Genomic DNA, 72,089 nt, shown 5'->3' with positions numbered 1-72,089 from the left:
TTTGGGTGAATGCAGGTACTTACTGTATATACTCGAGTACAAGCCGACCCGAGTATAAGCCGAGACCCCTAATTTTGTCACAAAAAAACTGGGAAAACTTATTGACTCGAGCATAAGCCTAGGGTGGGAAATGCAGCAACTACTGGTAAATGTCAAAAATAAAAATAGATACCAATGAAAGTAAAATCAATTGAGACATCAATAGGTTAAGTGTTTTTTGAATATCCACATTGAATCAGAAACCCCATATAATCCTTCATAAAGTTCATGATGGGCCCCATAAAATGCTCCATACAAAATATGCCCCATAAAATTCAGCTAAAAGGTTGATGGCCCCAGTAGATGCTCCATAGAATAATATAGAATAATAAGCCCCATATGCTGCTCCATAAAAGTTGATGGCCTCATAAGATGCTCCATAGAATAATATGCCCCATATAATGCTGCACAGAGGTTGATGGCCCCATAAGATGCTCCATAGAATAATATGCCTCATATGCTGCTCCATAAAGGTTGATGGCCACGTAAGATTCTCTGTAGAATATTATGCCCCATATAATAATGCACAAAGGTTGATGGCCCCATAAGATCCTCCATGGAATATTATGCTCCATATAATGCTGCACCAAGGTTCATGACCCCATAAGATGCTCCATAAAATATTATGCCCTAGATAATGCTGCACAAAGGTTGATGGACCCATAAGATGCTTCTTAGCATATTATGCCCCATTTGCTGCTCCATAAAGGTTGATGGCCCCATAAGATGCTCCATAGAAAAATATGCCCCTTATAGTGCTCCATAAAGGTTACTGGCCCCATAAGATGCTCCACAGAATATTATGCCCCAGATGCTACTCCATAAAGGTTGATGGCCCCATAACATGCTTCATAGAATATTATACCCCATATAATGCTGCACAAAGGTTGATGGCCCCATATGCTGCTCCATAAAAGTTGATGGCCCCATAAGATGTTCCTTTTAAAAATATGCCCCTTACAGTGCTCCACAAAGGTTGCTGGGCCCATAAGATGCTCCATAGAATATTATGCCCCATATGCTGCTCCATAAAGGTTGATGGCCCAATAAGATGCTCCATAGAATATTATACCCCATATAATGCTGCACAAAGGTTGATGGCCCCATAAGATGATCCATAGAATATTATGCCCATATGCTGCATTATAAAGGTTGATGGCCCATAAGATGCTCCATAGAAAACTATGCCCCTTATAGTGCTCCAAAAAGGTTGCTGGCTCAATAGGAAGCTCCATAGAATGTTATGCCCCATATAATGCTGCACAAAGGTTGATGGTCCCATATGCTGCTCTATAAATGTTGATGGCTCCATAAGATGATCCATAGAATATTATGCCCCATATAATGCTGCACAAAGTTTGATGGCCCCATAAGATGCGCCATAGAATAATATATCCTTTATGCTGCTCCATAAAAGTTGATAGCCCCATAAGATGCTCCATAGAATAATATGCCCCATATAATGCTGCACAAAGGTTGATGGCCCCATAAGATCCTCCATAGAATATTAGGCCCATATAATGCTTCACAAAGGTTCATGGACCATAAGATGCGCCACAGAATATTATGCCCCATATGCTGCTCCATGAAGGTTGATGACCCCATAAGATGCTCCATAGAATATTATGGACTGGGCTCAGAAGGGAAGGAGCGCCATTTGACTTTTTCAATGAAAAATTGGCTCCAATCTTTAGCGGACACCCCCTGTGTGCCTAAACATTGGAGCTCCCCCACAAGTGACCCCATTTTGGAAACTAGACCCCCCAAGGAGCTTATGTAGATTTATAGTGAGCACTTTGAACCCCCACGTGCTTCAGAAAGTGATCCGTAATAATGAAAAAGTACTTTTTTCACAAAAAAATTCTTTTAGCCTCAGATTTTCATTTTCACATGGGCAACAGGATAAAATGGATCCTAAAATTTGTTGGGCAATTTCTCCTGAGTACACTGATACCTTTTATGTGGTCACAAACCAAAGTTTGTGCACACAGCAAGGCTCGGAAGGGAAGGAGCGCCATTTGACTTTTGAATGAAAAATTAGCTCCAATCTTTAGCGGACACCATGTCATCTATGGAGAGCCCCTGCGTACCTAAAGATTGGAGCTCCCCCACAAGTGACCCCATTTTAGAAACTAGACCCCTCCAAGGAACTTATCTAGATGCATAGTGAGCACTTTGATTCCCCAGGTGCTTCACAAATTGATCCGTAAAAATGAAAAAGTACTTTTTTTCACAAAAAAATTCTTTTAGCCACAATTTGTTCTTTTCCACATGGGCAGCAGGATAAAATGGATACTAAAATTTATTGGGCAATTTCTCCCGAGTACACTGATACCTCACATGTGGGGTTAAACCACTGTTTGGGCACACGGCAGGGATCGGAAGGGAAGGAGCGCCATTTGACTTTTTGAATGAAAAATTAGCTCCAATCGTTAGCGGACACCATGTCACATTTGGAGAGCCCCTGTGTGCCTAAACATTGATGCTCCCCCACATGTGACCTCATTTTGGAAACTAGACCTCCCATGGAACTAATCTAAATGTGCGGTGACCACTTTAAACCCCCAAGTGCTTCACAGAAGTTTATAACGCAGAGCCGGGAAAAGAAAAAATTATTTTTCCTTCCTCAAAAATTATTTTTTAGCCTGCACAGCTCATGCACCTGTAAATTAGTCGGGCTCTCATCGCTGCAGAAATGCCTAACATGTGGACATTAACTGTAGTTTAGGCACACTGGGGCTCAGAAAGAAGGGGGGCATTTGGATTTGAGAGCACAGAATTTGCTGAATTTCTTTTGGAGGGTGAGGGCCATTTTGCTTTTCCAGAGCCTTTGTGCTACCAGTAACATGGAAGTCCCCTATATTTCCATTAACAGATGATGAACCTGAGTGAGGACTTGCTTTTTTGTTGATTAAGTTGAATCTTTTATTGTGAATATTTTACAGAACATTTGGGATCACATTTATCGGAAGGTCTATGCTGTTCTCTTTATTTGGGGTTTCTGTCTAAATCTCAGAGTGATATAATTCAGATGAAACCCCTGAGGGATCAATTCCCTATAATGTTGAAGCAGAGTTACTCTGGACATTGTCTGGCCTCTGTTCAGTGGTGTCCTTTTTTTCAGAGGTGCACAAAACTGTGGTCGAATGAACTTTTATGCACTGCTTATAAAAAGACGGACACTTCCAGATCACAGGTCAGATGGCATCCAAGGTGCCCCCAACTGCCTCGTTATTGGGAATCTTCCTCTTCTACTGGAGGTTCTGTTATAATCATGTCTATAAGAGATTTACATGGAAACCCCAGTGTATGTTCTCAGCACAGAGTGCAGGATAAATGTGCATCGAGCCTTACTTCAATCTTTGGTAGGCAGAATGAACAAATCAACAGCAGGTGAACAACTGGTTTTATTTATTTTATACTCTTTCTCATACGATATAAGTCAGGGGTGTCAAACTGCATTCCTCGAGGGCCTCAAACCATGCGTGTTTTCAAGATTTCCTTAGCATTGCACAAGGTGCTGGAATCATTCTCTGCAGGTGATTAAATTATCACCTGTGCAATGCAAGGAAATCCTGAAAACATGACCTGTTTGCAGCCCTCGAGGAATGCAGTTTGACACCCCTGATATAAGTGATTATATGGCTTTATTCTTTGGGGCGATGCGATTACAGCAATAACAGATTTATATAGTTTTTTTTATGTTCGGCTGATGTCAAACAGTAAAAGATGCTCTTTTTTTCAAAATCAAATTTTTGCATCACCATATTTTAATATTTTTTATTTTTCCATATTTCTGGACAGAGTCATGTGAGTGCTTACTTTTTGCTGGAGGGGTTGATGTTTTTATTAGTACTATTTTTGGGCTAATGACTCTTTTTAATCGCTCCTGGGTGTCAGCTGTCAGAATCATCTGACACCGAGAGGCGATCACATGTGCACAGCCTCTGAGCATGTAAAATTTCCAGGACGTATCCATACACCTAAGGATGTTAAGTACCAGGTGACCTGGAATTATGGATACGTCTAAGTTCGTAAAGGGGTTAAAATGAGTGATTGTTTCCCTACTCTAGCTTTTATATAGGCTGACAGTCCCAAGTGATTGGTTGCCTTCTACTAGGTGATGTGTAAACTGCATGACATTAGAGGGAATCCCACAGTCATGCATTAGATCATGTGAACCAGATGCAAACTCCTCCAATGTGCAAATTACTATTTAGAATTGAGAGTCCTCAGTGGTTGATACCTTTTAATGGCTAATTGAAAAGATGGTAACAAATTGCAAGCTTTCGAGACTACACAGGTCTCTTCATCAGACAAAGACTAAAACAAATTCTGAAGAACCACATATTTATGCACAACATAGTATAGGAAAAAAAAAAAAAGGGGGGAAAAAACCATGGATAAGCCAGGTGACATGAAGCAGAATTACCATGGGTGATAAACAGTTATGTCCATAAATATTGGGCCAGCTCTTAGATAAGGAATGTTTTATTGTCCTCTGATTAGGGGCTTTGTTGTGGTGCCCCTTACTTCCTTAGTTGATGTAAAAAACATAAATCCATGTGACACATTCATTCCTGCATTAAGACTGTCAAAGGTCATCATCAGTTTATATTCCCAGACTCCCAGTAATTTCATGTCCATAATGTTATGATTTGGGAGAGAAAAATGTATTGCCACAGGTAGATCCATTCTTTTTTCTCCTATTGTATGGCGATGAGAGTTCATCCTTGTTCTCAGTTTCTGCCCTGTCTCCCCCACATACAGACCCCCAGTTGGACATTTAGTACAAATAATTAGGTACAGCACATTAGAAGTGACACAGCTGAAAGTACCTGGTATCTTGTAGTCCTGATGTGAATTGGGGATCTTTATCTTGTCTGTGGTCATTATAAATGGACAGGTTTTACATTTTTTTATACCAGAAATCCGCATGCATTTTTTTCACGTTTTTTCATGCATTTTTGATGCGTTTTTTCCCAAATGCATAGCGGGAAAAATGCAGAAAATCCGCAAAATTAATGAACATGCTGCTTTTTTTACCACGATGCGCTTTTTTCGCGGAAAAAAATGCATCATGTGCTCAAAACATGCAGATTGCATTCTAAATGATAGGATGCATAATGTATGCGTTTTTAATGAGTTTTTAAAGCGTTTTTACCGTGAAAAAACGCGAAAAAAACGCTATAAAAACCTGAACGTGTGCACATAGCCTTAAACATTCCTTATCTAAGAGCTGGCCCAATATTTATGTACATAACTGTTTATCACTCATGGTAATTCTGCTTCATGTCACCTGTCTTATCCATGGTTTTCCCCCTTATTTTTTTTCTCTGTGCTATGTTGTGCATAAATATGTGATTCTTGCCTGATGAAGAGACCTGTGTAGTCTCGAAAGCTTGCAATTTGTTACCATCTTTTCAGTTAGCCATTAAAAGGTCTCAACCACTGAGGACTCTCAATTCTAAATATTTTTCTATCTACTGGCTAACACGGTACCAAGATATATATATTTCCTGTAAATTACTATTAGGCATTTTTTTTATGATTTGTGGAAATGGAACATCAAATTGTTCAAATTTTCTTGATTCTGCCCTATTAACCAACACTTGGTCACAACCCTGATGCTTTAGAGCAGGGGTGTCAAACTGCATTCCTTGAGGGCCGCAAACCATGCGTGTTTTCAAGATTTCCTTAGCTTTGCACAAGGTTCTGTAATCATTATGTGTGTAGGTGATTAAATTATCACCTGTGCAGTACAAGGAAATCCTGAAAACATGACCTGTTTGCAGCCCTCGAGGAATGGAGTTTGACACCCCTGCTTTAGAGCATGCAGCAGCACCCATGATAAAGATAGATTCAGCACATGTACAAAATATTGATAAAACAACCAGTGTTGGTAAACTCTGCTGCCTTTTTTTCTTTGATGTATTTTGAATTTTATGTAATTTTTGCTGAGTTGCTTTTATTTTTAGTGTAGGGATTTGCAAAACAATGAGGACAATTTATATAGGTTGCAAGATTTCACATTTTGACCAAAAAATTGCCCAATACCTCTTTGTTTTGTTGCACAATTTTACATCTTTTGCAGGGTGAAGCTGGGGAGTTTCGTCTTGGCTTGATGAATATGAGGTGCCTGTATATGTGGAGATGAAATTGCATAGTGCTGGGCAACATGCCTGATTTAATAGTATGGGCATGAGCAATAAGCTATAAGCCATTTGCTGTAAGCTACACATATCTGTGTGATGGGCACCCTGCGCTTACCTTATAATAATAGGCAGCCACCTACTCCATGGAAGGTAGGTTTGTAAGTGATTTTTCATCAGTATTTTACAAATGTGTTCCCTCCGCCTTTATCATGGGGGTCTGCTGCATTCTGTATTGCATCAGTACCGTGACCTGGTGATGCTAAATATGACTGCTATTTTTCTGTTTTTTTTTTTTACTTTTACGTCCTTTTCAGTGATCTAAACTTTTAATAAAATTTGTCAATTTCGACTCTTATCAAATCAATATCGTAAACAGAATACATTAGTAAAGGGTTCTGCAGTTCACATTTTTTTCATAGTATTGAAAAGTAGTCAAACTAAGTACTAAAAAAAGTCAAATTTCATCTAACAAATAGTTTTTCTCAAGAGTTCAACTTTACGTTAAATAGAGAATAACTGAGATGTCCCCCCATTTTTAAAGTACCCTTCAAATTGCAAGTATAAAACTTACAGTTGCATGCCAATATTTTGCAGTTCACAACTGCTATTTGGTAGTATTTATTGATAAGCATGCAAACACATTTTCCAGAAACATTTACATTTGTCATAGTAAAGACGTTTTACCTGTCACACTGTAACAGGGAACTGAAATGAAAAGGATCACATTTTCGTCTGACAGAATGAATCATTATTTCCATGTGGGATATAATACTTCTTCCCACTGTTTGTTCCATTTCCCATCATGCCCTTGACCTTGGAGGTCACCTGTCATTGGAAGATGAAGCTCTGAATAAACACAGAAGACCCTGTGGTGTCTCTTATCTCTCATTTTTAGCCTCAAATCTCCGGGCGGAGTTTTAAATTATTCATCTACCAGTGCTCTCTATGAGTTACACATCTCCATCACCAGTCCTCCCCCCAATGTTCTCATTTGTGAGTGAAGGCGGTCTCCTTGGGAACCTTATCAGTGATCGCAGACTTAGGCTCCAGAAATGAAATAAAAGAGGAAATTGGCTGTATTAGCATATTAGGAATCAGCTTGAAGTTGAATACATACATCACCCAGGAGAGCATGATGCTTAGTTTCTACTATTAGGGAATTATTATGTACACATATTTATTGGTTTAAAAAACATAAATCTACAGCATCTATCTATCCATCTATCTATCTATCTATCTATCTATCTATCTATCTATCTATCTATCCTATATCTATCTATCTATCTATCCCATATCTATCTATCTATCTATCTATCTATCTATCTATCTATCTATCTATCTATCTATCTATCTATCCATCCTATATCTATCTATCTATCCCATATCTATCTATCTATCTATCTATCTATCTATCTATCTATCTATCTATCTATTTATCTATCTATCTATCTATCCCATATCTATCTATCTATCTATCTATCTATCTATCTATCTATCTATCTATCTATCTATCTATCTATCCATCCTATATCTATCTATCTATCTATCCCATATCTATCTATCTATATATCTATCTATCTATCTATCTATCTCTGGTAAGTTCCCCATCCATTGTTCATACAAATGTTGATTTTTTTTTTCTATTAGGTTGTCATTTTTAATGTTTAGTGTTTATTTCTTCCTTGATTACAGTGCACTATGATATATAGCGGTGTTATATATATAAATAACATGTACTTGTGCATCTATTAATCAAGCAATCAATCTTTTTTACAGTTATGTATTTAAGAAAATTAGTAGTTGAAGATATTTTCATTTTTTTATATTTTGCAGCTTCATATAGCAATGTTGTATGTTTTCAACAAAGCACATTTTGTAGATGGCTGTTTTCTATCTGACCTTGTACATGTCTGTCCAAGGAGCATGCACACTTTGCATCTAATATTCAGATAGAACTCAGCCATGCAAGTCAATCAGTGTGTCAAAAAATCGGACCGCACTCAGATGACATCGAACTGTTGTCCATTTTTCTCCATTGACAGATTGTAATTTTTTTAATCTTCTTCTCATTCGAGAAAATCAGATCAAACTGTGATCATACTCTAATCAAACTCTGATCTAAGGCTAGAGTCACATAGCTGTATTTTCATCTGAGAAAATGAGTCTGATTATTCTCATCATACTTTGATCAAACTCTGATCAGAGTTTGAGCAGAGTGTGATCAGATTTTCTCGGATGAGGAGAAGCTCAAAAAAAAAAAACTCCATTATTTCCATTCTGTCAGTCCTTGAAAACTGGAACGCCCTCTGATGTCATCCAAATGCGGTCCATTTTTCCAAGAACTCATTGACTTCCGTGACAAAGTGTGAGTTGAATATTGGATGAAAATCGTGCATGCTATGATTCACTCATTGGACAGATTCTGAGTAAATATTCTGACATAGTGCCAGGTAACCTTTAGCGTAAGAATAGGAAACTTGAAAGTAAGTGTAATAAGAATATTTAATAAAGCCGACAAAAAGTATAACAGATGCAGTGTCCAACGTTTCTGGTCTTTTTGAAGGTTATAGCTACAAAGTGCAAACTGAAAGATTTTTTCTATGTGACTAGTAGTACAGACAAGTTCTTAACCCCTTCACACCCCAAGCCTGTTTCATGACCAGGTCAAATTTCACAATTCTAACCAGTGTCACTTTATGTGGTAATATCTCAGATCCCATTGATTCCCAAACTGTTTTTTTTTCCTGACATATTGTACATCATGATAGTGGTAGCATTTTTTCAATTTTTTTTTTTTTTTAAAGAAATTTGGTGAAAATTTGGAAAACTTTGCAATTTTCAAAACATTTAATTTTTGCATTTATTCATGAAAAAATAGGAATATTTGTGCCCTTAACTCATAAAGTTATGTCACAAAAATAGTTCATAAATAACATTTCCCACATACCGTATATACTCGAGTATAAGCCGACCCGAGTATAAGCCGACCTCCCTAATTTTGCCACAAAAAACTGGGAAAACTTATTGACTCAAGTATAAGCCTAGGGTGGAAAATGGAGCAGCTACCGGTTAATGTCAAAAATAAAAATAGATACAAAAAAAAGTAAAATTAATTGAGACATCAGTAGGTTAAGTGTTTTTGAATATCCATATTATAATAATAATAATAATTTTATTTATATAGCGCCAACATATTCCGCAGCGCTTTACAAATTATAGAGGGGACTTGTACAGACAATAGACATTACAGCATAACAGAAATACAGTTCAAAACAGATACCAGGAGGAGTGAGGGCCCTGCTCACAAGCTTACAAACTATGGGGAAAAGGGGAGACACGAGAGGTGGATGGTAACAATTGCTTTAGTTATTCGGACCAGCTATAGTGTAAGGCTCAGGTGTTCATGTAAAGCTGCATGAACCAGTTACCTGCCTAAGTATGTAGCAGTACAGACACAGAGGGCTAATACTGCATAAAGTGTATGAGAACATGATGCGAGGAACCTTTTTTTTTTTTTTTATTATAAATAGGCCACACAGGGATCGTTAGGTTAATGCATTGAGGCGGTAGGCCAGTCTGAACAAATATTGAATCAGGAGCCCCATATAATGCTGCATACAGTTCAATATTGCCCCATAGATGCTCCATATAAAGCTGTGCCCCATATACAAAGCTCTGCACCATTCATTATTGCCCCATAGCTGTGCCATATAGTGCTCTGCATCGTTCATTATTGCCCCATAGCTGTGCCATATAGTGCTCTACACCGTTCATTATTGTCCCATAGCTGTGCTATATAGTGCTCTGCACCGTTCATTATTGCCCCATAGCTGTGCCATATAGTGCTCTACACCGTTCATTATTGCCCCATAGCTGTGCCATATAGTGCTCTGCACCGTTCATTATTGCCCCATAGCTGTGCCATATAGTGCTCTGCACCGTTCATTATTGCCCCATAGCTGTGCCATATAGTGCTCTGCACCGTTCATTATTGCCCCATAGCTGTGCCATATAGTGCTCTGCACCGTTCATTATTGTCCCATAGCTCTACCATATAGTGCTCTGCACCGTTCATTATTGCCCCATAGCTGTGCCATATAGTGCTCTGCACCGTTCATTATTGCCCCATAGCTGTGCCATATAGTGCTCTGCACCATTCACTATTGCCCCATAGCTGTGCATATAGTGCTCTGCATCGTTCACTATTGCCCCATAGCTGTGCCATATAGTGCTCTGCACCGTTCATTTTTGTCCTATAGCTGTGCCATATAGTGCTCTTCACCGTTCATTATTGCCCCATAGCTGTGCCATATAGTGCTCTGCACCATTCATTATTGCCCCATAGCTGTGCCATATAGTGCTCTGCACCGTTCATTTTTGTCCCATAGCTGTGCCATATAGTGCTCTGCACCGTTCATTATTGCCCCATAGCTGTGCCATATAGTGCTCTGCACCGTTCATTTTTGTCCCATAGCTGTGCCATATAGTGCTCTGCACTGTTCATTATTGCCCCATAGCTGTGCCATATAGTGCTCTGCACCGTTCATTATTGCCCCAGAGCTGTGCCATATAGTGCTTTGCACCGTTCATTATTGTCCCATAGCTGTGCCATATAGTGCTCTGCACCGTTCATTTTTGTCCCATAGCTGTGCCATATAGTGCTCTGCACCGTTCATTATTGCCCCATAGCTGTGCCATATAGTGCTCTGCACCGTTCATTATTGCCCCATAGCTGTGCCATATAGTGCTCTGCACCGTTCATTATTGTCCCATAGCTCTACCATATAGTGCTCTGCACCGTTCATTATTGTCCCATAGCTCTGCCATATAGTGCTCTGCACCGTTCATTATTGCCCCATTGATGTACCATAGAAAGCTCTGCCATTGCTGCTGCTTCTGCAATAAAAAAAAAAAAGCCATACTCACCTTTCTTGCTTAATTAACAAAGCCCGACATATTAGATATCCATACAATATTTAAACTTGCGTAAAGCAAGAAGAGTCAGTCCCAAAGACGACATAAATCCTACATGAAAAAGAAAGGGACGCCTGACCCATACACAGTCTGAGATCTAGTAACAAAGAATAGCGAAAGACATAATACAATCAAAAACTTACTTTATTTAATACTGTACAACACTCAGAAACACTAAATATACACATAAGAACAATTGGACGAGTATACCAATAGGAAAGAGCAAGAAAAGACCGGATCCACGGTGATACAGAGCAAACCTTCCCATTAAAACAGGTCTGAGACAGTACCTAGCCACTGAAATGCATAGGCTCAGAAAACCTGTCACATTAAACCAAAGAAAGGCAGGGGTCACACTAGTAAAACAGGCCGAAGAAAAACACTCCGGATACCTGCTGACCACAGGCCAAATGCTGCATATTGCATATAATCTATTGACTATAGAAAAAAGTGCCGGTGCAAAAAGTGCAAACAAATAGCAGCCATCGGTTTCTGATTATAGCTTACCCATGTGGGGGGATGATCGCTATCCGCCGTGGATCCGCACTGCCCCGTGCCCCGTGCAGTGCGGATCCACGGCGGATAGCGATCATCCCCCCACATGGGTAAGCTATAATCAGAAACCGATGGCTGCTATTTGTTTGCACTTTTTGCACCGGCACTTTTTTCTATAGTCAATAGATTATATGCAATATGCAGCGTTTGGCCTGTGGTCAGCAGGTATCCGGAGTGTTTTTCTTCGGCCTGTTTTACTAGTGTGACCCCTGCCTTTCTTTGGTTTAATGTGACAGGTTTTCTGAGCCTATGCATTTCAGTGGCTAGGTACTGTCTCAGACCTGTTTTAATGGGATGATTTGCTCTGTATCACCGTGGATCCGGTCTTTTCTTGCTCTTTCCTATTGGTATACTCGTCCAATTGTTCTTATGTGTATATTTAGTGTTTCTGAGTGTTGTACAGTATTAAATAAAGTAAGTTTTTGATTGTATTATGTATTTCGCTATTCTTTGTTACTAGATCTCAGACTGTGTATGGGTCAGGCGTCCCTTTCTTTTTCACCTTTCTTGCTTGCAGCTCCCGGCGTCTCGTCCCGGCGTCTCTCCGCACTGACTGATCAGGCAGAGTGGAGAGATGCCGGGAAGATGGAGCGGTGCCAGGAAGATGGAGCGACGCCCGGCATGTGGAATGGGGACAGGTGACTATGCGATACTTACCTGCTCCCGGCGTCCAGCTCCTTCTCCCAGACAGCTGGTCTTCGGGTGCCGCAGCCTCTTCCTCTATCAGCGGTCACCGTTACCGCTGATTAGAGAAATGAATATGCGGCTCCACCCCTATGGGAGTGGAGTCCATATTCATTTTTCTAATGAGCGGTCCCACGTGACCGCTGAAGAGGGGAAGAGCTGCAGCACCCGAAGACCGTGTGATCGCAGGGGGAGCGCCAGGATCGCCGGGACTAGGTAAGTATGCCTCAGCGCCCTCTCCCCCTCACCCGCCGACCCTGCCACCCACCATGACTCGAGTATAAGCCGAGAGGGGCACTTTTAGCCCCAAAATTTGGGCTGAAAATCTCAGCTTATACTCGAGTATATACAGTATCTACTTTACATCGTACAGTTTTTGAAACTTTTTATTTGCTAGGAATTTGTAAGTGTTAAAATTGACCAGCAATTTCTAATTTTTCCAATAAAATTTTCAAAACCATTTTTTTAAGTACCACGTCATATTTGAAGTGATTTTGAGGGAACTATAGTCTAATGGGCTCCTGCCATGCGCCCAAGTAGTAGTATTCCCCCACATAAGTGGTATCAGCATACTAAGGAGAAATTGTACAACAAATTTTATGGAGCAATTTCTCTTATGAATCTTATGAAAATGCAAAATATGGAGCTAAAAAAAGATTTATTTGGGAGAAATTTTATTTTTTTTATTTCCATTGCTCTACATTATAAACTTCTGTGAAGCATCTATGGGTTCAAGGTGCTCAATACACATTTAGATAACTTTGCAAAGGGGCCTAGTTTCCAAAATGATGTCACTTGTTTTGGGTTTTGTTTTGGATTTGGCACATCAGGGGCTCTCCAAACGCGACATGAAAACCGCTAATTATTCCAGCGAATTTTACACTCAAAAAGTGAAATGGGGCTCCTTCCATTCCGAGCCCTGTCATGTGCCCAAACAGTTGATTTCCCAAACATATAGGGTATCGGCATGCTCAGGAGAAATAGCACAACAAATTGTATGGTCCATTTTCTCCTGTTACCATGTGAAAATACAAAAAATTAGGTCTAAAGAAAATTTTTGTGAAAGAAATCTAAATGTTAATTTTTTTCCTTCCACATTCCAAAAATTCCTGTGAAGCACCTGAAGGGTTAATAAACTTCCTGAATGTAGTTTTGAGTACCTTAAGGGGTGCAGTTTTTAGAAAGGTGTCAGTTTTTTGTATTTTGTCATATAGGCCCTTCAAAGTCACTTCAAATGTGAGACGGTTCCTAAAAAATTGGTTTTGCAAATTTTGTTGAAAAAATGAGAAATTGCTTGTAAACTTATAACTTCCCTTATAACTTCCTAAAAAAAAAGTTTCAAAAATTGTACTGATGTAAAGTAGACATATGAAAAATATTATTTATTAACTAATTTGTACGTTATGACTCTCTGATTTAAGGGCAAAAAAATGAAAATTTTGAAAATTGCTAAATTTTCAAAATCAAACATTTTGAAAATTTAGCAATTTTCAAAATTTTCATTTTTTCACACATAAAAACAAGTCATATCAAAGAAATGTTACCACTATCATAATGTGTCACAATATGTCATGAGAAAACAGTCTCAGAATCACTGGGATCCTTTGCTGCCCTCCAGAGTTATGACCTCATGGAGTGACTCTGGTAAGAATTGTAAAAATTGGCCTGGTCAGGAAGGTGATAACAGGCTTCAGGATAAAGGGATTAAATGCTGCTATGCTGTAAATCTTGAACTGCAGCATTTAAGGGATCGCCAGTGTGTCAGAATCAGCTGACATCCATCGGCGATCGCACGCGCACAGCTCCTGTGGGTGCAAAATTGACTGCACGTATCGATACGCCAAGGTCAGTAAGTGCCTACCAACCTGAGCATATGGATAAGTCCAAGGTCGTGAAGGGGTTAAAGTATTTATTTAGAAATAGAACATAAACTTTTATACACTACTCAATAAAATAAAGGCAAAACTAAAATTTCAGTTGTAAATCTTTATTCATTACATAGTGGAATGTGTTGAGAATAATAAAACCTAAAAATGATCAACATAAATCACAACTAATATCCCAATGAGGTCTGGAGTTGGAATGATGCTCAAAATCAAAGTGGAAAATTAAGTTACATGCTGACCCAACTTCAGTGGAAATGCCTCAAGACAAGGAAATGATGCACAGTGGTGTGTGTGGCCTCCACGTGCCTGTAGGATCTCCCTACAATGCCTGGGCATGCTCCAGATGATGAGGTGCATGGTCTCCTGATTCTACTATATAGAAGCCTAAGGGGTGCACGATACTACTGTATATAGAGTCTGCCTATGGGGGGTGCATTATACTACTGTATATAGCAGAGGTTCCCAACCTGCAGCTTGGGAGCCACTGCTTGCATTAGCATTAGCACCAGGTATAAATAACTATTAAGAGCAGATCTCTAAATGGTGACTTTTTGTGTAGCCCTGTACAGAAGAGCAAATCTGAATGGGGGTGAGATGGGAAACTGTGGAGCTTGGCATATTGCCTTTGTGTGATTTCAGGTCGAAAAGCTTTGGTTGTCATTATACCGGTAATGGAGGCTCTCAGTGTCACTACTGTGAGTGGGGAAGGAGCTGGTTGTGGCTCGCGACCCTCTCTCTGAGCTGAATGTGGCTCACGACCCTCTTTCATAGCTTGATGTGGCTTTCAAGGCCAGAAAGGTTGGGGACCTCTGGTATATGGAGTCTGCCTATGGGGGTGCATTAAATTATAGAGTCTACCTATGGGGAGTGCATTATACTATAGAGTCTGCTTATGGGGAATGCATTATAATATATGGAGGCATATGGGGTGTACATTATACTATGTAGAGGTTTAGGGGAGTACAATATACTGTGTAGAGGCCTATGGGTCATGCATTATACTATATTGAGGACTATCGGCTATATTATACTATATGGAGGCTATCAAGGGGGCATCCTACACTGAGGGAATTACAGTGAGTGGGCCATCATACAGTGTGGGAGATAATGTGGGGTCTTTGTACAGTGTATTGGACATCATACAGTGTTGGAGCCATCAAACAGTTTGGGGGCTACTAAGGAGTTAGTATACTGTGTGGGTGGTATTACACTATGAGGGATCATCATACTATGTATAAGAGAGCATGATACTATGCAAAGGGGAGCTGCACAGGGGGAGACCTGGGACACTATTAAATGTAAAGAGGCCACTTATTGTAATAGGGGAACTCAGGTTACTGTGACTGTCAAAGGTGCACACAGGGCATTATTACTTTCTAGGGTTCACAATGTGGGCACTGTGTTCTTGGTCACTTGCACAGGGCATTACTACTGTTTTACCATCTAGATGGCACACAGTACCACACAGTAGGTGCAGTAATAGGGACACATACAGCAGCAGCGGCTCAGTATTGGGGTATCAGCAGGATGAGGAGCTTGTGCCCATTTGGAATAGATGAAAATGGTGCAGGAAATGTGAGAAGTCAGATATGTCTGTGCTGTAATCTCTACAGCCGAGTTCTGGCTGGAGAACTCTTCATGTCAGTCTGAGCCAGATGTAAAATACATGAAAAGTGAATGATTTACTCAGAAAGAACTTCACCGGTAAGTCACCATCTATAACTGTACTATAATCACTTAAATGTTTCATAGGACTGGTATTTACCACTGTCCAAATGGCGGAAATATCAATGTTGGTCTTTGTGTATAGATTATTTTCAGCAACAGACCAGTCATCTGCTGAGGTTCTCCTACATCCACTATTAGGGTGCGTCACCCAGTTGTAATCAAGGTTACCTGGTTATGGGCCCACTCTGGAATTTTGCACCCTTCCCCTGAACTAAAAGCCTTTTATAGCTGAGTAATGTCCTAAGTCTCGTGAAAAGACTGCTACTTAGTGATGGGCGAGCACTAAAATGCTCAGGTGCTTGTTGCTCGGGTTGAGCAAATTGGAATGCTTGGGTGCACGAGCCAGATGAAAGTCTATTGGAAGCTCGAGCATTTTTCCAGGGGCCCCCCGGCAGACTGCAGAGGGGCTAGAAATTGTGGAAATCGATGGGAACAGTGCTCAAATTACATGGAAACAGCATGGCAAAGACCCCTGGAAGCAATTCTGATTCCCAGGTGACTGCTGTGAACTATGTTGTCAGAGTCTTACGCCACTTTTACAGACTCACAATAAAACATACAAAAACGAAACCAAAATGGATTTTCCTGGGACATTTGTTAAGGAACGTCCGTTCCAGGGGAATTACTTGTATATCAGGCAAGATAAATAACCAAAAACAAAAATGCTCCTCCATACCTTGGGCTATGTTCACACGTTGCGTTTTTGATGCGTTTTTGAACTTTAGCATTGCTTTCAACAAAGACAAATGCATTCACTGGGAAATGTAATTTTAACATTTTACAACCTTATCTGGCCATGTGGTGCGTGACACATCATCAGGCACATCTTGTTTCATGTATGAAGGAGCGACGCTGAAAGTCACAAAGCCTATTTTTATAGGACCATCAAGTGGCCTTTACTATTCTTAAAGGATCAGCCCACAATATTCTAAGAAAGCCTTCAGCTCTTTGTTACACTGCTATCATTCAGTAGTGTTGAGAAGTCTGGCCCAATCCAGCCCTTGTTCATTTTTATAAAAGTCAGCCTGTCAGCATTTTCAGTTGACAGGCGGATATGCTTATCAGTTATCATTCCACCATCGGCACTAAACCCGCTCTGACAAAATGCTAGCGGCAGGCCAGGCCCTTCAAGGCGAAGAGAGACAGTTAATGCCATGTGTCCAGCTTTGATACCAAATACTGTAACTATAAGGCACAGAGGAATCACAGAGGACGTTAGTACATTCAGCAAGATACTCCCTCAGCATCTTCCAAAACTTTTCACTCCTTGTGAGAGTACTCCACACATCAGGGCCTGTGCGATGGGAGGGTCTGAGATAACCCTTCCAGAACTTTGCCAGTGTTCCCCTGCCTCTGCTAGTTTGGAGTTGTGTCTCTCACACCTGTACTCCTTGGTTGTCCAACGAACTGTGACCTCTGCCGCCAGTGTTTTCAGATGGAAATTTTTTAAATAATTCCGCAACAAAGGCCCTCTGGTACTGCACCATTTCAGTACACTTGACCGCCAACAATAAGAGATATAAAGTTCTCCTTGTAGCATGGTTCTAGAAGTGTCACCAACCAGTAATGACTGTCACCCAAAATTTGGAGAACGCGAGGGTCACGGGAAAGCAAAATTTGGAGAACGTGAGGGTCATGGGTAAGGCAGCATAACATAAACTCAGCCATGCGTGCCAGACTGCTAACAGGCAAGACTTCCATGTCCTCCCCAAGAGGACGACTGACCATGCTCTCCTCCTCCCTGTCCTCAGGCCATCCACGCTGAACTGATTACATGACAGCTGTGCAGGTAGTACCCTCTATAGCTCATGAAACTGGCTCATGTTCTTCCTCCTCCTACACCTCTTCCTCATTGTCTCACAATCCACATTGGGATGAGATGAGGCTGGGCTGTGTGTAATCACCCTTTATGGTTCCTTGCTCCATCTCATCGTGCTTTGCCTGCAAAGCATCCCCTTTGATTATGAGCAGAGAGCATTTCAGTACACAGAGAAGCGGGATGGTGATGCTAATTATGGCGTCATCGCTGTTCACCATCTTGGTGGACTCCTCAAAGTTTTGGAGGATGGTACATATGTCTGACATCCATGCAGGGCCACCATCAGGGCATTTCTACCTTACTGCTGTATTGGGCCTGGTGAACAGCAATGCACAGAGGGGCTCGCAGGTCCAGGGCCCCTGCTTATGTGCTGTTGTTCATCGGGCCCCATCATACAGCAAAGTGGTGCATTGTACGGCCCACATGTTGGTGCTGGGGCCCAAGAGCATTCCCGGAGCTGTACACGACCATCTTACCTTGACGGCTGCAGAGCTCCTGCTCCCTCCGTCTTCCTTGTCCTTCCTGTCAGGTGACGGCACATACGCGATGATGTCATCACATACACACCGCCCGACATGTACGGGACGCAGAGCCATGCTGCTGCGGAGTGACAGTGAGGTAAGTATACAAAACGTTTTTTGTTTTCTATACAAAATGAATTAAATTGATGAGAGGAGGTGGAGGAATTGCACATGAGTAGGGGGGCAGGAGTAAGGGGGACTGCACATAATGATGTAGAGAAGGGGTTAAAGGGGGACTGCACATGATGACGAGGGAAGGAGTAAGGGGGAGTGAACATGATGATGTGGGGAGTGTTGTTAATGGAGGACTGCACATGGTGATGTGGAGAGGGGGTTTAAAGGGGGACTGCACATGATGATGTTAGGGGAGGAGGAATTGCACATGTTGATGGGGAAAGGAGTAAGGGGGACAGCAGATGATGATGTGGGGAGGGGGGTTAAAGGTGGACTGCACATGATGATGTGGGGGTTAAGGATGGACTGCACATTTTGGGATGGGGGTTAAAGGGGGACTGCACATGGTGATGTGGGGGGTTAAAGGGGGACTGCACATGGTGATGTGGGGGGTTAAATGGGGACTGCACATGAAGTGGGGTATTAAAAGGAACTGCAAAGGATGAAATGGGGGTAAAGGGGACTGCACATGATGAAGTGGGGGGATCAGGACTGCACATGATGAAGCGGGGAGGGGTAGGCTGACTGCAAATGATAAATTGAGAGTTAGGGAAGAGTTACAGCAATTGAATTGAATGTGCGAGGTGGGGAGAGCAAATGATGATCAGGAAAGAACAAATAATAATGTATTTTGAGGGTGGGGGAGCAAATTATGTATTGAATGTGGGGTTAGAGCTGTTGATAATGAATAGAGGGTAGGAGAGAGAAGACATGACAATGAATTGGGGCAGAAGGGGCATGTAAATATAATGAGTTGGGGGAGCAGGAGGTACATAGTGGGGGGCATTGAGTATGCAGTGACTGGTAATGAATTTTACAGTCCACTTTCTCCTGAAACCCTTGTGAAAGTAAAAAAAATAGGGCTAATAGTGGGTAATAGTAGGTAAAATGTGATTTTTTTTCATAGCTTTGTTATAAACTTCTGTGAAGCACTTGGGTGTCCACTCTTGATTCCAGTCATTTTTGTGTTCAAAAAGTCAAACTGAAGAAACGTTACCACTTCCATCAGGTACAATATGTCATGAAAAATCTTTCTCAGAATCAGTGGGATTTGTTGAAGCGTTCTAGAGTTATCACAACATCAAGTGACACAGGTCAGAATTGTAAAATTTACCTTGGTCATTAAAGGGACACTGTCACCTGAATTTGGAGGGAACAATCTTCAGCCATGGAGACGGGGTTTTGGGGTATTTGATTCACCCTTTCCTTACCCGCTGGCTGCATGCTGGCTGCAATATTGGAATGAAGTTCATTCTCTGTCCTCCGTAGTACACGCCTGCACAAGGCAATCTTGCACAGCGCAGGCGTGTACTATGGAGGACAGACAATGAACTTCATTCCAATATTGCAGCCAGCATGCAGCCAGAGGGTAAGGAAAGGGTGAATCAAACACCCAAAAACCCCGCCTCCATGGCTGAAGATTGTTCCCTCCAAATTCAGGTGACAGTGTCCCTTTAAGGTCAAAATTGGCTTGGTCACTAAGGGGATAACTATGCAAGCTATTGTTGAGTTATCCTTTTTGTCCATCACATGAACCCAGTCTACCATTTCTGCTTGACTATGTAATTTTCCTGGGTTGGCTAAGTGTAGTTTCAAAGTTTTGGAAATTAATTAAATGTTATACTTGTGTCCAAAATGCATGCAAAACCAAAATTTTGTGCTGATATGGTAGCAAGAAAGAAAAAAGTATATATTCTGTAATTAAAATATTGAATGCACATCCTCCTTCAAAATGCTGTGAATAGTGGTTATTTAATTCTGTCAATGATACCTGCTGCTATTCTGGCCTATTGTCCCCTACATGAATACAACTTTTTCCACTTGATTGTTTGTCAAAGAGATGAACAGTAAGCTTTTATAATCAGTTGACTGGGGACCTGTGTGAAAGGGGATGAGGGGTAGATGATTTTTAAACTAAGGCTACGGTCACACTAACAGTATGTGGTCAGTATTTTACATCAGTAGTTGTAAGTCAAAACTAGGAGTGGAACAAACAGAGGGGAAAGCTATCATAGAAACACGTCACCAAGTCTGTATTTTTGACCCACTCCTGGTTTTGGCTAACAAATACTGATGTGAAATACTGACTAAATACTGATAGTTTTACCATAGCCTAACCTTCCTAACCTTTTATTCTGGCTCTAAGAGCTATTACGGTAAGGTGGCAGTGGTAGTAGCACTCAGAACTAGTGAAAATTTCAAGATGAGAATAAGGCAGGGGGCATGGAGCTCAGGCTATTTCCCACATTGAGGTAGGTCAGCCTATTCAGGCATGACAGCGATGATATTTATTGTTAGGTTATAAAGACCTGAAAGCTAAACAGGTGCCACAGAGTTGATGTCATCAATGGAGGAGATTGCTGGTCTCAGAGCTACACCGCACAGGAGATGTGTGGCTAAATTATTTTGTGGTGGAAAATCTACTTGTTCTGTTGTTGGCTCTGGGGCAGGTATGTTGATGATTTATGGCTTCCAGATACGATGAATACGTGTGGGAATTCCCTAACAAACAGGCATTCCTCACATGTATTCAGCGTATCTGGAAGCCGTAAATCATGCAACTGAGGTGATGAAAACTATATCTCCAAGCAATAACAAATACTCGGAGGTCACCCGAGCATGCTCGGGAAAACACGAGCAATGAGTACACTCGCTCATCACTAGTAATCACAAGATACACACTGGACGATGGCTGTTTTGCGCCTCCTGCGCACCGACGGGTCCTATGTGGCATGAAACGGCCATCTCCCAGAGTGTATCTTGTGAGTACCTTTCTGCCGCCATGTTTTAATTAAGCGTACCAATAAAGGAAGTTTTTATTTAATACCAGTAAGTGCAGCCATTTATCTTTTTTGACATTATGACCATCAAGAGGAGCAAGAGTTCAAGTTGTCTTTCTCTCCTCTTTATCATCTTTCTGTTAACCAGTCTGTACCCACAAGTAATATCTTAAGTAAGTTGTAATCAGCCCCATCATTATCCTAACCTACTGCTTTCCATACACTTCCTTCTCTACCTCCATTGCTTCATCAGTTATTAGTGTTGAGCGATACCTTCCGATATCGGAAAGTATCGGTATCGGATTGGATCGGCCGATATTCAAAAAATATCGGATATCGCCGATACCGATACCCGATCCCAATACAAGTCAATGGGACCAAAATATCAGAATTAAAATAAACCCTTTCTTTCCTTGTAGGTTCATTCTACATGAAGGAAAACAACTAAGAATAATGCAGGATGTATTTGGGGAGGTGGCGGAGACATTAAAGGCATAGAGGTTTAGCCCAATCAAATAGAATAGCAGGAATTTTTTTTTTTTTAAAGACGTTCGGAGTTACAAAGATATTGACTATGTAATTTTTTTTTTAATTTTGTCAGATATTGATGTTTCACTATTCCACGCCCTTCCCCTTCTTTTTTTTTACTTTTCCCACACTTTCATCTTCATTATCATCAGCATCTTTGACATCAACTTCTTCTTCACCTTATTCATCTTCTTCTTCATCTTCTACATTTTTTTTAATTACATTATTCACATTCATTTTCTTCAACTATTATTATTCTTCCTATTCTACTTCTTCATCATATTCTCATTTGTGACAGGCATTCCCGTAGTTATCTATAAAAGTTTGAAGATTACACCTTCCGTTCTGCCTGTCACAAAACTTACATTTGTCCGCGTTCAGTTTGGCCTGCAGCATCAGGCTTTATCCAGGGGCACCACGAGGAGGAACGGATTCACCCCCATACACTGCTTAGTCTTCCTCTGCATATAATTTAGATAATATCTTTTGCTCTGATATAAAGTGTTATGCTTAATGTTCTTCTGCTCTTTGTTCTGCAGCCTCTTTTTCTTCTGCTTCTCGGTCTTCCATGTCGTCGTCTCCAGGGTCGTCGTCTCCGCCGTCGTCGTCTCCGCCATCGTCGTCTCCGCCGTCGTCATCATCGGGGTGGTCTTCAGGGTCGTCATCTCCAGGGTCGCCGTCATCTCAGTGGTTGTCGTCTCTGGTGTCGTCGTCATCTTAGGGGTGGTCTTCCGGGTCGTCGTCTTTAGGGTCTTGAACTTGGAAATGTAGCAGAAGGTACAAGAAGGCTGAGAAAATGCCGAGAACCAGCTGATGGAACTGGAACTCGGATGGCTACCCGAAGGTCAAAGAGCCAATGGAACTACCGAGGACCAGCTGACGTTACTGGAACCCGGTTACTAAGCAGGAGGTACCGTGCTAAAAAGCACTACCAAGGACCGCCTGACGTTGGCAGAACTCGGATGCCCAGAAGGAGGCACCTAAGCCAAAGGCTCTGCCTGGAACCAGCTGACGTTACTGGAACCAGGATGGGGAGTAGAAGGTACAAGAGCAAAAGACACTGCCGAGAACCAGCTGACGGTACTGGAACCCGGATGGGTAGCCGAAGGTCCAAGAGCCAATGGAACTACCGATGACCAGCTGACGTTACTGGAACCCGGTTACTAAGCAGGAGGTACCCGTGCTAAAAAGCACTACCAAGGACCACCTGACGTTGGTGGAACTCGGACACCCAGAATGAGGCACCTAAGCCAAAGGCTCTGCCCGGAACCAGCTGACGGTACTGGAACCAGGATGGGGAGCAGAAGGTACAAGAGCAAAAGACACTGCTGAGAACCAGCTGACGGTACTGGAACCCGGATGCGTTGGCCAACTGTGCAAGAGCCAATGGCACGACCGAGGACCAGCTGACGGTGCTGGAACCCGGTTACTAAGCTGTAGATACCCGCGCTTAAAAGCACTACCAAGAACCGCCTGGCGTTGGCAGAACTCGGATACCCAGAAGGAGGCACCTAAGCCAAAGGCTCTGCCCGGAACCAGCTGACGCTGCTGGAACCAGGATGTGGACCAGAAGGTCCACAGGAGAGGAGAGAACAGTTAGGCCGCGAGGCTGCCGCAGTTACCGAACACCAACAATCCTACAGGGGGAGCTTGGCCTACTGGCACTACAGAACCAGCCTTGATTGCCAATTCCCGCAGCCCACATAGGAAGCTCCTAAACTGGAGGCACCATGGAGTTGGCTAACCCGACTGCAACACGACGGGACAACGCATAGGCGTGTAAGTGACCTTGACACTACCCGGAACCAGCTGACGGTGCTGGAACCAGGCTGGGCAGGAGGGAGTACCCGTGACAAAGACACTGCCGAGAACCAGCTGACGGTGCTGGAACCCGGATGCGTTGCCTATTCAAGATTGTCTTCCTAGAGCCCCAACTAGCAGTGTTGGAGCAAAGGGTAAGCTGGGGGAGATGAGTGTAGGCCGAAGCCTGCACTGGAGGCAGCTTTGTGTCTGCGTTGCGTTTGCAGGACACGTTGCCGGCTACACAGCGGGGGAACAGCTGGCATTGCTGAACCCCACTGACACAATGGCGGGTGTTTTTCTCTGTGCAGCCTGCACTGCCAGGCACCAACTGGCGGTGTTAGAGCCCAGGGTCTGCAGGAGGAGCAGAGTGTAGGCTGAAGCCTAGTAGAACCAATTTCAAAGGTAACCTTTAACCCTCCCTCAGGTGTTAAAATGTAGAAGAGCCACACCTTGTGCAGCAGTAATGCTCCACAAGTGAAAGGTTGCTCTTTAAATTTTGCTCATTGCACACGCTGAATGAAAGACGTACACAATTTTGCCCATTGTACAGTAAAACTGTATTGGAGGCGTGACTTGTCTTTTTAAGGAGACACAGCACAGGTGTCCAAAAATAACGCCTTGGTGCTGGGCGCAGCTTCCTGAGCGTTGTTATTTGCTGTACAGGAGTCTGCGCTCTTGTTATCCCTTGGCCATGCCCTGTTAGCGCTGCCTGCAGACCCACAGCGTCTTTTCATAAAGTCACAGTGCGGGGCTGGGATTCGTGGCCTTGTGCAGTAAATATGTTCGCCGCTCACACATGTCTTTACACGTGCTTCAGACTGGGCGGCCTCAGCTGATCCCTTATCGCATGCCACGGCCATGAGGCCGCACAGTCTGAAGAAGGCGGAAGGAGGGGAGTGAAGACAGGCAAAGATATGCACTGCTCGTGCCCATCAATCACACCCTTGCAGTCAAAATAACTAAGACAACGAGGGGCGTTGTGTTTGGGCAGGGCGGACGCACAGGCACAGGCAGCCAACCAACGATGTCAGAAGACGGCCAGCGTTACCAATGGGGGTGCTGCGTGTCATTAAAAAGGAAACTCACACCTCAGGGACACCGTAATGGTCTCTAACGAGACACATTTTGTACTTGTTTGTTGAGTTCGACGTGGGCAAGGAGAAAAAGTCAGCCACCTTGTACAAATGCAGCATTACTGCTGTACAAGGTGGCTGTTATACATAGAAACACCTGGGGGGGGCAGGGTCCCATTAATTTTAGTTCAGGTGCCTGCGTCGTGTTTGCAGGACACGTTGCCGGCTACAGAGCAGGGGAACAGCTGGCGGTGCTGAACCCCACTAACACATTGGCTGGTGTTTTTCTCTGTGCAGCTAGCACTTCCGGGCAAAAACTGGCGGTGTTAGAGCCCAGGGCCAGCAGGAGGAGGAGAGGAGCAGAGTGTAGGCCGAAGCCTGCACTGGTGGCAGCTTTTGTCATGTTGTGCCAGCGTGGCTTGTGCTGGACACGTTGCCGACTACACAGCAGGGGAACAGCTGGCGTTGCTGAACCCCACTGACACATTGGCTGGTGTTTTTCTCTGTGCAGCTAGCACTTCCGGGCAAAAACTGGCGGTGTTAGAGCCCAGGGTCAGCAGGAGGAGGAGAGGAGCAGAGTGTAGGCCGAAGCCTAAATGAACCAATTTCAAAGGTAACCTTTAACTCACCCTCAGGTGTTACAACGTAGAAGAGCCACACCTTGTGCAGCAGTAATGCTCCACAAGTGAAAGGTTGCTCTTTAAATTTTGCTCATTGCACACGCTGAATGAAAGACATACACAATTTTGCCCATTGTACAGTAAAACTGTATAGGCGGCGTGACTTGTCTTTTTAAGGAGACGCAGCACAGGTGTCCAAAAATAACGCCTTGGTGCTGGGCGCAGCCTCCTGAGCGTTGTTATTTGCTGTACAGGAGTATGCGCTCTTGTTATCCCTTGGCCATGCCCTGTTAGCGCTGCCCGTCTTATGACCTCATTTCATGTTGGCTGGTGCGGTTAATGATGGCCATGAATCCCAGACCCACAGTGTATTTTCATAAAGTCACAGTGCGGGGCTAGGATTCGTGGCCTTGTGCAGTAAATATGTTCGCCGCTCACACATGTCCTTACACCTGCTTCAGACTGGGCGGCCTCAGCTGATCCCTTATCGCATGCCACGGCCATGAGGCTGCACAGTCTGAAGAAGGCGGAAGGAGTGGAGTGAAGACAGGCGAAGATATGCACTGCTCGTGCCCATCAATCACACCCTCGCATTCAAAATAACTAAGACAACGAGGGGCGTTGTGTCAGGCAGGGCGGACGCACAGGCACAGGCAGCCAACCAACGATGTCAGAAGACGGCCAGCACTACCAATGGGGGTGCTGCGTGTCATTAAAAAGGAAAATCACACCTCAGGGACACTGTAATGGTCTCTAATGAGACACATTTTGTACGTGTTGAGTTCGACGTGGGCAAGGAGAAAAAGTCAGCCACCTTGTACAAATGTAGCATTACTGCTGTACAAGGTGGCTGTTATACATAGAAACACCTGGGGGGGGGCAGGGTCCCATTAATTTCAGTTCAGGTGCCTGCGTGGTGTTTGCAGGACACGTTGCCGGCTACACAGCAGGGGAACAGCTGGCGGTGCTGAACCCCACTAACACATTGGCTGGTGTTTTTCTCTGTGCAGCTAGCACTTCCGGGCAAAAACTGGCGGTGTTAGAGCCCAGGGTCAGCAGGAGGAGGAGAGGAGCAGAGTGTAGGCCGAAGCCTGCACTGGTGGCAGCTTTTGTTCTGTTGTGCCAGCGTGGCTTGTGCTGGACACGTTGCCGACTACACAGCAGGGGAACAGCTGGCGTTGCTGAACCCCACTGACACATTGGCGGGTGTTTTTCTCTGTGCAGCTAGCATGTCCGGGCAAAAACTGGCGGTGTTAGAGCCCAGGGTCAGCAGGAGGAGGAAAGGAGCAGAGTGTAGGCCGAAGCCTAATTGAACCAATTTCAAAGGTAACCTTTAACCACCCTCAGGTGTTACAATGTAGAAGAGCCACACCTTGTGCAGCAGTAATGCTCCACAAGTGAAAGGTTGCTCTTTAAATTTTGCTCATTGCACATGCTGAATGAAAGGCGTACACAATTTTGCCCATTGTACAGTAAAACTGTATTGGAGGCGTGACTTGTCTTTTTAAGGAGACGCAGCACAGGTGTCCAAAATAACGCCTTGGTGCTGGGCACAGCCTCCTGACCGTTGTTATTTGCTGTACAGGAGTCTGCGCTCTTGTTATCCCTTGGCCATGCGTTGTGAGCGCTGCTTGTCTTCTCACCTCATTTCATGTCGGCCAGTTCGGTTAGCGATGGCCATGAATCCCAGACCCGCAGTGTCTTTTCATAAAGTCACACTGCAGAGCTGGGATTCGTGGCCTTGCGCAGTAATTATGTTTGCCGCTCACTCATGTCCTTACACCTGCTTCAGACTGGGCGGCCTCTGCTGATCCCTTATCGCATGCCGCGGCCATGAGGCCGCACAGCTTGAAGAAGGCGGAAGGAGATGAGTGAAGACAGGCGAACATATGCACTGCACATGCCCATCAATCACACCCTCGCAGTCAAAATATATCAGACAACAAGGGACGTTGTGTCGGGCAGGGCGGACGCACAGGCACAGCCAGCCAACCAATGATGTCAGAAGACGGGCAGCGCTACCAAGGGGGGTGCTGCGTGTCATTAAAAAAGAAAGTCACACCTCAGGGACACTGTAATGGTCTCTAATGAGACACATTTTGCACGTGTTGAGTTCGATGTGGGCAAGTAGAAAAAGTCAGCCTCCTTGTACAAATGCAGCATTACTGCTGTACAAGGTGGCTGTTATACATAGAAACACCTGGGGGGGGCAGGATCCCTTTAATTTCAGTTCAGGTGCCTGCGTGGCGTTTGCAGGACACGTTGCCGGCTACACAGCAGGGGAACAGCTGGCGGTGCTGAACCCCACTAACACATTGGCTGGTGATTATCTCTGTGCAGCTAGCACGTCCGGGCAAAAACTGGCGGTGTTAGAGCCCAGGGTCAGCAGGAGGAGGAGAGGAGCAGAGTGTAGGCCGAAGCCTGCACTGGTGGCAGCTTTAGGTCTGTTGTGTCTGCGTGGCGTTTGCAGGACACGTTGCCAGCTACACAGCAGGGGAACAGCTGGTGTTGCGGAACCTGTTGTGAATTCTGTGGCAGAGCTCCCTCCTGTGGTCACAAGTGGTACTTCGGCTGATTCTCTCTGGGAGCTTCCGTTTGTGGAGGAAACTGGTACTGCTGCTTCTGAGTTTCCTCCCTCAGGTGATCTGGTGAGGTCGTTAGGTGCTTTTCTACTTAACCCCACCTAATGCTTTGATTCATGCTTCCTGTCAATGTTCCAGTGTTGGACTTGTGTTTCTCTGGATCATTCCTGTGGCCTGCTGCTCTGCATAGCTAAGTGCTTCTTTGCTATTTGTTGCTATTTTTTCTGTCCAGCTTGTTTATTTGTTTTGCTGGAAGCTCTGGGACGCAAAGGGTGTACCTCCGTGCCGTTAGTTCGGTACGGAGGGTCTTTTTGCCCCTTTGCGTGGTTTTCTTTAGGGTTTTGTGTAGACCGCAAAGTTATCTTTCCTATCCTCGTTCTGTCTAGAATATCGGGCCTCACTTTGCTGAATCTATTTCATCCCTACGTTTGTCTTTTCATCTTACTCACAGTCATTATATGTGGGGGGCTGCCTTTTCCTTTGGGGTATTTCTCTGAGGCAAGGTAGGCTTATTTTTTCTATCTTCAGGCTAGTTAGTTTCTCAGGCTGTGCCGAGTTGCATAGGTAGCGTTAGGCGCAATCCACGGCTGCCTCTAGTTGTGTTTGGAGAGGATCAGGGATTGCGGTCTGCAGAGTTCCCACGTCTCAGAGCTCGTTCTATTATTTTGGGTTATTGTCAGATCACTGTATGTGCTCTGACCTCCATGTCCATTGTGATACTGAATTGCCTTTCATAACAGTGCAGGAAGCCCAAAGTACTAATGATTCTCAATAGAGGGAAAAAAGAAGTTCTGAGACCATTTTTTTTTCTTGGCTTTGTGTTTTGTCTTTTTTTTCCCCTAGACATTTGGGTGGTTCAGTACACAGGTGTAGCGATGGACATTAGAAGTCTGTCTTCATTTGTGGATCAGCTCTCGGCAAGAGTACAAAAGATTCAAGACACTATTGATCAGAAATCTATGTTAGAACCAAGAATTCCTATTCCTGATTTGTTTTTTGGAGATAGAACTAAGTTTCTGAGTTTCAAAAATAATTGTAAGTTATTTCTGGCCTTGAAACCTCGTTCCTCTGGTGATCCAGTTCAACAGGTTTTGATTATTATTTCTTTTTTGTGCGGCGACCCTCAGGACTGGGCATTTTCTCTTGCGCCAGGAAATCCTGCATTGAGTAATATCAATGCGTTTTTCCTTGTGCTCGGATTGCTGTACGATGAGCCTAATTCAGTGGATCAGGCAGAAAAGAATTTGCTGGCTCTTTGTCAGGGTCAGGATGAGATAGAGGTATATTGCCAGAAATTTAGAAAATGGTCAGTGCTCACTCAATGGAATGAATCTGCGCTGGCAGCTATGTTCAGAAAGGGTCTCTCTGAAGCCCTTAAGGATGTCATGGTGGGATTTCCTATGCCTGCTGGTTTGAATGAGTCTATGTCTTTGGCTATTCAGATCGGTCGACGCTTGCGTGAGCGTAAATCTGTGCACCATTTGGCGGTATTACCTGAGCTTAAACCTGAACCTATGCAGTGCGATAGGACTTTGACCAGAGTTGAACGGCAAGAACACAGACGTCTGAATGGGCTGTGTTTCTACTGTGGTGATTCCACTCATGCCATCTCTGATTGTCCTAAGCGCACTAAGCGGTTCGCTAGGTCTGCCACCATTGGTACGGTACAGTCAAAATTTCTTCTGTCCGTTACCTTGATCTGCTCTTTGTCATCATATTCTGTCATGGCGTTTGTGGATTCAGGTGCTGCTCTGAATTTGATGGACTTGGAATATGCTAAGCGTTGTGGGTTTTTCTTGGAGCCCTTGCAGTGTCCTATTCCATTGAGAGGTATTGATGCTACGCCTTTGGCCAAGAATAAGCCTCAATACTGGACCCAGCTGACCATGTGCATGGCTCCAGCACATCAGGAGAATATTCGCTTTCTGGTGTTGCATAATCTGCATGATGTGGTCGTGTTGGGGTTGCCATGGCTACAAGCCCATAATCCAGTATTGGATTGGAAATCCATGTCGGTGTCCAGCTGGGGTTGTCAGGGGGTACATGGTGATGTTCCATTTTTGTCAATTTCGTCATCCACCCCTTCTGAGGTTCCAGAGTTCTTGTCTGATTACCGGGATGTATTTGATGAGCCCTAGTCCGATGCCCTACCTCCGCATAGGGATTGTGATTGTGCTATCAATTTGATTCCTGGTGGTAAATTCCCAAAAGGTCGACTGTTTAATTTATCCGTGCCTGAGCACACCGCTATGCGCAGTTATGTGAAGGAATCCCTGGAGAAGGGGCATATTCGCCCGTCATCGTCGCCATTAGGAGCAGGGTTCTTTTTTGTAGCCAAAATGGATGGTTCGCTGAGACCTTGTATAGATTATCGCCTTCTTAATAAGATCACTGTTAAATTTCAGTACCCCTTGCCTTTGTTATCTGATTTGTTTGCTCGGATTAAGGGGGCTAGTTGGTTCACCAAGATTGATCTTCGTGGTGCGTATAATCTGGTGCGAATCAGGCGAGGCGATGAATGGAAAACTGCATTTAATACGCCAGAGGGTCATTTTGAGTATCTAGTGATGCCATTCGGACTTGCCAATGCTCCATCAGTGTTTCAGTCCTTTATGCATGACATCTTCCGAGAGTACCTGGATAAATTCCTGATTGTTTACTTGGATGACATTTTGATCTTCTCGGATGATTGGGAGTCTCATGTGAAACAGGTCAGAACGGTTTTTCAGGTCCTGCGTGCTAACTCTTTGTTTGTGAAGGGATCAAAGTGTCTCTTTGGTGTGCAGAAGGTTTCATTTTTGGGGTTCATCTTTTCCCCTTCTACTATCGAGATGGATCCTGTTAAGGTCCAAGCCATCCATGATTGGACTCAGCCGACATCTCTGAAAAGTCTGCAAAAGTTCCTGGGCTTTGCTAATTTTTATCGTCGCTTCATCTGCAATTTTTCTAGTATTGCCAAACCATTGACCGATTTGACCAAGAAGGGTGCTGATTTGGTCAATTGGTCTTCTGCTGCTGTGGAAGCTTTTCAAGAGTTGAAGCGTCGTTTTTCTTCTGCCCCTGTGTTGTGTCAACCTGATGTTTCTATTCCGTTCCAGGTCGAGGTTGATGCTTCTGAGATTGGAGCAGAGGCTGTTTTGTCGCAGAGAGGTTCTGATTGTTCAGTGATGAAACCATGCGCTTTTTTTTCCAGGAAGTTTTCGCCTGCTGAGTGGAATTATGATATGGGCAACCAAGAGTTGCAGGCCATGAAGTGGGCATTCGAGGAGTGGCGTCATTGGCTTGAAGGAGCTAAGCATCGCGTGGTGGTATTGACTGATCATAAGAACCTGACTTATCTCGAGTCTGCTAAGCGTTTGAATTCTAGACAGGCTCGTTGGTCGCTGTTTTTCGCCCGTTTTGACTTTGTGATTTCGTACCTTCCGGGCTCTAAAAATGTGAAGGCGGATGCTCTGTCTAGGAGTTTTGTGCCGACTCTCCGGGTTTATCTGAGCCGGCGGGTATCCTCAAGGAAGGAGTAATTGTGTCTGCCATCTCCCCTGATTTGCGGCGGGTGCTGCAAAAATTTCAGGCTAATAAACCTGATCGTTGTCCAGCGGAGAAACTGTTTGTCCCGGATAGGTGGACAAATAAAGTGATCTCTGAGGTTCATTGTTCGGTGTTGGCTGGTCATCCTGGAATCTTTGGTACCAGAGAGTTAGTGGCTAGATCCTTTTGGTGGCCGTCTCTGTCGCGGGATGTGCGTTCTTTTGTGCAGTCCTGTGGGATTTGTGCTCGGGCTAAGCCCTGCTGTTCTCGTGCCAGTGGGTTGCTTTTGCCCTTGCCGGTCCCGAAGAGACCTTGGACACATATCTCTATGGATTTTATTTCAGATCTTCCCGTCTCTCAAAAGATGTCAGTCATTTGGGTGGTCTGTGATCGCTTTTCTAAGATGGTCCATCTGGTACCCTTGTCCAAGTTGCCTTCCTCCTCTGATTTGGTGCCATTGTTCTTCCAGCATGTGGTTCGTTTGCATGGCATTCCAGAGAATATCGTTTCTGACAGAGGTTCCCAGTTTGTTTCGAGGTTTTGGCAAGCCTTTTGTGGTAGGATGGGCATTGACTTGTCTTTTTTCTCGGCTTTTCATCCTCAGACTAATGGCCAGACCGAACGAACCAATCAGACCTTGGAAACCTATCTGAGATGCTTTGTTTCTGCCGATCAGGATGACTGGGTGTCCTTTTTGCTTTTGGCTGAGTTCGCCCTTAATAATCGGGCCAGCTCGGCTACCTTGGTTTCGCCATTTTTCTGCAATTCTGGGTTCCATCCTCGTTTCTCTTCAGGACAGGTTGAGTCTTCGGACTGTCCTGGTGTGGATACTCTGGTGGACAGGTTGCAGCAGATTTGGACTCATGTAGTGGACAATTTGACCTTGTCCCAGGAGAAGGCTCAACGTTTCGCTAATCGCAGACGCCGTGTGGGTCCCCGACTTCATGTTGGGGATCTGGTTTGGTTATCTTCTCGTCATATTCCTATGAAGGTTTTCTCTCCGAAGTTTAAACCTTGTTTCATTGGTCCTTATAGGATTTCTGAGGTTATTAATCCTGTGTCTTTTCGTCTGACCCTCCCAGATTCTTTTTTCATACATAACGTCTTCCATAGGTCATTGTTGCGGAGATACGTGGCACCTATGGTTCCATCTGTTGACCCTCCTGCCCCGGGTTTGGTGGAGGGGGAATTGGAGTATATTGTGGAGAAGATTTTGGATTCTCGTGTTTCAAGACAGAAACTCCAGTATCTGGTTAAATGGAAGGGTTATGCTCAGGAGGATAATTCCTGGGTTTTTGCCTCTGATGTCCATGCTCCCGATCTTGTTCGTGCCTTTCATGTGGCTCATCCTGGTCGGCCTGGGGGCTCTGGTGAGGGTTCGGTGACCCCTCCTCAAGGGGGGGTACTGTTGTGAATTCTGTGGCAGAGCTCCCTCCTGTGGTCACAAGTGGTACTTCGGCTGATTCTCTCTGGGAGCTTCCGTTTGTGGAGGAAACTGGTACTGCTGCTTCTGAGTTTCCTCCCTCAGGTGATCTGGTGAGGTCATTAGGTGCTTCTCTACTTAACCCCACCTAATGCTTTGATTCATGCTTCCTGTCAATGTTCCAGTGTTGGACTTGTGTTTCTCTGGATCATTCCTGTGGCCTGCTGCTCTGCATAGCTAAGTGCTTCTTTGCTATTTGTTGCTATTTTTTCTGTCCAGCTTGTCTATTTGTTTTGCTGGAAGCTCTGGGACGCAAAGGGTGTACCTCCGTGCCGTTAGTTCGGTACGGAGGGTCTTTTGCCCCTTTGCGTGGTTTTCTTTAGGGTTTTGTGTAGACCGCAAAGTTATCTTTCCTATCCTCGTTCTGTCTAGAATATCGGGCCTCACTTTGCTGAATCTATTTCATCCCTACGTTTGTCTTTTCATCTTACTCACAGTCATTATATGTGGGGGGCTGCCTTTTCCTTTGGGGTATTTCTCTGAGGCAAGGTAGGCTTATTTTTTCTATCTTCAGGCTAGTTAGTTTCTCAGGCTGTGCCGAGTTGCATAGGTAGCGTTAGGTGCAATCCACGGCTGCCTCTAGTTGTGTTTGGAGAGGATCAGGGATTGCGGTCTGCAGAGTTCCCACGCCTCAGAGCTCGTTCTATTATTTTGGGTTATTGTCAGATCACTGTATGTACTCTGACCTCCATGTCCATTGTGATACTGAATTGCCTTTCATAACAGGAACCCCACGGACACATCAGCGAGTGTTTTTTCTGTGTAGACAACACTTCCAGGTGACAACTGACAGTGTTGAAACCCAGGGAATCAAAGAGGAGCAGAGTGTAGGCTGAAGCCTGCACTGGAGGCAGGAAAAAGTCTGTTATTGTGCCAGCGTGGCTTGTGCTGGACACGTTGCTGGCTACACAGCAGAGGAACAGCTGGCGTTGCTGAACCCCACTGACACAATGGCGGGTTTTTTTCTCTGTGCAGCTAGCACTTCCGGGCAACAACTGGCGGTGTTAGAGCCCAGGGTCTGCAGTAGAAGCAGAGTGTAAGCCGAAGCCTGCAGTGGAGCAAGTTGAAAGGGAACCTTTAACCCCCCCCCCAGGCATTTGTTGCTGAAAGAGCCATTTTGTACAGCAGTAATACTGCACATGGAAAATGGTGGCTCTTTACATTATGCTCCTTGCTGAAGTACACACTCATATAATGTGTCCCCTCACACCGTTAAACCGTCCCGGAGGTGGGACTTTCCTTTGTAATGTGACACAGCACAGCCGTCATTCCAACCCCCTTAGTGCCGTGCGCCACCTCCTCAACGTTGTTTGATTCTGTCACAGAGCCCGCGCTGTAATGTTATCCCTTGGCCACGCACACTTAGCAGTGCTCGTCTTCTGACATCATTTAGGTGTCAGGCTGGCAGTGCCTGTGCGTCCAAGCTGCCCGAGATCCAACCTCGCTGTGTCATCTAATGTAATCCCACTGCGGGCCTGGGATCCATGGGCATGCGCAGTGCATATCATCGCCTCTCACTCCCCTCCTTCCTGCTTCTTCAGACTGTGCGGCGTCACGGCCATGGCATGCTATTAGGGATCAGCTGACGCCGCCTAGTCTGAAGAAGCGTGAAGAAGGGGAGTGAGAGGCTAGTATATGCCCTGCGCATTGCCATGGATACCAGGCCCACTGTGGGATCACATTAGACGACACTGCGAGGTGAAATTTCGGGCAGCGTGGACACACAGGCGCAGCCAGGACGACAACAAATGATATCAGAGGGCGGGCATGACCAAGGGATAACATAACAGCGCAGGGTCCGTGACAGAATCAAACAACGTTAAGGAGGCAGCGCACGGAGCCAAGGGGGTAGGAATGACGGCTGTGCTGTGTCACATTACAAAAGAAAGTCCCACCTCCGGGACGGTTTGACGGTGTGAGCGGACACATTACATGAGTGTGTAGTTCAGCATTTCCAAGGAGCATAATTTAAAGAGCGACCTTTTCCTTGTGCAGTATTAGTGCTGCACAAGGTGGCTCTTTCAGTAACAAACGCCTAGGGGGGGGAAAGGTTCCCTTAAATTTTAGTTGTGCCAGCGTCGCGGTCGCATGACACGTTGCAGGATACACAGCTGGGGATCAGCTGACATTACTCAACCCCAATAACAGAGGAGCGACTGTTGACTGTGCAGACAGCACTTCCAGGCACCAACTGGCGTTGTTAGAGCCCAGGGCCAGCACGAGGAGCAGATTGGAGGTATTGCCGCACAGACAGCTGGGGATCAGCTGGAGTTACTGAACCCCAATAACAGAGGATCGACTGTTGACTGTGCAGACAGCACTTCCAGGCACCAACAGGCGGTGTTAGAGCTCAGGGACAGCACGAGTAGCAGAGGAACAGAGTGTAGGCCGAAGCCTGATTGGAGCAAGTTGAAAGGGAACCTTTAACCCCCCCCCCCCAAGACTTTTGTAGCTGAATGAGCCATCTTGTGCAGCACTAAGGATGCAAAAGGAAAAGGTTGCTCTTTTAATTATGCTCCTTGCAAACACAGAAGTAAACACTTAAAATGTGGCCCCCGATACCGTAAAACCGTCCCGGAGGTGGGAATTTCCTTCGTAATGGGACGCAGCACAGCTGTCATTCCTATCCCCTTGGTGCCGTGCGCTGCCTCATCAGCGTTGTTTTAAGCTGTCACGGAACCTGCGCTGTTATGTTATCCCTTGGCCATGCACACTTAGCGGTGCCCGTGTTCTGACATCATTTAGGTGTCTGGCTGTCAGTGCCTGTGCGTCCACGCTGCCCGAGATCCCACCTCGCAGTGTCGTCTAATGTAATCCCACTGCGGGCCTTGGATCCATGGGCATGCACAGTGCATATCCTTGCCTCTCACTCCCCTCATTCCCTCTTCTTCAGACTGTGCGGCGTCACAGCCGTGGCATGCTATTAGGGATCAGCTGACGGCGCACAGTCTGAAGAAGGCGGAGGGAGATGAGCGAGAGCCTGAGGGGAAGATATGCACTGCGCATGCCCATGGATCCCAGGCCCGCAGTGTGATTCAATCAGAAGACACTGCGAGGCGGGATCTCGGGCAGCGCGGCCGCACAGGCGCAGCCAGCCTGACACCAAATTATGTCAGAAGACAGGCAGCGCAAATTGGGCATGGCCAAGGGATAACAGAACAGCGCAGGTTCCATGACAGCTTAAAACAACGTTGAGGAGGCAGCGCACGGCACCAAGGGGGGAGGAATGACGGCTGTGCTGCGTCACATTACGAAGGAAAGTCCCAGCTCCGGGACGGTATAACGGTATCAGTGAACACATTTTATAAGTGTTAAGTTCTGCGTGTGCAAGGAGCTAAACTAAAAGAGCTACCATTTCCTTGTGCAGCATTACTGCTGCACAAGGTGGCTCTTTCAGTAACAAACGCCGAGGGGGGGGGGGACAGGTTCCCTTACATTTAGGTTGTTGTGCCAGCGTGGCGGTCGCAGGACACATTGCCGGCTACACTGCTGGGGATCAGCTGACGTTACTGAAACCGAATAACACTGGGTCGTATGTTTTGACTGTGCAGCCTGCACTTCTGAGCCGCAACTGGTGGTGTTGGAGCCCAGGAATAGCAGTTCAGGTGGTAGAAAAATGAACACATCAGGAGACCTGGATGACACCCAATTACTTAATCAGGCAGAGGAGTGGCAAATTCCTGCAAGATCCAGGCCTGGTTCATTTTCAGAAAAGTAAGCCGGTCAATGTTATCGGAGGATAGTCGCATGCGACGGTCTGTTAGTACACCACCTGCGGCACTAAAGACACGTTCCGATAAGACACTAGCCGCAGGGCAAGCCAGCACCTCCAATGCATACTGGCTTAGCTCTGGCCATGTATCCAGCTTAGAGACGCAAAACTTGAACGGGGAAGAGCCGTCTGGGAGTACAGTAAGAGGGCAAGACATGTAGTCTGTCACCATCTGACGGAACCATTGCCTCCTGCTGACTGGAGCCGCCGGTGATGGTGTAGACATTTGGGGTGGGCACACAAAAGTTTGCCACAGTTGTGCCATACTGGTCTTGCCTTGGGCAGAGGCACTGCTTCTGCTCCCTCTTTGTGCAGAGCCTCCTCCACTGCCTCGACGCACTGAGCTGCTTTGTAAAGCACTAGCAGCACTCCTCTCAGTTGGACTGGAGAAGATGATGGAATTCACCAGTGTGTCGTGGTACTCCCGCAATTTACGCTCCTGGGCCAACGCTGTAATGAGGTTTTGGACGTTGTCCCGGTAGCGAGGATCGAGGAGGGTGAACACCCAATAATCAGGCATGTTGAGAATGTGGTCGATGCGGCGGTCGTTTCTCAGGCACTGCAGCATGAAATCAACCATGTGCTGCAGACTGCCAACTAGCCCAGAAACGCTGTCCCCTGCTTGAGACATGATCTCTGCCCGCTCGTCATCACCCCACCCTCACTCTACACACTGACCACTGGACAATTGTGTAACTCCCTCCTCTGGACGGAGCTCTTCCTCCTCCATTGACTCCTCCTCATCCTCCTCACAAAGTGGCCCCTGCCTATTCCTTTGTGAGGAACCACGTGGCGCTGACTCTCCAGAAGCTGATGGAAAAGGTGACTCCTCATCCTCCACCTCTTCCACAACATTATCCCTTAATGCTTGCAGTGTTTGTTGAAGCAGGCAGATAAGGGGGACAGTCATGCTGACTAGTGCATCATCTGCACTTGCCATCCGCGTGGAATAGTCGAAAGGACGCAAAACCTGGCAGACGTCCTTCATAGTGGCCCACTCTGTGGTTGTGAAGTCTGATCGGCGCTGACTGCGACTTCTTTGCGCCTGATGCAGCTGGTACTCCATTACTGCTTGCTGCTGCTCACACAACCGCTCCAACATATGTAACGTGGAATTCCACCTGGTAGGTAGGTCACATATGATGCGGTGTTCCGGAAGGCAGAATCTGCGCCACAGAGCAGCAATGCGGGATCTTGCCAAGCTGGAACGCCGCAAGTGAGCACACTGTAGGCGGACCTTGTGCAGCAGTGCATCAATATCCGGATAGTCCCTCAGAAAACTCTGCACAACCAAATTGAGCACATGTGCCAGACATGGGATGTGAGTGAGGTTGCCAATGGCCAAAGCTGCCACCAGATTTCGGCCATTGTCACACACTACCATGCCTGGCTGGAGATTTGCTGGCACAAACCACACATCGCTCTCCTGCTTGATGGCATTCCAGAGCTCCTGCTCTGTGTGGCTTCGATTCCCCAAAGAAACAAGTTTCAAGACGGCCTGTTGACCTTTGGCCACGGCTGTGCTCATGTCGGTCGTAACAGGTAAACGTTCACGGGTCCATGTGGAGGTGGACTGTGACGGCTCCTGCAGCGATGATTCTGAGGAACTTGTGTATGAGGAGGAGTCAATGCATACAGACTGGATTCCTGCAATCCTTGGAGTGGGCAGGACATGTCCTGCGCCACTCGCACGATCTGTACCTGGCTCAACAACATTAACCCAATGGGCAGTGAGGGAAAGGTATCGCCCCTGTCCATGTTGACTGGTCCACGCATCGGTGTTGAGGTGGACCTTGCTACTGACGGCGTTCAGTAGCGCGTGTTTTATGTGTCCCTCCACATGCTTGTGCAGGGCAGGGACAGCTTGCCTGCTGAAGTAAAAGCAGCTGGGCACCTTGTACTGTGGGACTGCCAATGCCATCAAGTCACGGAAGCTGTCAGTCTCCACCAGCCTGAATGAGAGCATTTCCAGGGACAGAAGTTTGGCAATGCCTGCATTCAGAGCCTGTGCTCGGGGGTGGTTGGCCGAGAATGCCCGCCTTTTCTCCCATGCCTGTACTACAGATGGCTGTAGACTAGGCTGGGAGTGTGTGGATGACTGGGAACATGGTGCTGTGGGTGGAATTACACTAGGTCTCTGGACAACAGTGCCAGAGGTTCTTCCATGGCGATCCTGGGAGGAAGCCGAACCAGCTGTGTGAGAGCTGGAGGAAGAGGCAACACGAGCTGAAGAGGTGGTAGCTGCCGCTGTCGGTTGGCCTAGGTCTTCAGTGTGTTTTTGTAACTCCACCGCGTGCCTGGTCCGCACATGTTTCCACATATTTGTGGTATTGAGGTTGCTGACACTTTTACATCTTTTGACTTTCTGATGACACAGCTTGCATTTGACAAAACAAATGTCATCTGCAACTGTGTCAAAAAAGGACCAGGCACTGCAAGTCTTGGGAGCGCCCTTTTTGGCTTTTGGAAGAGACAAGCTCCTAACGGGTGCCAAAGTGGAGGCTACAGGCTCCACAGTCTTCCCCCTCCCTCTCCCTCTTTGGCCCATTAGGGGAATCTCTTCCTCAGAGCTGCTCCCACCACCTTCCTGTTCCTCCCACCACGATGGGTCAAAGACCTCATCATCTCCACTACCCTCTGCCACCAACTGCTCCTCCTGGGTAGTCTCGGCAGCACAGTACGCACCAGAAAGCGGCACCTGAGTTTCATCATCAGATGTGTACTGTGCTGTGGTCACCTGAGGCACTGGCCCTCCCGCCTCTTCAGAGTCAGAGAGACAAAGCTGTTGGGCATCACTGCACACTGCCTCTTCTTCCATTTCTCCAATACTGCTTGGCTGGCCCCCTGTTTCCAAGCCAAGAGATTCAGAGAACAGAAGTAGAGACGGCTCCTGTCCTGGGCTCTCTGACTGCCTGGCCAATTTGGCAGGTGGTGAAGAGACAGATGGCTGCTCTCCAGTGGTCTGTGCCTGAGAGGATGTGGCACTAATTGAAGTCGATGCCGATGTGTTAGCTGCCATCCATCCGACAACGGCTTCAATTTGATCTTCACGCAGCAGCGGTGCACGGCGCTCTCCGACAAAGCTGCGCATGAAGGACTGTTCCCTGCTGAAACTGAGTGATGATGAGTCACCGGTGCCCGCAGCAGGCACAGAATCACCACGTCCTCTCCCTGGTCCTCTCCTTGCTCCGCGCCCACGCCCACGTGCCTTACTCCCTGCCCTCTTCATCTTGGTTGACAGATAAAGATAAGCAGAAACGTACTAAGGCCTTAGTGTGCTTATTCCTGAAATGCTCCTCCTAACAGGTGTAAGAAACACTAATGTTGTAAAGTGTGGACTAGAATTTATTATTGATAAAATGTGGCCTACACAAGTGTTAAGTGGTGTTTGGTGAACTTTACTTTTTTTTCTGCATATCGGGCTACAGAGCAAGTTTAACTCACACGGGGACCGTGCAGACAGCCGTAAACGGCGCTGCAAGGCCCAAAAACACTCCTCTAGGTTATCCTTTGTAGTGTTTTTCCACAATTTAGCTGGAGACGGGTGGAAAGACACTAATAGGAAATTTTAGAAAAAAATTGCAGCAGGCTGCACTATTTGCAAAAAAGGAAAAGTTATTTAACGGTATGAGGCAGTGACGCACCCTGAGCTGAATACAACCGGCTGTGGCTGCACACAGACTACAGGGCGAGCTGCGCTCACACGGAGACCGTGCAGACAGCCATAAATGGCGCTGCAAGGCCCAAAAACCCTCCTCTAGGTTATCCTATGTAGTGTTTTTCCACAATTTAGCTGGAGACGGGTGGAAAGAAACTAATAGGAAATTTTAGAAAAATTTGCAGCAGGCTGCACTATTTGCAAAAAAGGAAAAGTTCTTTAACGGTATGAGGCAGTGACGCACCCTGAACTGAATACAACCAGCTGTGGCTGCACACAGACTACAGGGTGAGCTGCGCTCACGCGGAGACCGTGCAGACAGCCGTAAACGGCGCTGCAAGGCCCAAAAACCCTCCTCTAGGTTATCCTATGTAGTGTTTTTCCACAATTTAGCTGGAGACGGGTGGAAAGACACTAATAGGAAATTTTAGAAAAAATGTGCCGAAGGCTGCACTATGAGCAAAAAAGGACAATGGATAGAACAGTATGAGGAAATGTGAACCCCCCCTGAGCTGAATACAACCGGGTATATGGCTGCACACAGACTACAGAGTGAGCTGCACACACACACACACACTGAGAGAGACCTTGCAGAACGCTGTTAAAACAGCGCTGCAAGGCAAGAGCAAGGTGAACACACAGCGTTTGCTAAATTAGCCTGGGAAAAGCGCAATGAAGCAATTCGCTATCTCAACTGGCCCTCAGTTAGAACACAGCGTCCTGTCCCTAACTGAAATCACAGCAGAGTGAGCGCAAAATGGCGGCATCGTTTTTTATAGTGCAGAGTGACATCTTTTCAGCAGCCAATCACAGCCTTGCCAGTACTTACATGCCCACCATGCTAAACAGGATGTGCCCACACTTCCATTCATTCCTCATTGGCTGCTGCGTGCAGTTTTGAATTCTGGGAACTTCCGATTCCGGTATCCGATACGCGGGAAATATCGGAATTCGGTATCGGAATTCCGATACCGCAAATATCGGCCGATACCCGATACTTGCGGTATCGGAATGCTCAACACTATCAGTTATCCTTTTGTGCGCCCAATAAGCATGTATAAAGTGGTCCAGTTAAGTGAAAATTGTTTGCCTATATATTCAAGCACAAAAGAATTGATGCCAGACCACCTGCATTGCCCTGCCTTTTGTGAAGAAATCACATGTGCTCAGGCTCAATAGAAGATACTGCCAATATTTATGGTACTAAAAGATTAACCCTCCCAAAAATCTGCAAATTTTTTAAACACCAAATTTATTGTGTCACGTGCTGATCAGGATTGTGAGATGGGGCAACATTGGTGAAAATTATTAAACCAAAATTCTTTGAACTTCATAAGTTGAAAAAACAAAATATAATTTTTGCAAAATTATTCAGAAGTTTTTCAAAAGGTGGAATTAACATATTAGCAGGAAAATATGTATTCCCTATTTTGTGAAGCTTTTGCACATTTAATGATTGCCATGCATATGCCTGAACTGATTCCGCAAAATTGTTAAATTATCAAACCTAATTTCTTTGACTTCCATGACTGCGATCTTCTTTGCCGAAATTATAAATTTTAACCAAACTTGTTCAGAAAATTTGATGCAATGAAACTGCCTCATTAGCAGAAAAATCTGTGTTCCCTAATCAAGCTTTTCCACAGTGAGTAGTTGCAAACCCCATGTATAACCAGGTGACCAGAATGCAGGGTCAACGCTTTTCCACATGTTTGGCACTGTGCTGAGCATTTCAGAAAGGGCTACATTGTTCAAAATGAAAGAAACATTCTTTGAATTCCTTAAATGGACATTTTATCAAAAAATAATCATTTTTTTTTCAAAATTATTTCACTTTTTTTTTTTGCAGGGGGATTTGGTATGCTACCAGAGAAATATACCAGAGTTCTCGTAATCAAGGAAGCTTTTGCACAATGAATGCACATAAACTTGTGTGCGGCTCCTGTGCAGAACAAGTCAGAAATGACTGAATTGTTTAAAATTAAACCATAATTATTTGAATTAATTAAATAAAAATTTCTGTCAAAAAATTATCATTTGTTTCCCAAATTATTAAACTTGCAGGACATGGGAAATGGCATATTCTTTGTGAAATAAGCTCCGTAAATGGTAAAACTTTTATACAATGGATGGATGCCAACCACTTGCATGGCCAGGTAACAATTATGCACTCCATGCAAAATTAATACTTTCTGTATTGTTCATTCACTTCACAGGACAGGGCAGAGAGGGAAAAACATCAGAAAGGAACAAATTCTTTTATTTACAAATTTCTTTCACAGAATTAACAATTTTACAAATAACGGAGGAAGCACCCGCACCAATTACAGTATATACGAAATGATGGACCAAATGTTTGATCTGTCAATGCAAAAACTGATGCACATCGGCGAACCGAGTTGCACCACCTGAACAGCCAGATTCTGTCTTACCTAGACTCTAACCTTTCTCAAACAATTACTCTGAGCTCCAATTCCATGGGTCTCTGGGTCAACAAATTTGACCAGTGGCAAGAACTGACACATTTTGCTATGGAGTACTGTTATGTCCAGCCTCTGGCATCATGTCAGAGAAGATATTCAGTGCAGCAGGTGAATTTATTGCATCTGGTTATCTGCCACAAAAGCCAAAACCTACTGTAGCATTTGTCAAAATGAATTGGGCATAGAGCAGAGCAGACCAGTTGCATACCCCAAAAATGGGATTTTTTGTCATCTTTAGTTGAGAGGTCATCACTAGTGTTGAGCATTCCGATACCGCAAGTATCGGGTATCGGCCGATATTTGCGGTATCGGAATTCCGATACCGAATTCCGATACTTCCCGCGTATCGGATACCGGAATCGGAAGTTCCCAGAATTCAAACTGAACGCAGCAGCCAATGAGGAATGATTGGAAGTGTGGGCACATCCTGTTTAGCATGGTGGGCATGTAAGTACTGGCAATGCTTGGATTGGCTGCTGAAATGATGTCACTCTGCACTATAAAAAATGCTGCCGCCATTTTGCGCTCACTCTGCTGTGATTTCAGTTAGGGACAGGACACTGTGTTCTAACTGAGGGCCAGTCGAGCTAGCTAATTGCTTTATTTTCCTTTCCAAAGGCTAATTTAGCAAAACGCTGTGTGTTCTTCACTGTTCACCTTGCTCTTGCCTTGCAGCGCTGTTTTAACAGCGTTCTGCAAGGTCTCTGTGTGTGTGTGTGTGTGTGCAGCTCACTCTGTAGTCTGTGTGCAGCCATATACCCGGTTGTATTCAGCTCAGGGGGGGTTCACACTGCCTCACACAGTTGTCCTTTTTTGCTCGTAGTGCAGCCTGCTGCACATTTTTTCTCAAATTTCCTATTAGTGTTTTTCCACCAGTCTCCAGCTCTATTGTGGAAAAACACTACATAGGATAACCTAGAGGGGGGTTTTTGGGCCTTGCAGCGCCGTTTACGGCTGTCTGCATGGTCTCCGTGTGAGCCCAACTCGCCCTGTAGTCTGTGTGCAGCCATAGCCGGTTGGATTCAGCTCAGGGTTCGTTACTGGCTCATACCTTGAGAAAAATTTTACTTTTTTTCAAATAGTGCAGCCTGTTTAAAATTTGAAAAAAAAAAAATTCCTATTAGTGTCTTTCCACTTGTATCCAGCTAAATAGTGGAAAAACACTATATAGGATAACCTAGAGGAGGGTTTTTTGGCCTTGCAGCGCCGTTTACGGCTGTCTGCACGGTCTCCGTGTGAGCCCAGCTCGCCCTGTAGTCTGTGTGCAGCCATAGCCGGTTGGATTCAGCTCAGGGTTCGTTACTGGCTCATACCTAGAGAAAAATTTTACTTTTTTTCAAATAGTGCAGCCTGTTTAAAATTTGAAAAACAAAAATTCCTATTAGTGTCTTTCCACTCGTATCCAGCTAAATAGTGGAAAAACACTATATAGGATAACCTAGAGGAGGTTTTTTTGGCCTTGCAGCGCCGTTTACGGCTGTCTGCACGGTCTCCGTGTGAGCCCAGCTCGCCCTGTAGTCTGTGTGCAGCCATAGCCGGTTGGATTCAGCTCAGGGTTCGTTACTGGCTCATACCTAGAGAAAAATTTTACTTTTTTTCAAATAGTGCAGCCTGTTTAAAATTTGAAAAACAAAAATTCCTATTTGTGTCTTTCCACTCGTATCCAGCTAAATAGTGGAAAAACACTATATAGGATAACCTAGAGGAGGGTTTTTTGGCCTTGCAGCGCCGTTTACGGCTGTCTGCACGGTCTCTGTGTGAGCGCAGCTCGCCCTGTAGTCTGTGTGCAGCCATAGCCGGTTGGATTCAGCTCAGGGTGCGTTACTGCCTCATACCTTGAAAAACAATTTCCTTTTTTTCAAATAGTGCAGCCAGTTTAAAATTTGACAAAAAAAAAAATCCTATAAGTGTCTTTCCACTCGTATCCAGCTAAATAGTGGAAAAACACTATATAGGATAACCTAGAGGAGGTTTTTTTGGCCTTGCAGCGCCGTTTACGGCTGTCTGCACGGTCTCCGTGTGAGCCCAGCTCGCCCTGTAGTCTGTGTGCAGCCATAGCCGGTTGGATTCAGCTCAGGGTTCGTTACTGGCTCATACCTAGAGAAAAATTTTACTTTTTTTCAAATAGTGCAGCCTGTTTAAAATTTGAAAAACAAAAATTCCTATTTGTGTCTTTCCACTCGTATCCAGCTAAATAGTGGAAAAACACTATATAGGATAACCTAGAGGAGGGTTTTTTGGCCTTGCAGCGCCGTTTACGGCTGTCTGCACGGTCTCTGTGTGAGCGCAGCTCGCCCTGTAGTCTGTGTGCAGCCATAGCCGGTTGGATTCAGCTCAGGGTGCGTTACTGCCTCATACCTTGAAAAACAATTTCCTTTTTTTCAAATAGTGCAGCCAGTTTAAAATTTGAAAAAAAAAATTCCTATTAGTGTCTTTCCACTCGTATCCAGCTAAATAGTGGAAAAACACTATATAGGATAACCGAGAGGAGGGTTTTTTGGCCTTGCAGCGCCGTTTACGGCTGTCTGCACGGTCTCCGTGTGATTTAAACTAGCTCTGTAGCCCGATCTGCACCAAAAAAAAAGTTAAGTTCACCAAACACAACTTAACACTTGTGTAGGCCACATTTGAAAAATAATAAAGTTTAGTCCACAATTTACAACATTAGTGTTTCTTACACCTGTTAGAAGGAGCATTTCAGGAATAAGCACACTAAGGCCTTAGTACTTTTCTGCTTATCTTTATCTGTCAACCAAGATGAAGAGGGCAGGGAGTAAGGCACGTGGGCGTGGGCGCGGAGCAGGGAGAGGAGCAGGGAGAGGACGTGGTGATTCTGTGCCTGCTGCGGGCGCCGGTGACTCGTCGTCACTCAGTTTCAGCAGGGAACAGTCCTTCATGCGCAGCTTTGTCGGAGAGCGCCGTGCACCGCTGCTACGTGAAGACCAAATTGAAGCCGTTGTCGGGTGGATGGCAGCTAACGCCTCGGCATCGACTTCAGTTAGTGCCACATCCTCTCAGGCACAGAGCACTGGAGAGCAGCCATCTGTCTCTTCACCACCTGCCAAATTGGCCAGGCAGTCAGAGAGCCCAGGACAGGAGCCGTCTCTACTTCTGTTCTCTGAATCTCTTGGCTTGGAAACAGGGGGCCAGCCAAGCAACATTGGAGAAATGGAAGAAGAGGCAGTGTGCAGTGATGCCCAAAAGCTTTATCTCTCTGACTCTGAAGAGGCAGGTGGGCCAGTGCCTCCGGTGACCACAGCGCAGTACGCATCTGATGATGAAACTCAGGTGCCGCTTTCTGATGCGTACTGTGCTGCCGAGACTACCCAGGAGGAGCAGTTGGTGGCAGAGGGTAGTGGAGATGATGAGGTCCTTGACCCATCGTGGCGTGAGGAACAGGAAGGTGGTGGGAGCAGCTCTGAGGAAGAGCTTCCCCTTACGGGCCAAAGAGGGAGAGGGAGCGGGAAGACTGCGGAGCCTGTAGCCTCCACTTTGGCACCCGTTAGGAGCCTGTCTCTTTCCAAAGCCAAAAAGGGCGCTCCCAAGACTTGCAGTGCCTGGTCCTTTTTTGACACAGTTGCAGATGACATTTGTTTTGTCAAATGCAAGCTGTGTCATCAGAAAGTAAAAAGAGGTAAAAGTGTCAGCAACCTCAATACCACAAATATGTGGAAACATGTGCGGAACAGGCACGCGGTGGAGTTACAGAAACACAGTGAAGACGTAATCCAACCAACAGCGGCAGCTACCACCTCTTCATCTCGTGTTGCCTCTTCCTCCACTGTTGTCCAGAGACCTAGTGTAATTCCACCCACAGCACCACCTTCCCAGTCATCCTCACACTCCCAGTCTACTCTACAGCCTTCGGTAGTCCAGGCATGGGAGAAAAGGCGGGCATTCTCGGCCAACCACCCCCGAGCACAGGCTCTGAATGCAGGCATTGCCAAACTGTTGTCCCTGGAAATGCTCTCGTTCAGGCTGGTGGAGACTGACAGCTTCCGTGACTTGATGGCATTGGCAGTCCCACAGTACAAGGTGCCCAGCCGCTTTTACTTCAGCAGGCAGGCTGTCCCTGCCCTGCACAGGCATGTTGAGGCAAACATAAAACATGTGCTACTGAACGCCATCAGTAGCAAGGTCCACCTCACCACCGATGCGTGGACCAGTCAGCATGGACAGGGGCGATATGTTTCCCTCACTGCCCATTGGGTTAATGTTGTTGAGCCAGGTACAGATCGTGCGAGTGGCACAGGACGTGTCCTGCCCACTCCAAGGATTGCAGGAATCCAGTCTGTACGCATCGACTCCTCCTCTTACACCAGTTCCTCTGATTCCTCTCTGCAGGATCCGTCACAGTCCACCTCCACATGGACCCGTGAATGTTTACCTATGACCGACATGAGCACAGCCGTGGCCAAACGTCAGCAGGCCGTCTTGAAACTAGTTTCATTGGGGCATCGGAGCCACACAGCGCAGGAGCTCTGGAATGCCATCAAGCAGGAGAGCGATGTGTGGTTACTGCCAGCGAATCTCCAGCCAGGCATGGTAGTGTGTGACAATGGCCGAAATCTGGTGGCAGCTTTGGCCCTTGGCAACCTCACTCACATCCCATGTCTGGCACATGTGCTCAATTTGGTTGTGCAGAGTTTTCTGAGGGACTATCCGGATCTTGATGCCCTGCTGCACAAGGTCCGCCTAGAGTGTGCTCACTTGCGGCGTTCCAGCTTGGCCAGATCCCGCATTGCTGCTCTGCAGCGCCGATTCCGCCTTCCGGAACACCGCATCATATGTGACCTACCTACCCGGTGGAATTCCACGTTACATATGTTGGAGCGGTTGTGTGAGCAGCAGCAAGCAGTTATGGAGTACCAGCTGCATCAGGCGCAAAGAAGTCGCAGTCAGCGCCGATCAGACTTCACAACCACAGAGTGGGCCACTATGAAGGACGTCTGCCAGGTTTTGCGTCCTTTTGATTATTCCACGCGGATGGCAAGTGCAGATGATGCACTAGTCAGCATGACTGTCCCCCTTATCTGCCTGCTTCAGCAAACTTTGCAAGGGTTAAGGGATGATGTGGTGGAAGAGGTGGAGGATGAGGAGTCACCTTTTCCATCAGCTTCTGGAGAGTCAGCGCCACGTGGTTCCTCACAAAGGGGTACGCAGGGGCCAATTTGTGAGGAGGATGAGGAGGAGTCAATGGAGGAGGAAGAGCTCCGTCCAGAGGAGGGAGTTACACAATTGTCCAGTGGTCAGTGTGTAGAGTGAGGGTGGGGTGATGACGAGCGGGCAGAGATCATGTCTCAAGCAGGGGACAGCGTTTCTGGGCTAGTTGGCAGTCTGCAGCACATGGTTGATTTCATGCTGCAGTGCCTGAGAAACGACCGCCGCATCGACCACATTCTCAACATGCCTGATTATTGGGTGTTCACCCTCCTCGATCCTCGCTACCGGGACAACGTCCAAAACCTCATCCCTGCGTTGACCCGGGAGCGTAAATTGCGGGAGTACCACGACACACTGGTGAATTCCATCATCTTCTCCTGTCCAACTGAGAGGAGTGCTGCTAGTGCTTTACAAAGCAGCTCAGTGCGTCGAGGCATTGGGGGAGGCTCTGCCCAAAGAGGGAGCAGAAGCAGTGCCTCTGCCCAAGGCAAGCCAGTATGGCACAACTCTGGCACACTTTTGTGTGCCCGCCCCAAATGTCTACACCATCACCGGCGGCTCCAGTCAGCAGGAGGCAACGGTTCCGTCAGATGGTGACAGACTACATGGCTTGCCCTCTTACTGTACTCCCAGACGGCTCTTCCCCGTTCAAGTTTTGGGTCTCTAAGCTGGATACATGGCCAGAGCTAAGCCAGTATGCATTGGAGGTGCTGGCTTGCCCTGCGGCTAGTGTCTTATCGGAACGTGTCTTTAGTGCCGCAGGTGGTGTACTAACAGACCGTCGCATGCGACTATCCTCCGATAACGTTGACCGGCTTACTTTCCTGAAAATGAACCAGGCCTGGATCTCGCAGGAATTTGCCACTCCTCTGCCTGATTAAGTAATTGGGTGTCATCCAGGTCTCCTGCTGTGTTCATCTTTCTACCACCTGAACTGCTATTCCTGGGCTCCAACATCGCCAGTTGCGGCTCAGAAGTGCAGGCTGCACAGTAAAAACATACGACCCAGTGTTATTGGGTTTCAGTAACGTCAGCTGATCCCCAGCTGTGTAGCCGGCAATGTGTCCTGCGACCGCCACGCTGGCACAACAACCTAAATGTAAGGGAACCTGTACCCCACCCCCGTCGTTTGTTACTGAAAGAGCCATCTTGTGCAGCAGTAATGCTGCACAAGGAAAAGGTAGCTCTTTTTTTTTAGCTCTTTGCACACGCAGAACTTAACACTTATAAAATGTGTTCACTGATACCGTTATACCGTCCCGGAGATGGGACTTTCCTTCGTAATGTGACGCAGCACAGCCGTCATTCCTACCCCCTTGGTGCCATGCGCTGCCTCCTCAGCGTTGTTTTAAGCTGTCACGGAGCCTGCGCTGTTCTGTTATCCCTTGGGCATGCCCTATTTGCGCTGCCTGTCTTCTGACATAATTTGGTGTCAGGCTGGCTGCGCCTGTGCGGCCGCGCTGCCCGAGATCCCGCCTCGCAGTGTCTTCTGATTGAGTCACACTGCGGGCCTGGGATCCATGGGCATGCGCAGTGCATATCTTCCCCTCGGGCTCTCGCTCATTTCCCTCCGCCTTCTTTAGACTGTGCGCCGTCAGCTGATCCCTAGCATGCCACGGCCGTGACACCGCACAGTCTGAAGAAGAGGGAAGGAGGGGAGTGAGAGTCGAGGTTATGCACTGTGCATGCCCATGGTTCCAAGGCCCGCAGTGGGATTACGTTAGACGAGACTGCGAGGTGGGATCTGGAGCAGCGTGGACGCACAGGCACTGACAGCCTGACACCAAATTATGTCAGAAGACAGGCAGCGCTAATTGGGCATGGCCAAGGGCTAACAGAACAGCGCAGGCTCCGTGACAGCTTAAAACAACGCTGAGGAGGCAGCGCACGGCATCAAGGGAATAGGAATGACAGCTGTGCTGTGTCCCATTACGAAGGAAAGTCCCAGCTCCGGGACGGTATAACGGTATCAGTGAACACATTTTTAGTGTTTATTTCGGTGTTTGCAAGGAGCATAATTAAAAGAGCAACCTTTTCCTTTTGCATCCTTAGTGCTGCACAAGATGGCTCTTTCAGCTACAAACGTCTTGGGGGTTAAAGGTTCCCTTTCAACTTGCTCCAATCAGGCTTCGGCCTACACTCTGTTCCTCTGCTCCTCCTGCTGTCCCTGGGCTCTAACACCGCCAGTTGGTGCCTGGAAGTGCTGTGTGCACAGTCAACAGTCGCTCCTCTGTTATTGGGGTTCAGTAACGTCAGCTGATCCCCAGCTGTGTATCCGGCAACGTGTCATGCGACCGCCACGCTGGCACAACTAAAATGTAAGGGGACCTGTCCCCCCCCCCTAGGCGTTTGTTACTGAAAGAGCCACCATGTGCAGCACTAATACTGCACAAGGGAAAGGTCACTCTTGAAATTATGCTCCTTGCAAACGCTGAACTACACACTCATGTAATGTGTCCCCTCACACCGTCCAACCGTCCCGGAGGTGGGACTTTCCTTTGTAATGTGACGCAGCACAGCCGTCATTGCTACCCCCTTGGCACCGTGCGCTGCCTCCTTAGCGTTGTTTGATTCCGTCATGGACCCTGCGCTGTTATGTTATCCCTTGGCCATGCACAGTTTGCGCTGCCCGTCCTCTGACATTATTTGTTGTCGTCCTGGCTGCGCCTGTGCGTCCACGCTGCCCGAAATCACACCTCGCAGTGTCGTCTAATGTGATCCCACAGTGGGCCTGGTATCCATGGCCATGCGCAGTGCATATACTAGCCTCTCACTCCCCTTCTTCACGCTTCTTCAGACTAGGCGGCATCAGCTGATCCCTAATAGCATGCCACGGCCGTGACGCCGCACAGTCTGAAGAAGCAGGAAGGAGGTGAGTGAGAGGCGATGATATGCACTGCGCATGCCCATGGATCCCTGGCCCGCAATGGGACTACATTAGATGACACTGCAAGGTTGGATCTCGGGCAGCTTGGACGCACAGGCACTGCCAGCCTGACACCTACATGATGTCAGAAGACGGGCACCGCTAACTGTGCATGGCCAAGGGATAACATTACAGCGCGGGCTCTGTGACAGAACCAAACAACGTTGAGGAGGTGGCGCCCGGCACCAAGGGGGTTGGAATGACGGCTGTGCTGTGTCACATTACAAAGGAAAGTCCCACTTCCGGGATGGTTTGACGGTGTGAGGTGACACATTATATGAGTGTGTACTTCAGCGTTTGCAAGGAGCATAATTTTCGGAGCCACCATTTTCCATGTGCAGTATTACTGCTGTACAAGATGGCTCTTTCAGCAACAAATGCCTGGGGGGGGGGGTTAAAAGTTCCCTTTCAACTTGCTCCACTGCAGGCTTCGGCCTACACTCTGCTCCTCTTTGATTCCCTGGGTTTCAACACTGTCAGTTGCCACCTGGAAGTGTTGTCTACACAGAAAAAACACTAGGTGATGTGTCAGTGGGGTTCAGCACCGCCAGCTGTTCCCCTGCTGTGTAGTCGGCAACGTGTCCAGCACAAGCCACGCTGGCACAACAGAACAAAAGCTGCCAACAGTGCAGGCTTCGGCCTACACTCTGCTCCTCTCCTCCTCCTGCTGACCCTGGGCTCAAACACCGCTAGTTTTTGCCCAGAAGTGCTAGCTGCACAGAGAAAAACACCAGCCAATGTGTTAGTGGGGTTCAGCAACGCCAGCTGTTCCCCTGCTGTGTAGCCGGCAACGTGACCTGCAAACGCCACGCAGGCACATGAACTGAAATTAAAGGGAACCTGGCCCCACCCCCCCAGGTGTTTCTATGTATAACAGCCACCTAGTACAGCAGTACTGCTGCATTTGTACAAGGTGGCTGACTTTTTCTCCTTGCCCACGTGGAACTCAACACGTAGAAAATGTGTCTCATTGAGACCATTCCACTGTCCCTGAGGTGTGACTTTCCTTTCTAATGATACGCAGCACCCCCCTTGGTAGCGTTTCCCGTCTTTTGTCATCATGGTTAGCTGGCTGCGCCTGTGCATCCGCCCTGCTAGAAACAACGCCCCTCGTTGTCATATTTATTTTGTCAGCGAGGGTGTGGTTTATGGGCACGAGCAGTGCATATGTTCGCCTGTCTTAACTCATCTCCTTCCGCCTTCTTCAGACTGTGCGGCCTCCTGGTAGGCGATAAGGGATCAGCTGAGGCCGCCCAGTCTGGAGCAGGTGTTTGACAGTATAATGGGCTAAATAGTGTACGTGTTTTATTCAGCGTGTGCAAGGAGCAAACCAAATAGAGCAACCTTTTACTTGTGCAGCATTAATGCTGCACAAGGTGTGGCTCTTGTACCTTGCAACACCTGAGGGGGGTTAAAGGTAACCTTTGAAATTGGTTCAACTAGGCTTCGGCCTACACTCTGCTCCTCTCCTGCTGACCCTGGGCTCAAACACCGCTAGTTTTTGCCCGGAACTGCTAGCTGCACAGAGAAAAACACCAGTCAATGTGTTAGTGGGGTTCAGCACCGCCAGCTGTTCCCCTGCTGTGTAGTCGGCATCGTGTCCAGCACAAGCCACGCTGGCACAACTGACCAAAAGCTGCCACCAGTGCAGGCTTCGGCCTACACTCTGCTCCATACCTCCTCCTGCTGACCCTGGGCTCAAACACCGCCAGTTTCTGCCCGGAAGTGCTAGCTGCACAGAGAAAAACACCAGCCAATGTGTTAGTGGGGTTCAGCACCGCCAGCTGTTGCCCCGCTGTGTAGCCGGCATCGTGTCCAGCACAAGCCACGCTGGCACAACTGACCAAAAGCTGCCACCAGTGCAGGCTTCGGCCTACACATTGCTCCTCTCCTCCTCCTGCTGACCCTGGGCTCTAACACCGCCAGTTTTTGCCCGGACATGCGAGCTGCACAGAGAAAAACACCAGTCAATGTATCAGTGGGGTTCAGCAACGCCAGCTGTTCACCTGCTGTGTAGCTTGCAACGTGACCTGCAAACGCCACGCAGGCACATGAACTGAAATTGAAGGGAGCCTGCCCCCCACCCCCAGGTGTTTCTATGTAAAACAGCCACCTTGTACAGCAGTACTGCTGCATTTGTACAAGGTGGCTGACTTTTTCTCCTTGCCCACGTGGAACTCAACACGTACAAAATGTGTCTCATTGAGACCATTCCACTGTCCCTGAGGTGTGACTTTCCTTTCTAATGATACGCAGCACCACCCTTGTTAGCGCTGCCCGTCTTTTGACATCATTGGTTAGCTGGCTGCGCCTGTGCGTCTGCCCTGCTCGAAACAACGCCCCTCGGTGTCTTATTTTTTTGAACAGCGAGGGTGTGATTGATGGGCATGTGCAGTGCATATGTTTGCCTGTGTTCACTCATCTCCTGCCGTCTTCTTCAGACTGGGTGTCCTCATGGCCGCGGCAGGCGATAAGGGATCAGATGAGGCCGCCCAGTCTGAAGCAGGTGTAAGGACATGTGTGAGCGGCAAACATATTTACTGAACAAGGCCACGAATCCCAGCCACGCAGTGTGATTTTTTGAAAACACACTGTGGGTCTGGGATTCATGTCCATCGCTAACCGTAACGGCCGACATTAAATGAGGTCAGAAGACAGGAAGCGCTCACAGCGCATGGCCAAGGGATCACAATAGCGCAGACTCCTGTACAGCAAATAACAACGCTCAGGAATCTGCGCACAGCAGCTAGGTGTAAATTTTGACACCTGTGCTGCATCTCCTTAAAAAGACAAGTCACGCCTCCACTACTGTTTGACAGTATAATGGGCTAAATAGTGTACGTGTTTTATTCAGCGTGTGCAAGGAGCAAAATTAAATAGAGCAACCTTTGACTTGTGCATCATTAATGCTGTTCAAGGTGTGGCTCTTGTACCTTGCAACACCTGAGGGGGGGGTTAAAGGTAACCTTTGAAATTGGTTCAACTAGGCTTCGGCCTACACTCTGCTCCTCTCCTCCTCCTGCTGACCCTGGGCTCAAACACCGCTAGTTTCTGCCCGGAACTGCTAGCTGCACAGAGAAAAACACCAGTCAATGTGTTCGTGGGGTTCAGCACCGCCAGCTGTTCCCCTGCTGTGTAGTCGGCAACGTGTCCAGCACAAGCCACGCTGGCACAACAGAACAAAAGCTGCCACCAGTGCAGGCTTCGGCCTACACTTTGCTCCTCTCCTCCTCCTGCTGACCCTGGGCTCAAACAACGCCAGTTTCTGCCCGAACATGCTAGCTGCACAGAGAAAAACACCAGCCAATGTGTTAGTGGGGTTCAGCACCGCCAGCTGTTCCCCTGCTGTGTAGTCGGCATCGTGTCCAGCACAAGCCACGCTGGCACAACTGACCAAAAGCTGCCACCAGTGCAGGCTTCGGCCTACACTTTGCTCCTCTCCTCCTCCTGCTGACCCTGGGCTCAAACAACGCCAGTTTCTGCCCGGACATGCTAGCTGCACAGAGAAAAACACCAGCCAATGTGTTAGTGGGGTTCAGCACCGCCAGCTGTTCCCCTGCTGTGTAGCTGGCAACGTGTCCTGCAAACGCCACGCAGGCACATGAACTGAAATTGAAGGGAGCCTGCCCCCCACCCCCCCAGGTGTTTCTATGTATAACAGCCACCTTGTACAGCAGTACTGCTGCATTGGTACAAGGTGGCTGACTTTTTCTCCTTGCACACGTGGAACTCAACAAGTACAAAATGTGTCTCATTACAGACCATTACAATGTCCCTGAGGTGTGACTTTCCTTTTTAATGACACGCAGCACCCCCATTGTTAGCGCTGCCCGTCTCCTGACATCATTGGTTGGCTGGCTGTGCCTGTGCGTCCCCCCTGCCCGACACAACGCCCCCCGTTGTCTCATATATTTTGACTGCGAGGGTGTGATTGATGGGCACGAGCAGTGCATATGTTCCCCTGTCTTCACTCCCCTCCTTCCGCCTTCTTCTGACTGTGCGGCCTCATGGCCGCGGCATGCGATAAGGGATCAGCTGAGGCCGCCCAGTCTGAAGCAGGTGTAAGGACATGTGTGAGCGGCGAACATATTTACTGCACAAGGCCACGAATCCCAGCACCGCAGTGTGACTTTAGGAAAAGCCACTGTGGGTCTGGGATTTATGGCCATCGTTAACCGCACCGGCCAACATGAAATGAGGTCATGAGACGGCCTGCACTAACAGGGTATTGCCAAGGGATAACACAAGAGCGCAGTTTCCTGTACTGCAAATAACAACGGTAAGGAATCTGCGCCCAGCACCTAGGTGTAAATTTGTACACCTGTGCTGCGTCTCCTTAAAAAGACTAGTAGTCACGCCTCCACTACTGTTTGACAGTATAATGGGCTAAATAGTGTACGTGATTAATTCAGCGTGTGCAAGGAGCAAAATTAAATAGAGCAACCTTTGACTTGAGCATCATTAATGCTGTTCAAGGTGTGGCTCTTGTACCTTGCAACACCTGAGGGGGGGGGGTTAAAGGTAACCTTTGAAATTGGTTCAACTAGGCTTCGGCCTACACTCTGCTCCTCTCCTCCTCCTGCTGACCCTGGGCTCAAACACCGCTAGTTTTTGCCCGGAACTGCTAGCTGCACAGAGAAAAACACCAGTCAATGTGTTAGTGGGGTTCAGCAACGCCAGCTGTTCCCCTGCTGTGTAGTCGGCAACGTGTCCAGCACAAGCCACGCTGGCACAACAGAACAAAAGCTGCCACCAGTGCAGGCTTTCGCCTACACTTTGCTCCTCTCCTCCTCCTGCTGACCCTGGGCTCAAACAACGCCAGTTTCTGCCCGAACATGCTAGCTGCACAGAGCAAAACACCAGCCAATGTGTTAGTGGGGTTCAGCACCGCCAGCTGTTCCCCTGCTGTGTAGTCGGCATCGTGTCCAGCACAAGCCACGCTGGCACAACTGACCAAAAGCTGCCACCAGTGCAGGCTTCGGCCTACACTTTGCTCCTCTCCTCCTCCTGCTGACCCTGGGCTCAAACAACGCCAGTTTCTGCCCGAACATGCTAGCTGCACAGAGAAAAACACCAGCCAATGTGTTAGTGGGGTTCAGCACCGCCAGCTGTTCCCCTGCTGTGTAGTCGGCATCGTGTCCAGCACAAGCCACGCTGGCACAACTGACCAAAAGCTGCCACCAGTGCAGGCTTCGGCCTACACTTTGCTCCTCTCCTCCTCCTGCTGACCCTGGGCTCAAACAACGCCAGTTTCTGCCCGGACATGCTAGCTGCACAGAGAAAAACACCAGCCAATGTGTTAGTGGGGTTCAGCACCGCCAGCTGTTCCCCTGCTGTGTAGCTGGCAACATGTCCTGCAAATGCCACGCAGGCACATGAACTGAAATTGAAGGGATCCTGCCCCCCACCCCCCCAGGTGTTTCTATGTATAACAGCCACCTTGTACAGCAGTACTGCTGCATTTGTACAAGGTGGCTGACTTTTTCTCCTTGCACACGTGGAACTCAACAAGTACAAAATGTGTCTCATTACAGACCATTACAATGTCCCTGAGGTGTGACTTTCCTTTTTAATGACACGCAGCACCCCCATTGTTAGCGCTGCCCGTCTCCTGACATCATTGGTTGGCTGGCTGTGCCTGTGCGTCCCCCCTGCCCGACACAACGCCCCCCGTTGTCTCATATATTATGACTGCGAGGGTGTGATTGATGGGCACGAGCAGTGCATATGTTCCCCTGTCTTCACTCCCCTCTTTCCGCCTTCTTCTGACTGTGCGGCCTCATGGCCGCGGCATGCGATAAGGGATCAGCTGAGGCCGCCCAGTCTGAAGCAGGTGTAAGGACATGTGTGAGCGGCGAACATATTTAATGCACAAGGCCACGAATCCCAGCACCGCAGTGTGACTTTAGGAAAAGCCACTGTGGGTCTGGGATTTATGGCCATCGTTAACCGCACCGGCCAACATGAAATGAGGTCATGAGACGGCCTGCACTAACAGGGTATTGCCAAGGGATAACACAAGAGCGCAGTTTCCTGTACTGCAAATAACAACGGTAAGGAATCTGCGCCCAGCACCTAGGTGTAAATTTGTACACCTGTGCTGCGTCTCCTTAAAAAGACTAGTAGTCACGCCTCCACTGCTGTTTGACAGTATAATGGGCTAAATAGTGTACGTGATTAATTCAGCGTGTGCAAGGAGCAAAATTAAATAGAGCAACCTTTGACTTGTGCATCATTAATGCTGTTCAAGGTGTGGCTCTTGTACCTTGCAACACCTGAGGGGGGGGTTAAAGGTAACCTTTGAAATTGGTTCAACTAGGCTTCGGCCTACACTCTGCTCCTCTCCTCCTCCTGCTGACCCTGGGCTCAAACACCGCTAGTTTTTGCCCGGAACTGCTAGCTGCACAGAGAAAAACACCAGTCAATGTGTTAGTGGGGTTCAGCAACGCCAGCTGTTCCCCTGCTGTGTAGTCGGCAACGTGTCCAGCACAAGCCACGCTGGCACAACAGAACAAAAGCTGCCACCAGTGCAGGCTTCGGCCTACACTTTGCTCCTCTCCTCCTCCTGCTGACCCTGGGCTCAAACAACGCCAGTTTCTGCCCGAACATGCTAGCTGCACAGAGAAAAACACCAGCCAATGTGTTAGTGGGGTTCAGCAACGCCAGCTATTCCCCTGCTGTGTAGTCGGCAACGTGTCCAGCACAAGCCACGCTGGCACAACAGAACAAAAGCTGCCACCAGTGCAGGCTTCGGCCTACACTTTGCTCCTCTCCTCCTCCTGCTGACCCTGGGCTCAAACAACGCCAGTTTCTGCCCGGACATGCTAGCTGCACAGAGAAAAACACCAGCCAATGTGTTAGTGGGGTTCAGCAACGCCAGCTGTTCCCCCACTGTGTAGCCGGCAAAGTGTCCTGCAAACGCAACGCAGACACAAAGCTGCCTCCAGTGCAGGCTTCGGCCTACACTCTGCTCCCCCTGCTTACCCTTAGCTCCAACACCGCTAGTTGGGGCTCTAGGAAGACAATCTTTAATAGGCAACGCATCTGGGTTCCAGCAACGCCAGCTGGTTCTCGGCAGTGTTTTTGACACAGGTACTCCCTCGTGCCAAGCCTGGTTTCAGCACCGTCAGCTGTTTCTGGGTTGTGTCAAGCTCACTGAGACGCCTATGCTTGCCCCGTCGTGGTGCGGTCGGGTTAGCCAACTCCAGGGTGCCTCCAGTTTAGGAGCTTCCTATGTGGGCTGCGTGAACTGGTAGTCAAGGCTGGTTCTGTAGTGCCAGTAGGCCCAGCTCCCCCTGTAGGACTGTTGGGGTTCGGTAACTGCGGCTGCCTCACGGCCTAGCTGTTCTCTCCTCTCCTGTGGGCCTTGGGGTCCACCACCTGGTTCCAGCACCCTCAGCTGGTTCCAGGCCGAGCCTTTGGCTTAGGTGCCTCCTCCTGGGTATCCGAGTTCCGCCAACGTCAGGCGGTCCTTGGTAGTGCTTTTAAGCGCGGGCACCTACAGCTTAGTAACCGGGTTCCAGCACCGCCAGCTGGTCCTCGGTCGTGCCATTGGCTCTTGCACACTGGGGCAACGCATCTGGGTTCCAGCAACGCCAGCTGGTTCTCGGCAGTGTTTTTGACACAGGTACTCCCTCGTGCCAAGCCTGGTTTCAGCACCGTCAGCTGTTTCCGGGTTGTGTCAAGCTCACTGAGACGCCTATGCTTGCCCCGTCGTGGTGCGGTCGGGTTAGCCAACTCCAGGGTGCCTCCAGTTTAGGAGCTTCCTATGTGGGCTGCGTGAACTGGTAGTCAAGGCTGGTTCTGTAGTGCCAGTAGGCCCAGCTCCCCCTGTAGGACTGTTGGGGTTCGGTAACTGCGGCTGCCTCGCGGCCTAGCTGTTCTCTCCTCTCCTGTGGGCCTTGGGGTCCACCACCTGGTTCCAGCACCGTCAGCTGGTTCCGGGCCGAGCCTTTGGCTTAGGTGCCTCCTCCTGGGTATCCGAGTTCCGCCAATGTCAGGCGGTCCTTGGTAGTGCTTTTAAGCGCGGGCACCTACAGCTTAGTAACCGGGTTCCAGCACCGCCAGCTGGTCCTCGGTCGTGCCATTGGCTCTTGCACACTGGGGCAACGCATCTGGGTTCCAGCAACGCCAGCTGGTTCTCGGCAGTGTTTTTGACACAGGTACTCCCTCGTGCAAAGCCTGGTTTCAGCACCGTCAGCTGTTTCCGGGTTGTGTCAAGCTCACTGAGACGCCTATGCTTGCCCCGTCGTGGTGCGGTCGGGTTAGCCAACTCCAGGGTGCCTCCAGTTTAGGAGCTTCCTATGTGGGCTGCGTGAACTGGTAGTCAAGGCTGGTTCTGTAGTGCCAGTAGGCCCAGCTCCCCCTGTAGGACTGTTGGGGTTCGGTAACTGCGGCTGCCTCGCGGCCTAGCTGTTCTCTCCTCTCCTGTGGGCCTTGGGGTCCACCACCTGGTTCCAGCACCGTCAGCTGGTTCTCGGCAGTGTCTTTTGCTCTTGTACCTTCTGCTCCCCATCCTGGTTCCAGTACCGTCAGCTGGTTCCGGGCAGAGCCTTTGGCTTAGGTGCCTCCTTCTGGGTATCCAAGTTCCACCAATGTCAGGTGGTCCTTGGTAGTGCTTTCAGGCACGGGTACCTCCTGCTTAGTAACCGGGTTCCAGTAACGTCAGCTGGTCCTCGGTAGTTCCATTGGCTCTTGGACCTTCGGCTACCCATCCGGGTTCCAGTACCGTCAGCTGGTTCTCGGCAGTGTCTTTTGCTCTTGTACCTTCTGCTCCCCATCCTGGTTCCAGTAACGTCAGCTGGTTCCGGGCAGAGCCTTTGGCTTAGGTGCCTCCTTCTGGGTATCCGAGTTCCGCCAACGCCAGGCGGTCCTTGGTAGTGCTTTTTAGCACGGGTACCTCCTGCTTAGTAACCGGGTTCCAGTAACGTCAGCTGGTCCTCGGTAGTTCCATAGGCTCTTGAACCTTCGGGTAGCCATCCGAGTTCCAGTTCCATCAGCTGGTTCTTGGCATTTTCTCAGCCTTCTTGTACCTTCTGCTACATTTCCAAGTTTAAGACCCTAAAGTCGACGACCCGGAAGACCACCCCGATGACGACGACCCGGAAGACCACCCCGATGACGACGACGACGACCCGGAAGACCACCCCGATGATGACGGCGGAGACGACGACGGCGGAGACGACGACGGCTGAGACGACGACGGCGGAGATGACGACACTGGAGACGACGACCCTGGAGATGACGACATGGAAGACCGAGAAGCAGAAGAACAAGAGGCTGCAGAACAAAGAGCAGAAGAACATTAAGCATAAGACTTAATATCAGAGCAAAAGATATTATCTAAATTGTATGCAGAAGAAGACTAAGCAGTGTATGGGGGTGAGTCCGTTCCTCCTCGTGGTGCCCCTGGATAAAGCCTGATGCTGCAGGCCAAACTGAACGCGGACAAATGTAACTTTTGTGACTGGCAGAACGGAAGGTGTAATCTTCCAACTTTTATAGATAACAACTACGGGAATGCCTGTCACAAATGAGAATATGATGAAGAAGTAGAATAGGAAGAATAATAACAGTGGAATAAAAAGAATATGTAGAATAGGAAGAATAATAATAGTTGAATAAAATGAATATGAAGAATGTAATAAAAAAAAAAATAGGTAGAAGATGAAGAAGAAGATGAATAAGGTGAAGAAGAAGTTGATGTCAAAGATGCTGATGATGATGAAGATGAAAGTGTGGGAAAAGTAAAAAAAAAAAAGAAAAAAAAGAAGGGGAAGGGCGTGGAATAGTGAAACATCAATATCTGACAAAATAAAAAAAAATTTACATACTCAATATCTTTTTCACTCCGAACGTCTTTAAAAAAAAAAAAAACATTCTATTCTATTTGATTGGGCTAAACCTCATTGCCTTTAATGTCTCCGCCACCTCCCACAATACATCCTACATTATTCTTAGTTGTTTTCCTTGATGTAGAATGAACCTACAAGGAAAGAAAGGGTTTATTTTAATTCCGATATTTTGGTCCCATTGACTTGCATTGGGATCGGGTATCGGTATCGGCGATATCCGATATTTTTTGAATATCGGCCGATCCCAACCGATACCGATACTTTCCGATATCGGAAGGTATCGCTCAACACTAGTCATTACTTCTCCACATTTAAAACAGAACATATAGGGAGGAATGCATACAAAAAAAGCATGTAGAGATGAAAAATATATTAGTTTATTGGGTTTATGAAAAATTAGTGCATACATAAAAAATGTGGTGATGACAGGCTATGACCGGGATATGGCACCCCACTATCAGAGAGATAAGGTATTATACATATGTATTACAAAAAGTAATAATAGCTCAGGAGTTCAGTGTGGCTGAATGTTTCATATTACAGTATATCAAGTGATGGATTTGTCCAAAAGAGGAAGCAGCACACACGGATATCCCAAGGTATGTAAAACTGTATAAACAATGTTAACACTTGCAAAAGAGTCCTGCAAGTGACATGGTTACCTGAAAGTTGGGGTGCCACCATCCCAAAGCGTGTTTTGTCTAAAGTGCCTTCTTCTAGGGGGGCCAAACAGTCCAAAACAGTACAATACAAATGTTTGGCCTCCCTAATTAAAGGGATAATTCTTGTACAGCTTATGGAAAAGCTTTTGCTTCCTCATTTACATACATAGTAACATAGTAACATAGTTAGTAAGGCCGAAAAAAGACATTTGTCCATCCAGTTCAGCCTATATTCCATCATAATAAATCCCCAGATCTACGTCCTTCTACAGAACCCAATAATTGTATGATACAATATTGTTCTGCTCCAGGAAGACATCCAGGCCTCTCTTGAACCCCTCGACTGAGTTCGCCATCACCACCTCCTCAGGCAAGCAATTCCAGATTCTCACTGCCCTAACAGTAAAGAATCCTCTTCTATGTTGGTGGAAAAACCTTCTCTCCTCCAGACGCAAAGAATGCCCCCTTGTGCCCGTCACCTTCCTTGGTATAAACAGATCCTCAGCGAGATATTTGTATTGTCCCCTTATATACTTATACATGGTTATTAGATCGCCCCTCAGTCGTCTTTTTTCTAGACTAAATAATCCTAATTTCGCTAATCTATCTGGGTATTGTAGTTCTCCCATCCCCTTTATTAATTTTGTTGCCCTCCTTTGTACTCTCTCTAGTTCCATTATATCCTTCCTGAGCACCGGTGCCCAAAACTGGACACAGTACTCCATGTGCGGTCTAACTAGGGATTTGTACAGAGGCAGTATAATGCTCTCATCATGTGTATCCAGACCTCTTTTAATGCACCCCATGATCCTGTTTGCCTTGGCAGCTGCTGCCTGGCACTGGCTGCTCCAGGTAAGTTTATCATTAACTAGGATCCCCAAGTCCTTCTCCCTATCAGATTTACCCAGTGGTTTCCCATTCAGTGTGTAATGGTGATATTGATTCCTTCTTCCCATGTGTATAACCTTACATTTATCATTGTTAAACCTCATCTGCCACCTTTCAGCCCAAGTTTCCAACTTATCCAAATCCATCTGGAGCAGAATACTATCTTCTCTTGTATTAACTGCTTTACATAGTTTTGTATCATCTGCAAATATCGATATTTTACTGTGTAAACCTTCTACCAGATCATTAATGAATATGTTGAAGAGAACAGGTCCCAATACTGACCCCTGCGGTACCCAACTGGTCACAGCGACCCAGTTAGAGACTATACCATTTATAACCACCCTCTGCTTTCTATCACTAAGCCAGTTACTAACCCATTTACACACATTTTCCCCCAGACCAAGCATTCTCATTTTGTGTACCAACCTCTTGTGCGGCACGGTATCAAATGCTTTGGAAAAATCGAGATATACCACGTCCAATGACTCACCGTGGTCCAGCCTATAGCTTACCTCTTCATAAAAACTAATTAGATTGGTTTGACAGGAGCGATTTCTCATAAACCCATGCTGATATGGAGTTAAACAGTTATTCTCATTGAGATAATCCAGAATAACATCCCTCAGAAACCCTTCAAATATTTTACTAACAATAGAGGTTAGACTTACTGGCCTATAATTTCCAGGTTCACTTTTAGAGCCCTTTTTGAATATTGGCACCACATTTGCTATGCGCCAGTCCTGCGGAACAGACCCTGTCGCTATAGAGTCCCTAAAAATAAGAAATAATGGTTTATCTATTACATTACTTAGTTCTCTTAGTACTCGTGGGTGTATGCCATCCGGACCCGGAGATTTATCTATTTTAATCTTATTTAGCAGGTTTCGCACCTCTTCTTGGGTTAGATTGGTGACCCTTAATATAGGGTTTTCATTGTTTCTTGGGATTTCACCTAGCATTTCATTTTCCACCGTGAATACCGTGGAGAAGAAGGTGTTTAATATGTTAGCTTTTTCCTCGTCTTCTACAACCATTCTTTCCTCACTATTTTTTAAGGGGCCTACATTTTCAGTTTTTATTCTTTTACTATTGATATAGTTGAAGAACAGTTTGGGATTAGTTTTACTCTCCTTAGCAATGTGCTTCTCTGTTTCCTTTTTGGCAGCTTTAATTAGTTTTTTAGATAAAGTATTTTTCTCCCTATAGTTTTTTAGAGCTTCAATGGTGCCATCCTGCTTTAGTGGTGCAAATGCTTTCTTGCCACATTGGGTTTTTCCTATTTCTAGTCCTTTTATTCCCACAAGGTATAAACCGCTTACAGTGCCTATTTAGGATGTTCTTAAACATTTCCCATTTATTATCTGTATTCTTATTTATCAGGATATTGTCCCAGTCTACCAGATTAAGGGCATCTCTAAGCTGGTCAAACTTTGCCTTCCTAAAGTTCAGTGTTTTTGTGAGTCCCTGACAAGTCCCCCTAGTGAAAGACAGGTGAAACTGCACAATATTGTGGTCGCTATTTCCTAGCTGCCCGACCACCTGCAGATTTGTTATTCTGTCAGGTCTATTAGATAGTATTAGGTCTAAAAGTACTGCTCCTCTGGTTGGATTCTGCACCAATTGTGAAAGATAATTTTTCTTGGTTATTAGCAGAAACCTGTTGCCTTTATGGGTTTCACAGGTTTCTGTTTCCCAGTTAATATCCGGGTAGTTAAAGTCCCCCATAACCAGGACCTCATTATGGGTTGCAGCTTCATCTATCTGCTTTAGAAGTAGACTTTCTATGGTTTCTGTTATATTTGGGGGTTTGTAACAGACCCCAATGAGAATTTTGTTACCATTTTTCCCTCCATGAATTTCAACCCATATGGACTCGACATCCTCATTCCCTTCGCTAATATCCTCCCTTAAAGTGGACTTTAGACAAGACTTTACATAGAGACAAACCCCTCCTCCTCTCCGATTTTTACGATCCTTTCTAAACAGACTGTAACCCTGTAAGTTAACTGCCCAGTCATAGCTTTCATCTAACCATGTCTCGGTTATTCCCACTATGTCAAAGTTACCTGTAGATATTTCTGCTTCTAGTTCTTCCATCTTGTTTGTCAGGCTTCTGGCGTTTGCGAGCATGCAGTTTAGAGGATTTTGTTTTGTTCCAATCTCCTCGCTGTGGATTGTTTTAGAAATGTTCTTACCTCCCTTCTGAGTATGTTTTCCTGGGTCTTCTTTGTTCAAGTCTAATGTTTTTCTTCCCGTCCCCTCTTCTTCTAGTTTAACGCCCTCCTGATGAGTGTAGCGAGTCTTCTGGCGAATGTGTGTTTCCCAGGTTTGTTGAGGTGTAGTCAGTTTCTGGCGAGGAGTCCATCGTACCAGTAATTCACACCGTGGTCCAGGAATCCGAATCCTTGTTGTCTGCACCATCATCTTAGCCAGTTGTTTGCATCAAGGATCCTGTTCCATCTCCTGGTGCCATGCCCGTCTACTGGAAGGATAGAAGAAAAAACTACCTGTGCATCCAGTTCCTTTACTTTCTTCCCCAACTCTTCAAAGTCTTTGCAGATTGTCGGTAGGTCCTTCCTTGCCGTGTCATTGGTGCCAACATGTATCAGAAGAAATGGGTGGACGTCCTTGGAGCTGAAGAGCTTTGGTATCCTATCTGTCACATCCTTGATCATCGCACCTGGAAGGCAGCATACTTCTCTTGCGGTTATGTCCGGTCTGCAGATGGCTGCTTCTGTGCCTCTCAGTAGTGAGTCTCCCACCACCACCACTCTTCGTTGCTTCTTGGCTGTACTTTTTGCTGTCACTTGTTGCTGTGTGCCCTTTTCTTTTTTTGCTTGCTGGTATTGCTTCATCCTTAGGTGTGCCATCTTCATCCTCTACAAAGATTTGATATTGGTTCTTCAGTTGTGTGGTTGGTGATTTCTCCATGGTCTTCTTGCTTCTTTTGGTCACATGCTTCCACTCATCTGCTTTTGGAGGTTCTCTGACACTTTTTTCACCTTCTGTGACCAGTAAAGATGCTTCTGTTCTGTCTAGAAAGTCTTCATTCTCTTTGATGAGTTTCAAAGTTGCTATTCTTTCTTCCAGACCCCGCACCTTTTCTTCTAAAAGGGCCACTAGTCTACACTTCTGACAGGTGAAATTTGATTCTTCTTCTGGTCGATCTGTGAACATGTAGCACATGCTGCAGCTCACCATGTAGGTTGTCACATCTGCCATGTTGCTCCTAGATCCTGCTGACTTGCTGTGTGTTTTCCTTCTTGTGTAATCTACTCAGCCAAGCTCTCTTGCAATAATGTCCTACAGGCAAAAATTTGCGCGCCGTAAGGCGCATTTAGCAAAATGCAAAGCAATTAATAATTCCCAAACATGGATAATTGTTGCACCCAACTGAGCGAAAATGCCACAACTTCCGTTTACATTACATTTCCCTAAAAAAATAGTAATGCATTCAACTGTCCCCTCAAATAAGATAATTTTTAGACCTTATATACAATTTAGGTAGCCGAAAAAGTTTGCTACTGCAATATATTAAATGATGTGGTATAGATATTGTTACCATCGGTTTTCCCCTATTCAAATAGGTTGGGTTCATTTGAACATTAAAAAGGCTGTGTTCACATTCCAAAGCTAAAAATGTGTTCAATAGAGTCCAGAGGAACTCACAGTGTTCTACACATATTTGCAAGGTAATCAGAAGCACTAAAATTATGCAGTTTGAGTGAATGTATTCACCACAAATCAAACTTTTCAGGAAAAGTCAGCGAAATTGAATGTTACAGGATTCACTCATCTGTAGTGAATACCTATATTCATGGGCATTTTTTACAGAGCCAATATATACAGGATTACTTGGCAGAGCTGAGTGTATCTGTGTAAGGGGCAGTAAAAAGAAAAAAATGGTGCCTGACAACCACTGTCAAATGCTTATGAGGGATTTAAGATTTAAATTACACTGCCGAAAAAGTTAGTTTGTTGAATGTTTCTCTTCTTTCATACTCAATGGTAGTAGTGCTAATGCTGATTTCACATTTAAGGTTGTGTCACCAGTGTTTCTGATGTATACATCCGCATGTGTCTTGATTTCATCTTTTACATTGTTGACGCAGGTACATGCGTTTGCATGCGTTCGCCTGCGTTTGGTTACACATGCGTCATTTTGCGGTGTGCGACGGGGTCGGCTAACGCAACATATTGCAATTTTTGAGGTGTCAAATTTCCACCGTTATACACATATGGACGCTTGCGGAAGGAGTGCGTAAAAAAATTCATTATAGTCTGTAGCAACACATTGGTACACTAGGACATGAGTACGATTGCGTTTGCATATGCATGCGGTTTTATGAGTAAATATATCCAGGAACTGGTTTTAAGCCACCCCCCAAAGAAAGCTTTTAAAATAGGGTGTGGGCACTGGAAGTCCATTTGTCTCCAGCTTATGGAAGCGATACAAAGCATTGCAGCATTTTTTTTTTGGAAGACTGACTATCAAAATGTGAGTATACAAGCTAGATGTCTGCCTGTCTGTTTTTCTCCCTGCAGTCTGCAATCATTTCTGTCTCTCTTGCAGCATTCCTCATCATGTCCTCCAGTGCAGAGCAGACCTCACAGAGTGGACAGGAGACTGAAGTGAGTACAGTTGCCACTGATTGGTAAGTATTCACTGTCACTATGCACATGTGGCAAAATATTTTTTTTCTTTATAGAACCATTCCAGTGCAGATGAGCAGGAGCAGCAGACTCAGGCCCAAGTTCTGTTTGCAAGACGGCGTGTAAGAATTCTTGACTGTTTTTGGTTAATCTTGATTGCTTTTGGATATTCTTGACTATTTTTGATTATTCTTGGATGTTTTTGGTTTAAGTGTTTTATCTTTACAAGAATAATGTCTTTCTTTCATTTCTAGGTTCAACAACGGGAGGAAGAAGCCACTGAAAAAGACCTCCTCAGCACACTTGTGTAGAAGCAAGTTGCGTTGTGGGGCACCCGTGAGCATCAGCACTTGGACGCTGTGGTGATTCGACGGCTGTGGAATGAGGTGGCCCAAGCGCTGATGGATGACTGGGACAATGCCACACCACAAGTCCAAAATTAATTTCGTAAGTATTGCAATGTGGTCTGATGCGGCAGTGAACCTGAAGGCCAGGAACACACAACTGTGTATGATGCGATAAACACCTGCATCAGCTGTCCCTAAAATTCACCATTTCGAGACCAGCATACTAAAGGCATACTCAACAGTTCTTCTTGCCTTGGTCAGCCGGTAATTAAAAATCCTTTTTGTGTGGTTCAAGTCCCGACTGGAGTATGGTTTAAGGAGGTTTCCACACATCTGAAAGGCCTCCTCCCCAACCACAACAAATGGCATTGGCAGACCTTCAGTGTTGGGAAGAGGTCGGGGGAAGGGGGATATTAAAATGATTCCCATACAACCATTGGAGAAATTTATATATACAAAAAGATGTACTGGTATAGTGATTTAACAGGCTAACATATTAACTAATACCTAAAATTTAATTTTTATTAATAACGATTACAATTTATTAGACAAAAACTCCTACAAAACCTGCAAACTGCAGAAGACAATAATAAGGTATGTGCATATACCCTTAGTAAACCCTACCAAGCCCTAATATACCCTTCCTTACAGCGGAGGTTGGCACCCTATCTTGTACGCAAAATGGCGCCCCCGCTCAACGATGGCTCACCCTGGATGCACATTGATAAACCCTAAAGAAAGATAACTACAACCAGTAAAACACGCCACAAAACGCCAACCAAGGGTGCCATATGAAGGAATGGAAAAGAAAGGAGGTAAAGGAAAATAATACAGAAGGTGAAATCTCAGCTATATAAAGCGCTATTCATCCCTCTGAATACAGGGGCCAAATGCAAATAACGTTACAACCACAAAAAAGACTGACTATAATAACAAGTTAGATACCCAGGTAAGATCTATATCAGGACACAGGTAGAAAGAGGGAAAGCCTAGATTGCTGACCCTCCAATCACCCTAGATACATCCCTGCCTTGCTGCGGAGGATGACACCCTAAAATCAATTCGCAAATGGCGAATTTGCAAATTTTTTCAGTTCTTGTCGGCTCACCCTCGGTGACACTTCACACTTACCCTCTCAACTCTCATAATAGATAGAGATTAGTAACCCAAAAGGGGGTGAGGGAACCACGTGTGAAGAAATTCCAAGCACAGGGTGTATAAGATAATAGTCAAGCCTAGATCATAGTACGCTAGAGGGTAGTGACAGGGGGTCAATCACATGTCGGGACAAAAAACAGCAAACAACAATCACTTGTGATCAATATGTTCTTCAATATCGAACTGTTTGTCATCAAACCAATGCCTATATAATCGCAACAACCCTCAATGATGTGTTATCCAACAGTATCCAGTACCATGCCATGGCACTATTGTGATTCCCTTATTGCACAATCCCACAAGGCACAGCAGCACTTTAAGCAAAAGGAAAAAACATCTTATCTGAGGTCCAGATGATAAGCAAATGCCTTTACCTCAACACTTTTTCCCTGTCATGATGCCAGTTCATCAGGAGTCTAATGGATCAGCCGTTGCCCGTAGATGCACAGCACGCGGCAGTCAGGACATCCTAGTTGCAGGTATAGAGCATAGTGAAAGCGATGGGGTTTAAAAGGCCCCGCTACGACCACCCCTCCGTTGTGTAGAAAATATACGGGGATGTGCCAGACTTTGCAATACCTTTGCTCCGTGTCATACTATCAGAGCTGCGCATGTCTGATTGCTTCACAAGCACTAGAGGCAGATAACTCTTTCCTCCTGTCAGTGCTTTTACTTCCGGTAGTTGCGCTTCCCCGACTGCGCATGCGCAGGTTTTGACTGTGTGTTCCACAGTGCGCACGCTCACTACCGCTATTGTATAGAGGCCCCATATCGCGCCTGCCTGCGTGTATAGGGATTTTTCCTTCTTTATACCAGTACTATTCTCTTGCTGGTTGCTCTGCTTGTCATTCCATGCACGCGCGGTATGCTGCATAGTGTTACTCTCTGCGCATGCGTGCTGTCCTCATTCAGAAAACAGCACAGCCTTGGGGAGGTTACATCCCTAGGTGGACAATCACGACTGATAGTATTAAACATTCTTCCTCCACCGGATGAAGTACAAAATCTGGAATCTTAAAAAAGTACCCACCCCACCCATCATTCCTGCACCAAATCGTGGCACTGGGAAGAGGTGGTACTAAAAAAGAAAAAGAAACAGACAAGTCACTTCATATAACCCCAAAATAAAGAACAAACAAAAGCCTTTGTCATATGTATATATAGATGCAAATAAGAGGGTTTGTTCCATCCCCTTATAATTATTACACACACTATCTCATAAGTGTATGTTAAAAAGACCAGATATCCATACAGTAATAGGTAGAAGAGTCACCAAAACACTTAGTGACAAAACAGAGCAAAGTGATTTCAAATAAAGCAGCTATAGGTAAGTTGTTCATTTAGGTAAGTTATAGCAGCAAAGGGATTTCAAATAAAGTGATTTTTTGTGGTTGTAACGTTATTTGCATTTGGCCCCTGTATTCAGAGGGATGAATAGCGCTTTATATAGCTGAGATTTCACCTTCTGTATTATTTTCTACCTCCTTTCCTTTCCATTCCTTCATATGGCACCCTTGGTTGGCGTTTTGTGGCGTGTTTTACTGGTTGTAGTTATCTTTATTTAGGGTTTATCAGTGTGCATCCAGGGTGAGCCATCTTTGAGCAGGGGCGCCATTTTGCGTACAAGATAGGGTGCCAACCTCCGCTGTAAGGAAGGGTATATTAGGGCTTAGTAGTGTTTACTAGCGGTATATGCGCTTACCTTATTACTGTCTTCTGCAGTTTGCAGGTTTTGTAGGAGTTTTTGTCTAAACAATTTTAATCGTTATTAACAAAAATTTTATTTTAGGTATTAGTTAATATGTTAGCCCATACAACCGTTGGCCCATGTCCGAGTTTTTAAATGTCTGGGAGTTATTTCCATTGCCAAAAGATCCAATGTCCATGGCGAAAAACCTACAGTCCACAGCTGCAATCGCCATGAGCACTGTGGAAAAATATTTTTTATAATTATAGTGGTGGGTAGGGGATAAATTCCTCACGGAGAACATCCCACAAATCTCGGAAGGTGTCGGCGACAATCCCAGAAAGTGTTGAAATTCCAATCCGAAACTGGAAATGGAGCGATGACAGGCTCTCTCTCTGGTAGCCAGTAATCTGCAGAACAGAGAAAGAAAGAAAAAAAATTCAGAACAATAATATTTATGACTGGGGTTTTGCAAAATAGAGAAAGAAGAAGAAAATCAAAAAAGGACAAGGACATGGCTATTAGAACAATAATATTTAGAACAGTTTTTTTGCAAAACTAAAAAAGGAAAAAAAATGAAGTACATTACAGAACAATAATAATTATGATATGCGTTTATTTTTAAATATTATGTATCTTAGTGTTACTAGCAAAACAATGGGGAGACAAAGAGCGCAATAGGGTCTTATCCACGTTACACAGAGGAGAATATACACCAAATTTGCTCAGGAAATTATATTATTTTTATTTATTATGTTTATATTTTTTTTTTAATTTCCTCCTAAATGCTGCAAATTTGGAGCTATTGTCTAGAAATATAAAAGAAGTCATTGTATTTTCATGATATATACCTCTCTAATTGTTTGGATTGTTAATTGTGTGTTATCATTGAACAGTGTTACCAGCAGACGTTCCTCAGCAGGAATCGCTCTACGGAGCTGGGTGTCCTGCCTGCTGATGGTTCCCTGTACACGAAGCAGCAAATCCCTGAAGCTCTCTTGAGATATCCTTGTGTACGCAAAATATTTCTCCAGGTTTTCACGGAGCTCACTGTATAAGGAGTGGTAGGCTCCATGGCTCTGTCAGAATTCAACAATCGGGTACTGCCAAAAGTGCCGACGGCATCTTCTCTGTATTTTTTTTCTGCTGTTGCTCACAAGCAAATGCAAAGGCAAGAAACAAGTTGACATTCAAATCCAGATTCCGATAGAAACTCTCCATGCAAAGATCCATCTTGACATTGGATACAGGAGCAAAATCTGAGGATTCCATCTGTACAAGGGTCTATATACAGAAATCTCATGAGACACACGCATTTGGCGTGGCTTGTGTCAAGGAAATTATCCTGGAAAATCTTTGTCCTATCGAACGCATGCGCACAAAAACCACAAACGCAGGCAAAAACACATGTAAATGCAGCATTTTTTCCATCATGCGTTATCATGCGTTTGCATGCGTTTTTGCATGCGTTTGCATACAAGACGCTACGGGCTCAACTGCAAATGTGAAACTAGCCTTACAGTGTCAGAAAGATAAGTTGGGTCTTCAGCAGCCCAATTTTGTTCTTTTTGCTTGAAGTAATTTATCTATAAGAGACCAACATAGCACATAAAACGAGCCATCATTAGTAAAAGAAATGTCAGATAGTCAAAATGGTAACTTACAAGAACTTTGAAAACTTCTTCATATACATTAGCAAACAAAAACAGTAATGGAAATACTTACCGTATATACTCGAGTATAAGCCGAGATTTTCAGCCCATTTTTTGGGGCTGAAAGTCCCCCTCTCGGCTTATACTCGAGTCATGCCTGGGGGTCGGCAGGGGAGGGGGAGCGAGGGCTATCTAGTTATACTTACCTACTCCAGGCACGGTCCCTGCAGTCCCTGCTTCTTCCAGCGCTG

This window comes from Ranitomeya imitator, chromosome 4, assembly GCF_032444005.1.
Source record: "Ranitomeya imitator isolate aRanImi1 chromosome 4, aRanImi1.pri, whole genome shotgun sequence".
Lineage (NCBI taxonomy): Eukaryota > Metazoa > Chordata > Amphibia > Anura > Dendrobatidae > Ranitomeya > Ranitomeya imitator.
Note: the sequence above shows the minus strand (reverse complement) of the source record.